Raw genomic sequence first — 72,089 nt, forward strand, 5'->3', positions numbered from 1 at the left:
CAACAGAAGAATGGATAAAGAAGTTGTGAGATATACTACTCAGCCATCAAAAAATTGAAATCTTGTCATTTGCAATGATGTGGTTGGAACTAGAGGGCATTATACTAAGCAAAATAAGTCAATCAAAGAAAGACAATTATATGATCTCATGCATATGTGCAATTTAAGAAACAAAATAGGATCATAGGGGAAGGGAGGGAAAAATAAAACATGATGAAATCAGAGATGGAGATAAACCATAAGAGACTCTTAATCATAGGAAACTAACTGGGGATTGCTGGAGGGGAGAGGTGGATGGGGTAACTGGGTGATGGACATTATTAGGATGGCATGTGATGTTAAGAGAACTGGGTATTATATAAGACTGATGGATCACTGAACTCTACATTTGAAGCTAATAATACACTATATGTTAAATAATTGAATTCAAATAAAAATATATACATAAAATAAAATAAAATCTCTTTCCAATGGGGCTATCTCTGACGACTGCCTATCCCAGCTTCTCTCTACCCACAACCACATATAGCTCCCTGCCTTGTCCAGAGCTCAGCTAAGTTATGCTTAGTATTGCTTCCTCAGCATCTATTTTGTTTGGCTAAGCAGCCTGCAGTGACCTTAAACTGACAATAGCCCCTCAGCAAATGCACGCCCTGGATAGCAGCTGACAGTCTCAAATATATAAGTTCCTGATTTGATTTCCCCAATCACCCTTGTGTTCAATAGCCTTCCCTGCCTCCCAGGGCCATCCCCTTACACACCCTAAGATAAGACCCCCATGGAGCTAACCAAAATCACACTCCGTTCATTAGCCCAGGAACCCAAAAGCACTCTACCCACAGAACCTAATAAAGGTATGTGCTCTGTGTCTTCTCTCTTTCTCTGTCTGTCTGAACTCTGCTTTGTTTTCCTCTTATGGCCCCTCCAAGCATCCCAGGTACTTGTTCAGGATCTCTAAGTAAGAAACATCTCTATTTGAATTGATCTTATGGTCTGTTGTTGAACTGTGGTTCACCGCCCAGCACCTTAATGACTGTTAATTAGACAAAGTCATAACAGCCCTTCAACACCCATTCCTTAGTTCAGACTACCACCATCTCAACCTGAACCAAGGCATAGCATCCTTGCAAATCTCCCTTTACTTCTAATCTGTCCTGCCATTCTGTCCTCTATACCTCCAGGAGGGAAGGTTATTTTAATTTTGAATTTTATTAATAATAAAATTATTAATTTCAGTAGCTCCCATCATGTGCAGACTTAAATTCAACTCCTTTACCTCTTTTCATTACTTATTCAGTCTATTCGGCCATTCCAATCACTTAATAAATATCTAGAGTGCAGTCACAAATTGCAAGATCAGCTTTTAGTCTACTAGAGAGTAAAGACTGAGGTTTAGTTCTGAGGTTTAGAGTCCTGGGCACTGATGATGTCCCCACATTTTCTTATCCTCTCAAACATGAAGGTGTTGCTTTGATAAACCAGCAGAAGCTCATGTTGGTAGAGAAAGTCCAAAGAGGAATTTTGTAAAGTATTTCAGTGGTAAATTACCCAGAGTTTAAAGAGCAAGACAAAGCATGAAATTAGCGTCCTTTTCCACTTTAGCAGGAAAGTGTTATCTACAGGACAGTGATACGGAAAACAGGCTTAGAAAGTTTCACAGATAGGTGCTGCATCAGTCTCTGTTCTGTATAACAACTCCGGATTGTGCATTCTGTACCCTTGCCATAATTAACCTGAAACTTTGTAACTGGGTGTGTTGCAAGGAGGATGGGAGAAGGCTAGAGACACCTTTAAATCTAAGATGTCCTAATATATTTCTTATCCCTTTATGATTTTATGTGTTATTTCTCATATCATGATTCCTCCCTGAAGTTGTTTTATGACTACATGTCTAAATGAAATCTTCCCCTCTATAAATTTCTCTACACAAATATATACAATATACATAATATCATATGCATGAGCATGTACATATCTATCTACTTACTGCACCTTTCCCAACCCCTGCAGATTCATATGCTCCTTATCCTTACTTCCCACTCTAACTTACACATGCCTATTTTATAGTATTGGTGATAATAGTAATAAGCAATAGTATTTATTGGCATTAAATACTGGTTAGTACTTAATCGGTATAAGAAGAAAGTAAATAGTTAATGACTGCTAATAATCACATCAAAACAACTTGGATTAAAATGAAACTGCCTACAGGAATCTATATAGAAAGAAAAGAAAGAATTGAAAAATTTGAAGGTTCAGATATGCTATCACAAAAGCAAATGATATAAATGAAATCTTTACATTTGGTTTCTGACATTTAAGACATTTGCTATAGGAAATAGACAACCAGTTTTGTCTTTTTTTCTTTAAAAATAATATTTTGCTGGGTCTACACACTTAAAATTAATTTCCCAAATTATATTAGACTCTTCAAAAACTCCCCACTCCCCTCACTTTTGTTGTCCCTAAGCTAATTTTCGTAGATGATCACATATTATTACTTTTGACCATAATAATATTTTACTAATGTTTAAGTTGTCTTAAATAGTACAAAATTTAAAATTAATAGTATTTTGCAGTTTTCAATCTACTTTTCTTCTTTTGTTTAAAATATTTTCCTTTATGATAACCGTATTTTAAAAATAACTATATAGGACAATTATTTTCATTGTCCTACTGCCTGTTAGTAATTTATTGATGCTTTATGAATTGTAAAATAAGTTTTGATAATTATTAAAATGTGGGTTATTCCATGAAATACTATATAAAGTATAATATGATTATTTATGTATATCTAAATGTATATATGTTTGTATATCTTTATTTTAAAACAGGATTCTGCAGGCAAAATATGCTCATTTACACTCAAAGGTTATCTCTAATTTAGAGTGATATACAATATACCTTGAAGTATATTACCTTGAAGATAACACCTAAAGTATGACTCCCTTGACAGAATGACTTTAATTATTGCCATTAATAATTTTTAATTTTAATACAAGGTCTCCAATCTCCTTGTCGTATTCTATTTAGTAATCTCTAAAGCCAAGTCTTACTTATGTCCATATTTAGAAGGTAAATTTTGAAGAATGTTGAACTAAAATATCTCACTTCAAAATGTGTCTTTTCTAGAAACATTTATGCTTTTAACTAGCCTCAGTGCTCTTGTCTGGCACCCCTGCTGATTTTGCTGACAGCAAAGAAACTACTGGTGCTCTGGAGTTATCCTAGTCATCTTTTATACTTGGAAAATATGGCACTTTGCTCTAATTTTATTCTCTATATGGAAAATGGTGTCTGTTAATGCCTAGAATAGAACAGTGGTATTTTGTTAGTGAAGGATATTTCTTTTTTAGCATTTCCTTATTGAGAAGAAAGTATCGCAAGCCACTATATTTTACAACTTTACTACAATATACAATCTAGTTCAGCTCTCTCTCTCTTTCTCTCTATATATGTATGTGTATGTATGTATATATACACACATATACAGAGTATATAATAAACATATATAAAATATATATGCCATATAAAAGCATATATAATTATATTTCTACTCATTATTATATTTCTATTCATCATCAACCTGAATACTTCTTTTAAGAAATAAAACAAATATTTGACAAGCTTAAACATTTTTAAAAAGCTGGAATTATGATCATACATGAATTTTTTTCCTGTAAAATGAGATATAGTTCATTAAATAAAGGAGTGTTGGAGTAATACCTCTTCCAATCATTCAAAATAGTACATATATTGAAGGACTGTCATATTTTATCTTCTTTGTAAAACATCGTAATTCTCTTTATTATATTCCATATTTATCTTTCTTGTGTTTCTTATGATGTGCTTTAAATTCTGTCTTCTATTTCACAGTATCTTTCTACTTCTCCCCTTTGTTTCATTTCTATAATGTACCGTTATTACTCCTATCTTATTTCTCTGGTATGTGACCCAGAGGTTTTTTTCAATACTATTCTTTTGTTGGGTAGATGATAGACAGACACCTCAAAGATATTCTATCTACCTGAAATTTTGTATAAATTAGGATGCATTTAATAGCAAAAACCTAGCCAAATATATTTTAACCCTAAAAAAATATATTACAACTCTGAGGGGCACCTGGGTGGCTCAGTCAGTTAAGCGGTTGTCTTCAGCTCAGGTCATGATTCCAGGGTCCTGGATTTGGGCTCCCTGCTCAATGGGGTGCAAAGCCTCCTTCTCCCTCTCCCTCTGCCCACACCACCTTCTTCCCCCACTTGTGTTCCTGCACAGGCACTTGCATGCACTCTCTCTCAAATAAATAAAATCTTAAAAAAAAAAAAAGACATTAAAAGCTGTGAAAATTATACAGGAGGGTGATCTGGAAAGTTCTGATATAGCTGTTAAAAGATACTAATGAGGAAGAATTTCTCTCCTCTTCACTGTTGTCTATGATTTCTTTCTTTTTTTATTTTTTAAAGATTTTATTTATTTATTTGACAGAGAGAGATCACAAGTAGACAGAGAGGCAGGCACAGAGAGAGAGGGAAGCAGGTTCCCTATTGAGCAGAGAGCCCGATGCGGGACTCGATCCCAGGACCTTGAGATCATGACCTGAGCCAAAGGCAGCGGCTTAACCCACTGAGCCACCCAGGTGCCCTTGTCTATGATTTCTGATTTTATCTTAAGTTCGCCTCAGTTAATAAGCATATTTTTTCTTTCACATCCAAATGATAAAAGATAATATTTCTTGTATCTTCTGTGCAAACAGTGGGATTGTTACTTTCATTGGCTTGAATTGTGTCATCTGTCTTGAAATGAAGTGACTATTATGGCCAAAGAGTTGAAGAATTTATTTTCTTTTCCCAATTGAGACTAACCAAGGGAACTCTGAGTGAGCTCAATAGCAATTCTTACCCCCATCCAAACTTATACTTTGAATTCTACACAGCAGAAAATGATTGACTTTCCTAAAGGGAAACTGATGGTATTTTGGTGGAAATAAATGTTGAGGAAACGTAACAAATGCCCATATTTTATGGCCTTTCTCATAAATCAGGGTTTTTTCTTCTATTTATACTACTTCTTTCCAACCAATTTGGTTCTTCAATTTTAATGAGAAATCTGGTTTGCATTGCTCTCAAAAATTTGTTTCCACACTTGTTCTACTTCATATTCTTAGCTATTTTCCAACATACAATGTTATTGATTTTTTTTATGAAATCATGGGGAAAAATGCCAACATGTTATACTTAATAACAGTTTGGTCTTCCCCAGTTATCTAAATTTAAATATACTAATAATAAAGAAATAAGCCACCCACTTATAAGTTAATTTATTTTCACAAGGGATGTCTCTGAAAACTGCTTCTTTAAAAAAATACAGGGAAAATATCAGAGTAATTATTATATATAAAAACAAATACAAAAGAGAAACATAATCCATCAAAGTAGTTTCATGGTGCCTGGGTGGCTCAGTCAGTTAAGCATCTCACTCATCGTTTTGGCCCAGGTCATGATCTCATGAGTCATGAGATGAAGCCCCACATTGAGGCTCCCATATAGCAGGGAGTCTGCTAGTGGATTCTGTCTCTCTGCCCCTTTCCTGTCCCCCCTTCAAAAAAAATGACTAAATCTTTTTTTTTTTTTTTTGAAAAGTGGTTTCATAGTCTAAACTTCATACAGCAAAACTTTAAAGTTAATAAAGAAGATAGCTGATGTAATTTTGGGAGAGAAAAGAAAACAAAGAACATACCACTATAAACTTCTACTTACTACTTCCAGGGAAAGTGTTCTTTGAGAACTCTTCCAGGGAACTATAATTTTAAACTCCAAAACAAGTATTTCCAAAATCTCTAAAATGCATATGAAGTTATAAGATCCCATAAATATTCATCATTTTTATATGGGTATTTTTTTCCATGGTTTTCATGGAATAAGATCTTACTAATTTTGGTAATCTTCAACATATTAATATGATAATAGAGAGAGAGTTTGATTTTTATATGTGTATTTTTATATATCAAAATACTTAAAATACAGGGTGCCTGGGTGGCTCAATGGATTAAGCCCCGGCTTTCGACTCAGGTCATGATCTCAAGGTACTGGGATCAAATCCCGCATAAGGCTCTCTGCTCAGCTGGGAGTCTGCTTTCTCCTCTCTCTCTCTGCCTGCTCTCCACCTATTGTGATCTCTGTCAAATAAATAAATAAAGTCTTTTTAAAAAATACTTAAAATACACATGTAAAAATAAATCCTGTGAATTAAGATAACTTTCTCATTGTTTATCATTTATTTGCAGTTTAATAAACATATATTTGTAAATTTATTTCTTCAAGTAATAATAAATCCTAATTTGTTCAGTTATTCTGGTATTAGTTGAAAATTTTCTGTTCTTGTTATCCATAATTTATGGAATAAACTACTTTCAGATATGAGTCTTCTAGTTCATAGGTTCTGTTTAGTTCCAGACAGGATTGCTGTGGAAAGTTTTAAAAATAGCCAGATCCTGATAAAATTCATGAACTTAGGAAAAAAGGGAAAAATCTTAGGAGCTTTCATTGAAGAGAACAAATTATCTCTATACTAAAATAAATAGCCTTTCAGTTCCAATATCTCCCATTCTGGAAATCGGAAGACAATGGAATAGCAGTCACACTCTAAAAGATGAAAGGGTTGCAGAAGAGCCCTGTATTCTTCTTAGTAAATGGCATCATCACTCACATAGTTTTTCAGGTCCCAAAGCTAGGAATTATTGTTGAATTATCTTTTTCTTCATTATCTATATCTAAATACTTGTTCATTTTACAAATCTTTTTTTTTTTAAATATTTTATTTATTTATTTGACAGACAAAGATCACAAGTAGGCAGAGAGAGAGAGGAGGAAGCAGGCTCCCCACTGAGCAGAGAGCCCGATGCGGGGCTCGATCCCAGGACGCTGGGATCATGACCTGAGCCGAAGGCAGAGGCTTTAACCCACTGAGCCACCCAGGCGCCCCTCATTTTACAAATCTTTATAAACTGATATGTTTTCACTTTTATGGAGCCTATGTATTTTTATGTATGTGCAAATTTTAATGACTTTATGACCAAAATTTCAATTCACTCCTGTTATGAGTGAGTGCTACCATTTCTCTTACGTCAAAACTCTCTGATCAACAATAGTAGACTACTAAATCCTTTCCTTTTTCCATTCTTACTCTGTGATAAAAATTTTCCCAAACTGTTTCTGGATTATGACACTTAACTGCTCAAAGTACATTGATAACTTCCCATTTTACTTAAAATAAAATTTAAACTCCTTACTTTGCTCTGCCATGACCTTTGTAGTCTCACCTTTACCTTCTCAAACACATTTCCTACCCACAACTCTCAAATTCAGTCACTGACCTGAAACCTCACAGACCTTTCTGTTTCTAGAACACTGCAATTATTTTCTGCCTTAGGGCCTTTGCATAGACAGGTCCCTCTGCACAGGAGGTCTTGTTATGGCTGGTCCCTTTCTGTATTTCCATCTAAGCTCAGATGTCATCGATTCAGTGAAACCTTCCCTGTCTAATTATTAGGGCTTCCAGTCTCTCATATGTACTTAAAGAAAAATGTAATATTAAACTTAATTTAAAATTATATGTGCATTAAATATCTCCTTATCTCCACCTCCTACTATAATTCCTATAAGATCAAAACTTTTTTCCCCCCCTAATGTATAGCTAGGACCTAGGAAAATATGTGACAGAAGTGTTGGAAGAAGAAACATGATTTCATTCTTTAGAATGGATATTAAATTGACTCAGAAGCTGAGAATCACAAGGATAGTTTCAAGAGTACCTTGAACTATACTGTTTTCTTTTCAATCTGAACTGAAACAAAAAAGAATTCTAAAAGAACTTGACCTTATAAATTTCATAATAGTAATTACTTTTTAACCACATGAGTCTCATTTCACCTAATGGCTCTTTGTCTCTGAACTTTCTTGTAATTTCATCTCTCTTGAGGTCACTAGAAGGCTTCAAGCAAGGATATTAAGCTAATCCCAATGAAGACCTCATGATTTCATGTGGAAGTATCCAACCAAGTAATAAAATATTGAGGTAAAGAGAAACAAGCTTGAATTCACTGTGAGATGGTATTTATTCTGGCTCAGGGATGCATTTTTTTAATAAGTTTAAGAATGAAAAGAATGTCAAAGTTATCACTTACATATCAAAAGTGATCACTTTTTAAAATTCATTTATGTATTTTTAAATATTTTATTTATTTATTTACATATATAGAGAGAGAACAAGCAGGAGAAGGATCAGGCAGAAGGAGAAGGATAATCAGGGTACCTACAGGGGAGCCCAATGTGGGGCTATATCTCAGAGCCCTGAGGTCATGACCCAAGCCAAAGACAGATGGTTAACCAACTGAGCCACCTAGGGGCCCTCAAAGTTGATAGCTTTTATTATCAACCAAAATTATTTATCATTCATTAGAGAGGATTTAATTGAAGAAGCCTACCTAGCAAACTATGCATGATTTTAAGTTAGTAAACTCTATGATACTGTCATGTTTCTAATATATAAAACATTATAATTATTTATTTCACAAATGCTACAAAGAAAGTGAATAAACTTCAAATAAATGAATAGATGAAATGAGAAGAGACCTAATACCAGAAAGTTTCAGGAAACTGAGCATACAATAAGATAAAATATTTTGTGAGGCCTCATTATAATTGAATATTAGAAGATCACTTATTGTTTTTCATTGATGGACCAATTTATTGGGTAAAGAATTCAAACTATAATCAGTTCTGTGTAACTATAGAAAAATAATCTATTAAATATATACATATAGAATGATGGAACATAGAAACCCATCTTTTTTTTTTTAATTCCACCAATCCCATTCATTTTAGAGTAGCCTAGATAGAATCTGGTTTACTTTAAAATAATTAAAACAGGGGTGCCTGGGTGGCCCAGTGGGTTAAAGCCTCTGCCTTTGACCCAGGTCATGATCCCAGGGTCCTGGGATGGAGCCCCACATCGGGCTCTCTACTCAGCAGGGAGCTTGCTTCCTCCTCTCTCTCTGACTGCCTCTCTGCCTACTTGTAATCTCTGTCTGTCAAATAAATAAATAAAATCTTAAAAAATAATACTAATAATTAAAACATTGAAAAATGAAATTCAGAAATGATATAACATTTTCAATCTGTGTGCATATGTCAGTGGGTAAGTATATGATTCTTCGACTATACTATAAAGAAAACTAAAATAAGAGTATTTTAAAATAAAATAATGCTATATTAGAAGAAACAGACTTTTGCTTCTAATAAAAAATGAGAGTGAATATGACAGTTATGAATGTAGCCCGATTCAAGTGTGTTTTATTGTAATTCAGTTTCTACGTGCAGAGTTTCTGATGAACAATTTTTAGTAATGACTCCCAACAGCCACAACAAAATGAGTTATTCTTCTTTTTTAATATACTAGTTTTATTCTTAGACATTCTAGTAAATATTAAAATCTCTAAAAGTAATTTCTATTTATTTGTAGGATGAAGCTACATTTTAGACCCAGGTCATTAGGATGAAGTATTTCATGTGTATGATGAGCAGCAAAGCATTCAAATGACTTACTGGACACACAGGATTAATCTTCAGTTTTTCACACTAACTACATGTAGGATGTCTTCTATGTTTGACCCTTTCCTGGTAAGTGTCACAGTCTTTACAATTACAACCAAAACAACCACTGAGATAGCACTGAACTGAAGCAGAAGTTGGTAAACTGTAGCCTGATGTGCCAGATTGGACCTACAGTCTCTTTTGTATGGCCCATGAGCTTATTTACATTTGCAATGAGTTTAAAGAAAACAAAACAAACACAAAAACCCCAAAGACTATGAGGCAGATATATTTACTATCTGGCACTTACAGAAAACGATATTATGAACCCCTGCACATTTATCTATCTTATTCATCACTGTAACAGGACTAAAATGTTCCCCAAACATAGAAGACCTATAATAACTATTTGCGTAATGGAAGGGAGAAACTGTGATTAGAGTCACATGACTATTAAATAAACACTGAAAGGAAAGTAGAAATCATACCAAAGATGTCAAAAAGAATAAGAATAGTTAAATTAATCCATCAAAGGAATTCAGAACTGAAATGCCATTATCTGTTTTACCTATGACTTCAGGTAAATTTTCTAGCTCAATATATATATAAGTATGTTTATAAAATAACAAAATTTTATGTGTTACGGTGTGCAAAATGTTATGTCCTGTTTTTTATTTTTCCCTCAAAGAATTTTCCTCTATCATTAAATTATTTTCAGGAATGGATATATATATTTTCAGGAATATATATAGAGAGAATATAAATATATAGAGAATATATATATATATTCTAATAATATATATAATGTATATATTCTATATATATATATAAAGAATTATTTCTATGTAGTGCATTGGTTTGATTTGATTTTTTTCTTCCATTTCTATTTGTTACTATAAAAGATTTTTTTGAGATTTTATTTATTTATTTGACAGAGAGAGAGAGAGGTCACAGGAAGGCAGAGAGGCAGGCAGAGAGAGGCGGGGGGGATGTAGGCTCCCCACTGAGCAGAGAGCCCAAGGAGGGCCTTGATCCCAGGACCCTGAGATCATGAACTGAGCAGAAAGCAGAGGCTTAACCCACTGAGCTACTCAGGTGCCCCTAAAAAATTTTTACTATAAAAATATTATTATAAGTATCTTTTCAATTGACACATTGTTAAATTTCCATTTACTAAGAAATCATCTTTAACAGGTTTACTACTGGCTTAAAGGATCAAAAGTTTTAATTATCTGGTTACATTATGCCAAATTGCTTTCATCATATATTGCATTTGTTTATACTATTACCAGCAGTACACTAATGTGTCTCTTATGAAAACTTCAGCCACTCATTTAAGTGACTTCATTAATGACTTCATTTATTCATAAAAAGTTAATATGCCCTTTAGACATGGCATCACTCTTAAAGCAAGATGTCTATAAACTTGCTAATTTTATGACAGGGACAAGTAAGTAAATTTTGTCCAGAAATACAATGTTGTAAAAAATCATTTGTTGTAAGGTTCCAAGATCTTTCTTCTTGTCTTGCCTGCTTTAATCTGTTTACTGCTGTATCTTGCAAACAATCTGATTTTCTTTTTATTTTTATTTATTTATTTTTAAAGATTTTATTTACTTATTTGACAAAGAGAGATCACAAGTAGGCAGAGAGGCAGGCAGAGAGAGAGAGAGAGGAGGAAGCAGGCTCCCTGCTGAGCAGAGAGCCCGATGCGGGACTCGATCCCAGGACCGTGAGATCATGACCTGAGCCGAAGGCAGCGGCTTAACCCACTGAGCCACCCAGGCGCCCTGATTTTCTTTTTAACATTGTTTTTCTCTATTATTACTCCAACCCCACCCCCCCAAAAGAAATTACTTTGCCCTCTATCCTAAAATCCTCCCTCAGATTGTCAGACATATCTTAACTTAATATTATTATATTTACCTGATACCCCTTATACATAATCACACAAAACTGTGAGTAATAGCTTTGTAATTTTTCAGTGAATTTCAGTACAGAGGGGATAAGAATAAATATATTTTATAAACATATTAATTAGGCTCAGAATAGGAGTCTATCAGTATTTCCATATCTATCTATACATATGTACATATAGTGAACAAAATATTAGATGCATTGAAGTAGACTAAGAAAGTTGTAAAACATTATATAAAATCTGAACTTAAATGATAACACTTACAATATTGAGTAACATGAAATTAGAAAAACTATAGAAGTAATCATTGCCAGATAAAATTTATTAATTCATTTTCCCTTAGTCAAGCTCTGAAAACATTACATTATATTGATTAATGGGTGGTTATACCTAGTTGAGTATGGTTCACTGAATTACATGCAAATGTAACATATTTCACCAATTGAATTTAATAGTCCTAACACCATATTTAATAGGTATTGGTGTTGGCGTAACACTTTAAGGGTAGAAATCTCCATGACACTGTGAATATAATTCCTGTTGGAATTGATTAAAATTTGAAATAAAAAATGAGACAGAGTGTTTATTCCAATTCTAATCCAACTTGCTGTTTTAAGAACCAGATAGTTGATGGGGCACCTGGGTGTCTCAGTGGGTTAAAGCCTCTGCCTTCAGCTCCAGGTCATGATCCCAGGGTCCTGTGATCCAACCCCCATGTTGGGGGGTGGGTGTCTCTGCTCAGCAGGGAGCCTGCTTCCTCCTCTCTCTCTGCCTGCCTCTCTGCCTATGTGTGATCTCTCTCTGTCAAATAAATAAATACAATCTTTTTAAAAAAATTTTTTTTAAAAAGAACCAGACAGTTGATGAAGTTTGCCATTTTTTATATCTTAGGATATTAGGTACATAGAAACTGCACAAAAGGTGGCATTATATCTAAATCGCTTTAGTGATCTCTGCTCATCTAAATTTCCAGACCATGTATTATATTATTATTATTTAATCGATACACTTTCTCTCTTGCTTTATTTTTTATTGCATATGTAAGACTGCATATGTAATTAGTATTTCATTTTGCCTTTCCCAGTTGACCATGTGATGCTTTGAGATGCAGTTTAATTAAAAATCATGTGGACAAATGGAAAGCAGATTCACATTCAAATATTCATTTCTTTAATATTGGTAAACTCTTTACCAATGTCAATATAACTAAAATATCTCTACAAATCTTGCCTTTATTCAACTGTGTGATCTAAAAATTGGTACTTTCCATCTAAAAGATGTACATTAGTCAATAAATATTCAAAATTTTATTTAAAGTTTATGTGCAAGAAGGATACATTAATTGTGTATGTGTGTGCATGTGTATTTGTCTACAAAAGCAAACCCTTATGTTTGTGTGGATCTGGTGTGTCTTTTGATTAAGACAGGTGTATTTCTTCTCCTTTCTTTATTATTTTGAGTATAGTTGACACAGAATGTTACATATGCAATGTTACTTAATCCATAAATGGATTAAGGAGTACACTTGTGATGAGCACCAGGAGTATTAAGAAAGTGTTGAATCATCATATTGGACACCAGAATCTAATATACCCTGTATATTAACCAACTGGGATTAAAATAAAAACTTAAAACAAAAAACATTGAAACTAAAAATACCCACAACTATATTTTAAATAAAGTTTCAACAAATAATGTGCCTGTTTTGATGTTATTGAGCTCCACATGATCCAAATCAGTATAATAATTTTGCATATAGGCTTTAATAATTCTCACATATTCAGTGTAATGAAATGTGTATAGTGAGTTTATCTGGTGGATTTATAATACCTCCATTCTCTGGAAGATGGAAATATGAATACTTGACTTTCTGGAATTATAAATTTATTTGGACATTACAATTGAGTGTATAAATCAACAATATACTTAGTAAAAATGTGTTTTTGAAATTGGTTTTTCTGGCACCTGGGTGGCTCAGTCAGTTAAGCGACTACCTCCAGCTCAAGTCATGATCCCAGGGTCCTGGGAGCCAGTCCTGCATCAGGCTCCCTGCTCAGTGGGAACCCTACTTCTCCCTCTCCCTTTGCTGTTCCCCCTGCTTGTACTCTCCCTCTCTGTCAAATAAATAAAACCTTAAAAAAAAAAAAAAAGGAAATTGGTTTTTCCCAGTGAATGCCAAAGCATCCATTTAATTCTTTCAAAAATGTACTGTCTTTGATAACTAGCCAACAAATACAGTATCGATTTTGTCATTTACTAAAATGGCTAATCTTTAATGGTGTTGTTCTTCTAGGAATAACCTTTATCAAGGACTGTTTGCCTGAAGCAAACATTCCTATATTGTTGTTCTTTCAAAATACATTCATACATCATTCTTCATTTCTATTTTCCTGAGAAATGTTGCATATTCAATACCACTTTCCAAAGACTACACTATTATGATTTAAGTTCCCACAAAATAAAGTTGAACCTTTTCTTACAGTGAAGGTTATTAATTTGATCTGAAACATATTCTTTAATTTATTATTTAATGCCAAAGTCTGCTCAATCAAGCTTAAATTTTAGCATTATTTCATAAAAAATAAGCAGTCTTCCTTATATTTGTTTTTAATATTAACATGATATTACTATTAATAACAATCATATTATTAATTGTCACTATTAGTAACATTAACCTTGAGGTAATTTTAACAAGGTAATTTCAGTAATATTACTACAAAATTTAAATTATTAATTTTTAAAAAGGAATAATTAATTAATTAATTTAATTATTGATTTAAAAAGGAATTCAAAAAATTTAAATTATTAATTAAAAAAAGGAATAATATATTATTGACATTTAATGGCAACTCAGAAGAAACTTAATTTTCTATGCAACTATAAGAATGTTGGAAGAACCTTGCATAATCAAAATAAAAAAATGTTCAACTATCACGAAACATGTTTTTCATAACTCAGACTAATAATAGCATGCAGGTTGAAAAAAAACTGTTATTATATATTCCACAAAAGAAAAATTGGCAAAGATTTCAATAGTGAAAAAAATCTACTTGAAAATATTGTAAATAGATTTTCAATAGTGAAAAATTTTTGGAAATATTGCAAATAGATTTTTTTCACTATTGCATTATTTGATTCTATAGTTACCTTTGCCATTTTTTGAATTATGGTAAGTGAAATCAAGGACTTAGTATTCATCTCTAGAAATTCTGGACAATTTAATAAAAATATCTTTCTCTGATGAAAAAAAATTACATTGCAATTATTTTTAGTCATATTTTAATGAAATGTAAATTGAAATTCTTCTTATAGCTAATATTATTTTAAGAAAATAAAGTACAGCTGAGCCTTGAACAACATGAGAGTTAGAAGCACCAACCCCCCACACACAGTCAGAAACTCTTATATAACCTTTGGCTCTCCCCAAAATTAATTACTAATAGTGGACTGTTGATTAGAAGCCTTATCAATAACATAGACAATTGACATATTTTGAATGTACTGTATTCTTTCAAAAAAGTACACTAAAGAAAAAAAGTGTTAAGAAAATCATAAGGAAGAGAAAATACATTCACTGTACTGTATTTATTGAAAAAAATCCATGTATAAGTGAGCCTACATAGTTCAAACCCATATTGTTCAAGGGTCACTGAATTTAAATAAACATTAAACAGTCATGCCTGGGTGGCTCAGTCAGTTAAGCATCTGCCTTTAGCCCAGGTCATGATCCCAGGGCATTGAGCCCTGTGTCAGGCTCTCTGCTCAGTGGGAAGTCTGCTTTTCCCTCTCCTTCAGCTGTTCCCCCTGCTTATACTCTCTCACTATCTCTGTCAAACCAAATAAATAAAATTTTTAAAAAAATAAAATAAACATTAAATATCTATATGAGTAAAAGAGTAAACAACTTTAATATCACATGAATTTTTTCATACTTAAGACTTTTTTATCCCGGAAAAATAAATACATAGAGTGATTTAGAATGACTCACATAGCTGACATTCTTTCTTTCTGTATTTCATTTTGAATATGATCTGTCAATTGATTAGCATCCTATATCTCACTGGATTGAGTTCATTCTCATTTCTAAGAATAATACTAGAAAATGCTGACTAGTGTCTAGATTAGGGGTGGGAAGCTGGCAAAAGGAGAGCAAGGGAACAAAAAATGTATTTTTCACTTACCCACTCATATTTTATTTTATTATTTTTTAAATTATTTATTTATTTGAGAGACAGAGTGTGAGCAGGGGTAGGAGTAGAAGGAGAGGGACAAGCAAACTTTCACTGAGTGCAGAGCCTTACAGGGGACTCCATGTCATGTCATGAGATCATGATCTGAAGGGAAACTAAGAGTCAACACTTAACCAACTGACCCACCCAGGTGCCCCTACCGACTTATATTTTAGATGTATACTTTTATTAATTTAATTTCTACATTCTTACTCATTTTATTTATTGTCAGGGAATTATCTAGTTATCAGTTCAGGCATCCTTTGTCTTCTTTCTTTCTCTGTGGAGCAAATTTATTCCACACACCGCCCCGCTCCCCCATCATTTTGACAACAAAGGGAAAAAAATTCTGCTTATTTCTAGTTTCCTTTGACATATAGGAACCTTTAAGTTCTCACAAAAATGTATCACCTTTCATTATAAAAATCTAAGTATTATAGGTTTCATTTATGATATTAAATTATTGTTCATACTTAGGAAAATAGTTCATACTATTTTATTATGACTATCAGTGGTTAGTTCTAAATTGCATTTAATAGTTCTAAAATAGAACACTGACAACTAAAATAAAAGGCAAAATCTTCCAATATAAGTCTTTACTTACATAATTTAATTTATAAATTATAATTTATATAGTTATATAAATTATAAACTATATAAAGTATAAACTATAATTATAAATTAGTTATAAATTTATAAATTATAAATAATTTACTTGATTTAAGTTACACAATATAACTACTTAGTTTCATGTTTAAATATATTTAATATACATATAATTAATATATGATATAATTTTTTATTCTAGACTTTGTCAAAATGGAATACTATTTCCTACAGAGTTATTTTACATTAGAATTAATTTATAAATAAATAATAAGTAGACTCATGGAGAAAAGAGATTATATGTACAGCTGCTCTTGTCTTATGAGACTTTTTCTAAAGGAAATGTGTTGGTGTTTTCTTGACCTTCTGCAGAACAATTGTATTCCATCATTGTAATTACTGAAATCATTACTGAACATGTGATTTGATGCTTAACGACTGAAATAAATATTTAAATTATAGGAATACACTATTTTGTTGATAAAATAATTCATTTGACAACCATTTGACTTCCAATGGGTATTATTTCAAGAAGCATATCATTCATTTGATATCTGGCATTCACACTTAATATGAGTAGGATTCTATTATAAAGAACTGGAAAGTTGTTTAAAATAACATGCACCTACAAAAAAAAATGGAGCAATCTAACTGAATAGAACAAAAAATAAGAAAATCATTGAGTATTTCTAATGAAAATTTAACAACAACAACAAAAACAATATGACAAATCACCTGCCCCACATTCTCACCTGACACAGATACCAATCAGTGTACAGGCCTACATTTTCTTTCAGAGATTGGCAAGGACAAATAGTTCCTTTCTTTTTCTTTCTGCCTGTGTTAACTAACAAAACAAAACAGCAACTACATCAAAGAAGACATATTGTAAATAACCCAAGACTGGCAGTCCAATTCCACCACATTCATTTTTCAAAGCTATTTTCATAATGCTTAAATCTGAAAAAGCCAGTCCAGATTTACTCTGTTCCCCTTGTGCTAAAAGTAAGCCATGTTCTGAAGGAGGAGCAAAAGGAGAGTATATATCATTCCTTTTTAATGCTTATTTGTCACTGATAGAGGTGAGACTACCGGGATTGATTAATAGACTTAATAAAAGGGTTGAAAACTACGTCCTTCATGACATGAATTTTTGGCCATATTTTTAAGTATTTGAAAGTATTTGTTGTATTGAAGTATTGAAAAGTATTGAAGTATTTGATGTAGGAGATGATTAACATGAGCCCAGGCAAAGTGTACAGACTATTACCCAAATATGCCATGTATTTTCACATCTTCATATTTTATGCATGGTGACACTTCTGCTGAAATTGAACTTTCTTTTATTTACCCTAGGAAAAAAGTCCAACTTTCAAAGCCCAAGTTAGATGCCTAATGAGATAATATTCTGACATATCAGCCATCAAGCTTCTTTCTCTACACACTTAAAATTACTGCTATTTAGCCAGATAGATTGGAGTTGTTCATTGATTTGAGGAGTTGCCAGAGTGAAACCAAGGTTGGACTCTGTAGTACTGGTCTTATACTAAGAGATATATTTAAAAACAAGTTTCTGAGACTGTTTTTGTCCTTTCCCAAAGGACATACTAACAACACGTAACTGGAAGAGAATAACAAAGTTGGAGCAGTAGAGTTTGAATGTTGTACCTACTCACCCACCATCACTAGTTCTAGAATGAGGAAGGGGCCTGGAGGTGAAATTCTCAGGAGGATCTACAAATAGGTTCCACTGGTGTTAGGTGTCTTATCTGGAACACTGGCTGGCAAGAGCCTAACATACTGCTTTGAACTCTTGGCACAAGCAGAGCCAATATCAAAGAGAAGTTTCATGGAAGGGGAAGCCAGCTGTACTGATTTCTGCAAACCCAAAAAATGCATAATAATAGATGAGAGAACTTATAAGAAAGAATAGGAAAACTAAAAGACTTTTACCAATCTAAATAATTGGATGCAATAGCAGATGCAACATGGGTACAGGGGGAACATAACTATCTCAGCAGATGCCTTCTTGGAGGGAGAAAAGTTACTGTAGACTACATGGCGATAACGTAAACCTTACTGGATATCCTATAATGACTTTTGGTGGGATTTTTTTTTCCTATTCATCACATCTTGCCCACTTATTACTTGAAAATAGTTGGGGCATCAGGGTGACTCAGTTGTTAAGCATCTGTATTCAGCTCAGTTCATGATCCTTGGGTCCTGGGATTGAGCCCCACATCAGGCTCCCTGCTCAATGGGAGGCCTGCTTCTCCCTCTTCCACTCCCCCGATTGTGTTCCCTCTCTCTCTTTCTCTTTCTATATCAAATTAAAATCTTTTAAAAAATGAAATTAGTAAGTATCTCCAACAAAAACAACAAAAATCCAAAAAACTAAAGGGAAAATTTTTAAAATAATCCAAGAAGTACTGAAGTAACTTAGTTTATTCTAAAATTATCAATTTAAAATATCCACTATTGGGAATCCTGGATGGTATACTGGGGCTTTGGAAAGGTCTTAGGTATAATTATTTCAAAAGTTTTTTCATATGGAGTATGTATGGCATATTATATCATACTCATTACACACGACATCTCAGAATGAAGCCTTCCATGTTCCTCTTCAAAATCAATTAACCCTTCTGCTCAATTAACAACTTTGTTTACAGCTGTTTTACAGCACTCACAAAGATTTTCATATATTAGAGTTGTTTATGTATAGTATCCCAGTATTATGGTAAATTTTTAGGTGTACTGAAAACGTCTTTTCAAATATGGATCTCTCAGTTCCTAACAGAGGACTTAGTATCTAGCAAATGTACTATAAATGTAAACGTAACTATATTTAGTTTAACTGGACTGAATTGAAAACATGGAGGAGGATGTGCTAAGTACAGTGAATATTGAAGATATTTGTGAAGATAAAGTGTTGGAACTGGTTTTGGAGTTCAAAGAATAAAAGAGATTTATACCAGGGAGAAATAAGAGTTTTTCACAAGAGAGATGTTGAAGCACAAAGAAAAGATTGGACCATGAGTGAGAATAATTGTTTCCTGGGATTGTTTGTGAAAATGGTAGTTCTATGATCATGAACAAGTGAAAAAATATGTTCTATTCTTTTGAATTACTAATAATATTTATCTTGTAAATCTATAGAACTAATAGTGTAAAAATTAATATATGTGAACATATTTCCTATAATATAAAGGATATTATAGTATATAGAGCTATTGTTGCATTTATCAATATAATGAATAATAATGAATAGTTATGATGATTTATATTGAAAAAGATATTTGTTCAAAAAACATATGCAAGACAACATTCAGGTGATGAAGATTTAGAGGGGAAGAAACAGACAAATATATTTCACTCATAATTTTTTTCTTTAATAAATTATGTAAATAGTATTCTTGTCAGGTTTTTTTAAAAAGATTTTATTTATTTGACAGAGAGAGAGATCACAAGTAGGCAGAGAAGCAGGCAGAGAGAGAGGGGAAAGCAGGCTCCTTGCTGAGCAAAGAGCTCAATATGGGACTTGATCCCAGGACCCTGAGATCATGACCCAAGCCAAAGGCAGAGGCTTAACCTACAGAGCCACCCAGGCACCCCAATTCTAGTCAGTTTTTGAGAAGACAGGGAAAAATTTCAAATTTAGCTTTATAACAGTTTAGTTTTATACATCTATTGAGGGACATTCCTTAGAGATATTGCTGTAATAATAGATGGCCAGAAAAGAAGTTCAACATTAATTATTTTTAAGTATCTTCTTTCTTTTTTTAATTTAATTTAATTTAATTTTTCAGTGTTCCAAAATTCATTGTTTATGCACCACACCCAGTGCTCCATACAATACGTGCCCTCAATAATACCCACCACCAGACTCACCCAACTCCCTCCCTCTCTCCCCTCCAAAACCCTCAGAGTCCACAGTCTCTCATGGTTTGTCCTCCTCTTATTTCCCCCATCTCACTTCTCCTCTCAATCTCCCAATGTCCACCATGTTATTCCTTATGCTCCACAAGTAAGTGAAAACATATGATACTTGACTCTCTGCTTGATTTATTTCACTCAACATAATCTCTTCTAGTCCCATCCATTTGATATAAAAGTTGGGTATTCATCCTTTCTGATGGAGGCATAATACTCCATTGTATATATGGACCATATCTTCTTTATCCATTCGTCCATTGAGGGGCTTCTTGGTTCTTTCCAGTTTGGCAACTGTGGCCATTCCTGTTATGAACATTGGAGTACAAGTGGCCCTTCTTTTCACTACATCTGTCTCTTTGGGGTAAATACCCAGTAGTGCAATTGCAGAGGCACAGGGTAGCTCTATTTTTAATTTTTTAAGGAATCTCCACACTGTTTTTTCTTAAGCAGCTCATCAACTTGGTTTCCCCTTTGAGAGGGTTCCCCTTTCTACACATCCTCCCCAACACTTGTTTTTTACTGTCTTATTGGTTTTGGCCATTCTAACTGGTATAAGGTGATATCTCATTGTGCTTTTGATTTGAATCTCCCTGATGACTAATGATGATGAACATTTTTTCATGTGCTTATTAGCCATTTGTATGCCTTCTTTGGAGAAGTCTGTTTAAGTATCTTCTTGAAAAGAAGACTTCTCTGTAGGCTAACTCACATTGAAGTTTCTCAATTCTGAGTTATTAAACATTCTATTTGATCTTTCTCCAAATAATCATCCATATTCTTTGTTTAAGAAGGAATCAATTCTAACCTAGGTAAACACTGTCTCCACACTGCTATCTGATAATGCAATGTGGCATGCAGATGAATATATATATACTGAATATACATAGTAATTAATATCTGTGTAAAAGCAACTAGCCATGTAAGCAAGTCATGGTCAAGAAAAAAAAATACAAGAATACAGTAACTAATGAATGCTGAACTCCAAATACAACTAAAAAACAATTTAAGGTAGTCAAATATTGTAAGGTAATTCATCAACGTGAATTACTTGTTGAATGATCATTATAAAATAAATTTAAACCGTTATATTAAATATTCTAAATATTTTGATAAATATATGGAAGTCTATTTAATGAATAAATGAATAAATGGAAAATTCAAGAATTAAGTTAGCTTCTATGCCATTAACCAGGGATTGTACTTTAATAAGATCATATATAAATAAGAAAAAGCAAAATAGCAAGTTGACCTATTAATTCATCCCCAAAACATATGGCCAAAATCAGCGAGGCACTTATGGCAAAAGGAGAAAATATTTGCTTTTTAGATTCAAAGACCCATAAGTTGATTCTAGTACTGTAGTAGAACAATTTTGGGCTCTTGTTTGCAGATATCTGCAAAGTGTAGGTATATATGTATGGATTGATTGATTGATTGATTACAAAGTAGTTTTATCTCTCCATCTGTATCATTAAGAAGGGTTAAGAGAAAAATTAATCTCTGTTGCCACGTAGATGAGGCCTTCTCATCAGCAGTCATTTCATTCTCGTACATTTTGAGAAACCCCATATAAATATATGGAGATCCTCCAATAATATTCAAAATTACTCTGAGAAATGTTAAGTCTGTTTCAACCACTACTATGTACCAAGACGACTAAGTTGACTATGGTGCTCTATCTTCTCCTTCTTAGAAATAAGCCCAATGGACTAGTTCAAAATTCATAAAGCTTGTACATAAAATTTAATGTAACAAAGATTGACCATATTACCCAAAAGAAGAGAAGATGGTTGTTGGTAGTGGTGGGTTGTGAGAGACTGATAACTTTGGAAGGCTATTTATTTTTTTCTAAAGCATTTTCCTCACTAGTATTTCAAAACTTTGGAGACTCACTTTTATCTTTCATTAAAATTGTACCTTAGAAAGTTATGGCACAGAAAATTGCCCTTTGAGTAACACAAAATCTAAGATAAATGTGGTTCAAGCCACACAGAAACAGCAGATGTGCTAAAAAATGGACTTTCCGGTCATAAAATATGGATTTGAAAATGTTGGATATGTCCAAAAGGAACAAGTTGCACAATTCAAATTTGTTCCCTCACCCTCCCCCCCAAAAAACACAAAACAACTCAAATTCATTCCCTATGATATATTTTGACTGGAAAATATTGAGTGAAGTGGTGAGAGTTTCTTTACTGAAAACTATAATGTCAAGATACTGCATATTTATTTAGTGTTTTTACATAAATTACACAAAGAAGAGTACTCATTACCCAGAAGGAGGCATTGTTTTTTGTGGACTATCATAGTGCAGTTACAACAGAGCAGTCTCTGTGTGATGAAAGTCTGTAGGACACTTAACTGCCTGAGCCATCCAGGCACCCTTCTTTAACTATTTTGTTCATTTTTTTTAGTTTGGTTTTTTCCTTCCTTTTGACTTGTAGAATGATTTTTTATTTTTTTAAAAATTATTATTTGTATATTTAAAGGAGGTTTTCTGTCCTTTGTCAGGGATGTTAAATGAATAATGTATACTTGAACATAACATATTTAGTGGATTAGATGTAGGTCAAGGTAATAAATACTATTGTTCAGTTATCTGCATTTTCTAATTTATGTTTACTGCTTCTATCAATTAATGAGACTATTATATTAAAATTTCCAAATATGACAATAATTTGCCCGTTTCCTTTTCTATTTTTGTTTTATGTGTTTTGAATATTAATCTACTTCTGTTTATCTCATCATTTTAAATGTCCTCCTTAATGTGCAGCTATATTTCTTGCATTTATTTGATATTACTATAGCCAACTTTACTATTCGTATTATATTAATTACATATTTTCTTTTATTTATTCACTTTCAGCCTGTGACTTTTTTTAAGGTTTTATTTATTTATTTGAAAGAGAGAGACAGTGAGAGAGAGCATTAGAGGGAGAAGGTCAGAGGGAGAAGCAGACTCCCCATGGAGCTGGGAGCCCAATGTGGGACTTGATCCTGGGAATCCAGGATCATGATCTGAGCCAAAGGCAGTTGCTTAACCAACCGAGCCACCCAAATGCCCATCCTGTGACTTTATTTTTAAAGTATACCTTTGGCATATATCTGGGTTTTGTTATTTTATGCATTCTCCCCCATGGCAATCTTTACCTTTTGATTAATGAGATCATCCCATCTTTATTTATGGTAATGGCTGATAAAGTTGGGTTTAAGTCTACAATTTCACTATTTGTTTTGTATTGTTCCAACTGTTGGTTACTGTTGTTTTCCTTTTTTCTGTCTTTCTTTTTCATGAATCATATTTTTAAAAATCCAATTTGGAGACAGCATATATCCAGTTCCACATGTAGAGAGCTTGGAAGTCACCACTCCATCCAAACAAGAACTAAAAATCTGAATAGACTGGAAAAATTAACAACTCTGCTTGGATCCATAAGAGGAGAAAAGACAGGAAGACAGGGGGGGAGTCTTGCTGCCCATAAGACTGCAGAGACAGGTGAATACAGAAAGTCATGGTGGAGCAGAGATTCGCCAGATGAAACTGCCATAAAAACCAGTTCCAAGTTAGGAAAACCTAAAGTTTACTTGATAAATTGCTAGATGCTCAATGTGGAGAGTTTAAGATCCCAGAAGGACCCAGTCATGGGGGACCCTCACAGTATTGTGAGATTTACCTCTAAAGCTTAACCAGATTTATACAGTAAACATTGGAGGAAAATGCCCTCAGGAAAATGTCCTCTTGGGGAGGAGAAATTGAATCATTTTGAAATACAACAAAACACTCTGTTCATGTTAATAAGGCTTGCCATCAGGGAAACTAATTAAGCAGAGACTATCTTGCTGGTATACTATCAGATTGTAACTGACTTGGGGAAGGGAAATACCCAGAGCCAGCTCCATACTTCCATGTAGGAGAAGGAAAATCCTTAAGCCGAGCTCTCTGCAGCTATCCAATCTTACCTAAGACGGAAATAGGTGATAGTGGTAGAAGGACTGAGAATCACTTGTGAACTTTTAATTCAGGGCAGAGGCTTACTAAAAGACTTGAGACCTGACTTAATCACAGGGCTATAGAACACTTTCCCTCCCTCCATACCTCACAATCACATTACGAAATCCTTATTTATAGGGACTTCATTTACTCGGTACATGATGCCCAACTATCAAGAAAAATTATAAGGCATATCAATAGATAAAAATATAATTTTAGAGAGAAAGAACAAGCATCAAAACTTGTGACATATGGCAGAGATGGTGGAATTATCGAACAGGGAACTCAAAACAAGTATGGTTAATATGCTTAGTGTTCCATGAATAAACCAGACAGTGTTCAAGAACTAATGGGCAAGGAAAGCAGAGACTAAATTCCTAAGAAAAAATACACAGAAATGCTAAAGATTTAAAAAAATGAAGCCGAAATGAAGAATGCCTTATAGACAAATTTGTGGTCTGGACATGACTGAAGAGTGAATTTCTGAGGTAGAGTATATATCAATAGAATTACCAAAAAGCCAAAAAGCAAAGAAAAGATAAAAGCTTATTTAAAATAATAATAGCAAAGAGGTATTAGATTATTATGTGTACATATATATCATATACATACACATATATAGGCTTAGGTGTGCTTATATGTAAATGAAACAATTGACAAAATTATACAGGGATGGGAGGCAGAAATTAGAATTATTTTCTTATAACATACTCATACTACCTGTGAAGTAGTATAGTGTTATTTGAAAGTGGATTTTGATTAGTTGAAAATGTATATTGCAAAATCAAGGTCAACAATTCCAAGAAGTATAACAGATAAGAGAAAAAATGGAATTACATAAAATGCTCAATTAAAACCACAAAAGCAGATAAGGAGTGGAAGGAAAAAAAGGAACAAAGAACAAGTGTAACAAATAGAAAACAGTAATTAATTCATCAATATCAATAACCATTTTGAATGTCAATGGCCTAAATGCACCAATGAGATTATCAGAGTGAATCAAAAAATATTTTCTGATGTATGTCGCCTACGAGAAACACACTTTCAATATAAAGATACATATAGTTTAAAGGTAAGTAAATGGAAAAAATTTAACTTTCTAACACTAATAAAAAAAAGGCAGGAGTAACTATACTAACTTCAAACAGAGCAGACTTAGGAAAATTAAAAAGTCAATTAAAATCTAATTAATTAATTAATTAAAATTTTATATAGATATTATACATAAAATTAATTAGATTTATTAATTAAATCAAATCAATTTAATTAAATTAATTGAATTAAATAGATCTAATTAAATTAATTAATTTTAAAAAACTCTCAGTGAACTAGGAATAAGGAGGAACTTTCTTTAGAATAGAGGTTAAAAACAACAAAAACCCTACAACAAACATCATACTTAGAAGTAGGAAACTCAAAAAAAAAAAAAAGAAAGAAAAGAAAAAAGAAATGAGAAACTGAAAGCTTTCCCACTATAATCATCTATAAAGCAAGGATGGCCTTTCTCACCATACTTATCAACACTGAGCTAGAAGTCCTTTCCACTACATCATAAAACTGTCTTTGTTTGCAAATGACATAATCATCTATGTAGAAAATCTGAAAGAATCAACTAAAAAACTCCTGAAACCAGTAAGTGATTATAGCAAGATTGTATGATACAGGTCAATATACAAAAGTTAATTGTTTTCATATATACCAACAATAAACAAGCAGACTTAAACTTAAAAATGCAATGCCATTTACATTAGCACCTCCAAAAATAAAATATTAAAGTATAAACCTAATAAATATGTATGATATCTGTATGAAGAAAATTAAAAAATTAAATAAAATCAATGACTAAATAAATTGTGAAATATTCTGTGTACATAGGAAGACTCATAGTGTCAAGATGTCTTCCCAAATTGATCTGTAGAATCGATCCCAATCTCAGCAATTTATTTTTTTTTAAAGGTTGAATGTCTTTTTTTTTTTTTTTTAAGATTTTATTTATTTATTTGACAGAGATCACAAGTAGCAGAGAGGCAGGCAGAGAGAGAAGCGGGGGGCGGGGCGGGGGAAGCAGTCTCACTGCTGAGCAGAGAGCCCAGGACCCTGGGATCATGACCCCAGCCGAAGGCAGCGAGCAGCTTAACCGACTGAGGCACCCAAGCGCCCTTAGCAATTTATTTTTTTAAGATTTTATTTATTTATTTGACAGAGAGAGGGAGACTTCGAGAGAAAGAATATAAGCAGGAGGCAGAGAGGGAATACAAGCAGGGGGAGTGAGAGAGGGAGAAGCAGGTTTCCTGCTGAGCAGGGAGCCCAATGTGGCACTCCATCCCAGGAACCTGGGATTATGACCTGAGCCAAAGGTGGATGCTTAACAGCTCAGCCACCCAGGTGCCCCTCAAGAGTTAACTTTATATGGAGAGACAAAAGATGCAAAATAGACAAATATTTAAACAAAAAGAACAAAGTTGGAGTACTAACTCTACCAACTTCAAGACTTACTATAAAGCTACAGTAATCGAGACAGTGTGGTGAAAGAATAGACAAGTAGATCAATGGAACAAAAGACAGAACCCAGAAATAGACCCCTGCAAGTATAGTCAACTGATCTTTGAAAGAAGCAAAGGCAATATGATGAAGCAAAGGCAAAAAAATGGTGCTGAAATGACATAAACATACAAAACATGAATCTAAACACAGATTTATGTCCTTCATAAAAATAAAAAAATTAAAAAAATAAAAATACCTTCATGAAATATAACTCAAAATGGATCATAGCTCTAAATGTAAAATACAAGAGTATACAATTCTTACAGGATAACTTTGGAGAATACTTAGATGACCTTGTGTGTGGTGATGCCTTTTTGGATACAACACTAAAGACATGATCCATGAAAGAAATAATTGATAAGTTTGACTTCATAAAATTAAAATTTTTTGCTCTGTGAAAGACAATGTCAAGATAACTGAAAGATAAGTCAAAAACTGAGAGAAATATTTGCAAAAGACACAGCTGTTAAAGAACTCTTATCTATATACAAAAAAAAGTCTTAAAACTCAACAAGTACACTGGGTGTTATATGTAAGTGATGAATCACTAAATTCTATTTCTGACACTAACATTACACTATATCATAACTAACTGGCATTTAAATAAAAATTGAAACAAATTTTAAAAAACACAACAATAAATGATTGAATTAAAAAATGGACCCAAGACTTAAAAAAAAAGAACTCGCCAAAGAAATATATGCAGATAGAAAATAAACATATAAAAAGATGTTTCACATCATGAGGAAAATGTAAATTAAAACAATGAAATACCACTACACACTTGCTAGAATGGCCAAAATCAGGGCATATATACTTATATGCATTTGTCAAAGCCTATTAAAATTGGTACATTTTATTATATACAAAATTTATCTCATGAAAAATATATAAACAATTTTGAATTCTAATTTTAATGAAATATGGGATAACATATTTAGATGTAAAGTATATTGATAGCTACAGCTTACTTAAAATGAAAGTGAATAAAATATAATGAAGGAATTGATTGTTACATTTATAGATAAGTGAAGATAATGTAATAGATCATAACTGGTACAGTTAATAACAAATAACATTTGTCTGCAATGACTCTAAAACTATTTGTTCATATCACCATTATATTCAAATTTATTATATCCTAAAAGAATTATATTGTCACTGATATCAGTACATTCATCAACTTGCAATAAGAAATACTTCGCTAGTTTTGTTTCTTCTGTGAGATAACCTTCCATATAACTATCAAGCATGCACTGAGCATTTCCAATCATGGTATTATTGCTAAAAGTGATATTTGAATTACCTTGTTTGCCATTGATTCATCAATTATTTTCAAATAAATGTCTTCAATGAAATCTTCCAGTATAGTTTCAAAATTGTACGTGGTTATTTAGTCTTAGCAAACCAAAATGCCGTTTATAGGAAGTCAAAACAAAGTACACTGATGTTTATTTATTTTTTTTTTAAGATTTTATTTATTTATTTGACAGAGAGAGATCACAAGTAGGCAGACAGGCAGGCAGAGAGAGAGAGAGGAGGAAGCAGGCTCCCTGCTGAGCATAGAGCCTGATGTGGGACTCGATCCCAGGACCCTGAGACCATGACCTGAGCCGAAGGCAGCGGCTTAACCCACTGAGCCACCCAGGCGCCCCCAAAGTACACTGATGTTTAAATGTGAAATATCAAGCATATACTTTTATAATCATCTTAATGATTGAGCACTAAATATAATGATAACATTTTTAATAATCTCAATACTGCCCAAATAAGGAAAGACTGCAAACTGTCTTTAAATACCAGAAAGCTTTGAAGGAAAAATGACAATAATAAACTTGGAAAAACAGAATGCTTGCAGATTATTTTCACATTTTCTATAATTTAAAAATTATGAATGAAGTAAGTTATAATATATATTACATATCTATGATTTTATAAGAAAATATATTGTTAATTTGACTGACAGTATTTTTTGACACTTGCCTTCCATCAAAAGAATATCAATATATGAGCTGGAATCCATTTTTTAATCAAAACTTAATTCCAATATTCACAGGATAACCTGTTTGGCTACTGATACATTTTGAAAATATAGCATCACTTGTTTCATTTAAAGAAAAGAAAAATGATTATTATTAGCTTGATGAAAATTGCTATGAATATCTTTTGCCATTCCTAGCAATATAATTCCATGAGACCATTTTCTCAAGAATGAGTTATTCTGTATCAAGAAAAAAAAATAAAGCTTTAATAGTGATTCTTCATGTTAATCATCAGTATGCATGCTTTCAATGAACACAATGCATGTCAATATTTAAAGTTTTTAATATGCAAAGTAAAGTGCTTTTTCCTTCTTGACTAACTGTATCTTTATATCATTAAAAAAAAAAAAAGGAAGCCTAGTATGACACAAAGTTTTTAACTTGAACAAATGAAAGGATAAAATTCTAGATGAGATGAGACCATAGCAGAAAAGGCAGGTTTTCTCAGAGGAGAGATCAGAAGCTAATTTTGCTTATGCCCAGATTGGGATCACTAACACACAGATATGACCACAGGCAGTTACCAGGAGTTCAGAGAAGTACAGGTTGGAGAAACAAATTTAGGTGTTGTCATCCTATGGAAGTAACTTAAAGGCATGAAGATGGAAAATTTTTCTAAGATAATATATATAGTTAGAAAACAAAAGAAGAAAGAAAGAAAGAAAAAAGGAGAGAGAAAGAGAGAAAGAGAGAGAGAAGGAGGGAGGAAGGGAAAGAGGGAGGAAGGTAGGAAGAAAGAGAGAGATTCACACCTTCAAGATCTGGGAAATAAAGATGAACCAGCAAATGAGATTGAGGGATAAATAATTTTGTAAGATATTAGGGAAATCAGGGGGAGTATAGTATCTTGCAAACCAAGGGACACATTAAGTGCTTTAAAGAAGAGGGAGTGACTTACTGTGACAAATGCTGATGATGATTTAAATGAAAAAAATATCTGAGAGTTAAGCAAAAGTAAGCTCATTGATGACTTTGGCAAAACAGTTTAAATGAAATACTGAAAGCAAAAGACAAAAGTTTTGATTGAGTTTTAAGGAGAATAGGATGAGAAAAAGACTAGCTGATTGCTCTTTCAAAAATCTTAGCTAAAAGTAAAGTGATAAAAGTGTTATTTGCAAAGAGTGAACAAGGTCCAGGGGAAAGAATACTTAATACAGGCTTGATTGCTATTTTCTTTATAAAACATTTCAAATTCTACAAAAAAACACATTAAAATATGTTTTAATAAATACTTAATGTCTTAACAGATATATTTTCTAGTGTAATACCTATTTTTCTTAGTTGGTGCTGATAAAATAGTCCCAGGATAAAATGAGAATAATTTGAAATGACTATAATAAAAGAACACTAGATTTGCCCACATTTAATGAGATGACAATTTCTTAAAAGAGACTATAAGCATAGCATATGTTTAATTAGAGAAAAAAATGCTGGCTCCATTACGAACAAGAATTTCTGTCTCTTAATGAAAATTTATTTCTTGTATGTAAAAATCACCATTCTTATCTTAGTCAAATATGCTTTCTCAAAAGATTTTTTTAGTTTAAAACGTGTGTGTGTGTGCTATATACCTATTCCATATATACATATATGGCATAGGAGTATATAGGTATACTGTATATCTATGGTATAGAAGTATATAAATTTTAAAAACCTCTATAACGTACATCATCTCACACAAATCAATAAAATATTATAGCTTTCACCATCTTATCTATGTATAGAAACAACTATACTATTTTTCTCTTCAGGGCAGGTCTATATTGATTAAGTGTTTACAATGCTCTAAAACATACATCACAACTTTGGAAATTGAAAGGTCATATCTGTACTAAGTAAAGTGGTGGCATCTACAAACTCCTTATTCTACTTTTCTTTGATCTATTTCTGTTTAGAGGCTTTTAAATGTCTTAGATTCAATGATAAATGTCTTAGATTCACTTGATTAGTTGCCAGATGATAAATGAAAACCATTTAAGGAACTATTCTTTCAAAAAAATTTTTTCAGCTGAAAAATAAATAATTGTAAATATCCAGTATTTTTAAAATTTCAAAAGTGTCAGAGGGAATAAAAATTTAATCGAGGGTCTCAAAAAACACTTATTTATATTTATGAAAATCTTAATAGGACTGTAATACTAACTCTTACTACACTGATGAGAGATGATAGTCTATGGAGCTCTGTAACTGTAGTATAAAATGGATATAGTATTTAGCCATATTAGTCTCTACATTGCATTGATATACAACACCAAAAAGAAAAAATACCTTTTGAAAATGCATCTGAAATGTTGAGTTCAGAGTTGCAGTTCCCAATATAATTTAAATTTGTAATAAATTTCTGTGAAATTTTATTTCCTGAGGTTATAAAGGATCAAAAATAATACATGCAGTCACTTTCCACCTATAGTCTCCTTTTCTCCTATATATAGTCTTCCCAAATCAATAAATGGCACCATGGTTTATAAGTTACTGAGGTCAAAAACCTAGAAAACATTCTTGATTCCTCTCACTGCCAACTTCCTTTGGCAAGCCACATCATTTCTCATTTGGGTTATGGCAGGGGGTGTGGGATTCTCCTGGCTGGGATCTGTTCGATTCTTGAGACCATTCTGTACACCAACCAAAGTGATAACATAAAATTATGGATTTCACTATTCAAACCTACAAATTTCCAGTCTGCATATTATGACCTACAGAGCCCTACACTATTGACTTTCCTTCCACTAATCCAACTGCTTCTTATGCTGTAATCAGCCTCCTCCCACCTCCTTTAGTCTGTGGACTAAAGTAGTTCTACCTTTGGGGCCTTTCATTTTCTGTTTCCACTGCCTGAAACACTATCCCCATATTTCCAATTTGTAGAAGAGCTTGTATTATGATGTCAGTACTCTAGAGAGTTGTTACCAACCAAGAGTCATTCTTAACCACATTCAAATGTGACTACATATCAGAATTCCCTTGTATATTTTTCTCTCATCTTCTAAAACAGGGTTTGGTACATCATAGACAACAGAACATGTATTTTATAAATCAGCAAATATGATAGACTATTGAGTGTAATTCTTAATTTATGAATTTCCAAATTAGTATAAGACGGGGAAAGGAAAGGAGACTGTTGTAGAGGAAGAGGCATAGATACTCCTATCAAAAACTGAAGTTCAAATCTCATCTCTTCCATTTATTCCCTGTACGGACAAAATGTAAAACACTCCCAGAGATTTTCTTTAGAAAATAAAAATAATAGATTCCTAAAAGTAGTATTTAATAAATGACCTAAAATTTAACTTCATATGTGTGTCACTACTTAAAATTTAATAAACATTGACTTATTTTCTTCCATGTGCATATCTTCTTGAGATATTTATTTTGTCTTCTTAAGATATCTATATCTTCCCATGCAATGGAAATTATTATATAGCAAGTACTTTCAGGAAAAATAAACATATACCTTATTGACTGAAGGATAAAGAATTGAAAAGTTCTAAAATGTTGTCCCAAGACATTTTTAGATATTAATATAGCAATATAAATAGATACAATTTAGAGATCTTCAAAACTCTTCAGTCAATGTATTTTTTTCAATTGTAAGTTATAAAATGTCTCTTTATCATTATATGTATGTTCACACATTAAGGATAATGTATGACATGTTTTATAAAAGGTATGGAATGAATAACTTTTCTCATTATCTAAGTGCAGATCAAACAACTTGCTAATTTCCTTTTGAATATCCTAGATTGTTTCCAAAGATATATATATCACAATAGTTCTAGTTTTTTTAAATTATATAGAGAAATCTGATCTCTAAGAGCAGCTTTTGAATCTTCTTTCTCAGATGTATATCCTTTTTTTTCTGTACTGAACAATTAATGTCATTAGAGGCTAGAGAATTAAAAGCTCTCATTTAAAAACATCTGAAGAATTTTCAGCACCACCATAACTGCCTGCAACTTGTTCTGCGCAAATGGAAATCAAGGTTACATTCTTTATTCTTGCTTCTAAATTCCTTCAACAAGTTTATGATTATCTAAGTGAAAATTACTGTACCACATGAAGATTCTCATTTGGTTGCCATTCAGAGAAGTAGTATAACACACTAGATTATTAATAAAGTTTAAAGGATAATAAAAGTTGTCTTGACATATGTCAATTATTATAGGAAAACCAATACTATTTTTTTAAATATTTTATTTATTTATTTGACACAGAGAGATCACAGGTAGGCAGAGAGGCAGGCAGAGAGAGAGAGAGAGGGGAAAGCAGGTTCCTTGCTCAGCAGAGAGCCCAATGCGGAACTCAATCCGGGACCCTGGGATCATGACCAGAGCCAAAGGCAGAGGCTTTAACCCACTGAGCCACCCAGGTGCCCAAAACAATACTATTTTTATCTGCTGCAGTTAGGATGACAGAATGTTATATCCTTCTTGCTGTCATTATTCCTATGTCAAGAGAAGGTAACTGATTTTTCACTAACTACAGTGGATACAAAACCATATAGGTTTAGAACTGTTACCTTGTATACAAAATCCTATAGTGGTGATCTAATTCAGTAAGACAAAAGAGATAATACTTAAATTATATGACATATAAATTGATTTTCAGTTCTTGAATTGTTAAAGACTTTATCATAGAAAACAAAGTATGTGAAAGGAAGCTTAGACAATATATTTTTAATTCAATGCCAAGAAATTTATTTCATATTTTCCTTAATTCTGAAAGTGGAAATAATGGAGTTAATCTAGATAAAAATATTTGATATATTTTAATAAGGGATAGGACAAACTGGAAATCTGAAGGAGGCAAATAAAAAATATATGATGTGAAAGTAGTAGAGGTGTAGTTCTACCAACCTAGAAATTTGAGAGTTATAAACTATTAGCAAGTATAGTAAGATCTGTCTTATATTGTGGCAAAATTTTGTTTTTTTTCTTTTTCTATTTGTTGTTTTCTACAAAATCTCTAGGTTTTGACCAACAGTTTTCTTCAGAATTTTAATTCTTTTTCATTTATTTCACACAGTTCCTTTATCCCCAGCTTAAAATTTAGAGTATTTTTTCTGAAAAATCTATTTTCTGATACTTTGTACCTCAAACAACCTTTGATTATCCCAAGGATAAACATATATATATTTGGTATTTCATTAAACATATTGTTTGACTAATGACAAAATAAGCATAAGGAAAAATAACTGTGACCTAAAATCACTTAGTATATATTTAAAAAGATATAGACAAGTGTAATAGGTGGCATCATCAGTTTTGCTTATCAGTTCACCATGGAAGATTTCAGTGAGCTGACAGTTTGAAGAAAACCTTTGTAAATGATAATGTGCATTGTATTGATGTGGGTGTTTTCTCAAAGACCATACATTTCTTTTAAAATGAACATCTGTTTTCATAAGTAGTATTCAAGCAACAAACTTAAGTTGTCACTTTTAATGAGTTGATACCATTGTTTTTCTGTTAAATTTATAATTTAACTATACTTCTGATTAGTTTCTTAAGTAATTCAAATGTGAAGATGAGATCGTGTACAAATATCATTTTAACATCAGTGTTTGTATGAATTTTCCTCCTGAACTATCAAATATAATATGCTAAATGTCAAATGACAGCATAAAATAGTGGTAAACAAAATGGATTTTTAGTGTGTTTGTGGGTGAGGTCAAACAGCTTGAGCTGATTTCAACTGTGCCATGTAATAACTATATGATTTCAGTCATGATATCTTAATTGTCCTTCAGGGCTCTCTCTTTTAATTTGGGGGCAATAGCATTACCTTCTTCCTCATGATATTGATACAAGTAAAAATACAGGTAAAATAAACAAATTCAAGGAAAATATTAGGAAGTGTCTAGAGGTATATAGAGTGTTGGTCAATAATATTGTAAATTTAGTGGCATTGCCTCCAAGTAATAGAAAGTTTTTTTCCTAGATTACACACATCAAGACACATTATATTATTCCTAAAGAAACATATATTACTTTCTCCTATAAAGCAGGATTTTACATGATTAATACAGAAAAATAATCCATCATCTCAGACATGTTAACCCCACTGACTTAAAAGACTATTTCCCCAAATATGCTCTGCTAAATACTAGTTTTTAAAAATGTTCTGGAAAAGGGTTTTTGTTTTGTTTTGTTTGAAAAAGGGGTTTTGTATTTATATTTTTAAAATATTACACGCTTCATTCGGTGGAAGAATAACTAATCATATATACTATATATGTATATACAGTACATTCTGAGTAAAAACTATAGTCAGAAAAATTTAATTCCAGCCAGTCACAAAATTATATCACTATAGCATTCATTCATATATGTGTGAGAGAGTAATCTATAAATATACTCTAGAACTAGTGTTCTTTGGAAAACAGTTGGGGAAATTTTTTCTAAATCCACAGATGTCCTTTTACATAGGATCAAAAGATAACTATAAGATTTTGATAGCTATGACAAAAACAATGTGGTGTGAGTTTTATAAGAATCCAAAACTCTACTTATTAAAACTCTCCAAATATCTTCAATTTGCAAAAATTTCCTAGAAACCTAACCTCTTAAATACTAGCTTTATTATTAGATTGCTGGTGATTGCTGCTTTCCTTCAGGTTAGAAACATAGAACAACCTTCTAAAGATTTCACTTCTTTTTTGGAACCTACGAAATACAGACATATACAAAACATAAGAAACTTTAATGTTGTTAAAGTTAACAAATTTTCTTTGAAACTTCAAATTGTAGGAGAAGTTCAAGGAGTACAACTATGAATACCAAATAATTTTCTCACTTTTAAACTGTCATTTCTAAAATTACTAAAAGCAGAATCAACCAAAGTCAATTTTCAAGTCAGTGTATTATAATCAGTGAGTGTTTTCAATTGTAGTTCTCTTATTCTGTTAATTTAGCCAAGAAGAAACACAATTCATATTTAATCTTTAATTTATAATATACCTGTACATGTAAAACTGAGTTTATTAAGTATATAAACAGCAGTTCTGAGTGTGATAGGAATAGCAATTTGAGGAACAGATGATTTGTACATTGAGTTGCTCTTATAAAATCAGCACTCTAGTTTGCTTTGAGTTAGCAAACATTTTGCACTGCATGCAGTCCAAAATAGCTTGAATAAGCAGGGTAGAAAATCCAGAATCAGAATAGAGGTCAAAATTTTTGAAGTCGCCTCATAAAGATAACATGATAACAAAAGCCAAAGACTAAGACTATGTTCACTAATTGATTTTAAATTCAACATACATATTGACATACAATAGATTCAATATTATCTTTTCTATATGCACTTGTGTCTGTTTTATTCTCTATAAATTTTAAAATCACTCTCTGGGTATCTAACTTAGAAAGAGCTAGAGGAATTCTATCATTCTAATATAAGAGAAATGCATTATCTCAAAATTACCTTTCATTTTGTTAAAAAGAGTTTAAAAAATTGACCAAAGATGCCATACTATAATTTAATCAGGACTCTGAATTTTTAGTTTACTCATAGGAATAAAATGGGTAGATATATAATTGCAGTTTAAAAGAAATTTTTTGCTCTCTATGGAGTTTTACTCCTTCCAAGTTTATCAGATATTTCAAGATGGCACCCTTTACTATGAAATATCCATGTATGATAGGGTAAAGGAAAGAAAAGAATGGCTACAATTTTATTTCTGATTGATACTGTGATAACATAGTCACAATATTGGGTGTTTTTTTGTAATTTTATTTTATTTTTTTCAGTGTTCCAAGATTCATTGCTTATGCACCACACCCATGCTCCATGCAATATCTAGGTTTGACTGATGTTTAGAATTCACTATTTCTTTCCTGAGAAACACACTCAGAGTAAATAGGGCATATTTCCAGGGAGCATCTCCATGTTCACCAAAGAACCCCCACACACTGGGTTACTTCTGCTACATTTACTTTGACCTCAGTAACTCTCTATTTGATTAGGTGTTTACTTTTTCATAATTTCCCAACTATCTAATTTTCACAATTTATCTTCAATTTCATTTGGTCTCATTCTCTATCCATGTGGACAGAACACAAAATAAAATGAAACAAAACTTATACTAGTTTTCTCTCTTATTCATGGGTTACAACCTCACATTCAGGACTACAATGGGCTGCAGAACTGAGGCTAATATGCTAAAAAAAATTAACAATAATAATAATAATAATGCATTTTAGTTGTTAGCTACAATTTTATTTTATTTTTTACTTTGGGTTACATCTAGAATAGAAATATTTATGTAAAACCAAAAAGCTTAAAATGAGTAAATGATAGATCTTTGTCTTAGTCTATTTCTGATTCTCACATTGAATCCTTCCCAAAACAAGGCCCAGGCAGGTTTAGTGCAAGTGGCCCTTTCATGCAGGGAAGTAATTCTAGGAAACATCCACAGGGGAGTAGCATTGTGAGACTGATAAGGGAAGTATATGGTATATGATTTTGCCAAAACCTAAATAACCCCTAGTCTTTGAATTTCTTGCTTGAGCCAGTTATTGATTTCTCTGTTTCTATTTTTCTTCTTTTTCTTCTTCTCCTTATTCTTCTTTTAAGGTTTTATTTATTTATTTGACAGACACAGCAAGAGAGGGAACACAAGCAGGGGGAGTGGGAGAAGGAAAAATCAGGCTTCCCATGGAGCAGGGAGCCCGAAGCGGGGCTCACTGTGGGGCTCCATGCAGGGCTTGATCCCAGGACCCTGGTATCATGACCTGAGCCAAAGGCAGCTGCTTAACGACTGAGCCACCCAGGTACCCCTTTGTTTTCCTTCTGAATGCACTCTCATCGGCATGCTCTGGATCCACATGTCATACACCTTATGCACAGAAACTGGGCCAACTTAGATTAGTTGCTGCCTCCAGAGTATTTTCTTGGCATGGTTATATAAGGTACCTACAAATGAGGTGTTTCCATCCCTGCCACCCACAGACCACATTTGTCACCATTAGTGTCAATTACTTTAAATTAGGCCCTCTCTTTGTTCATCAATAAATGAGTCTAAGGTCTTCTTTTAATAGCACAGTCACTTTAAAAGCAGTCTCCAACTTCTCCAGAGGCTCAAGGCTTGATCCCATGACCATGAGATCACAACCTGAACGAAAACCAAGTCAGACCCTCAATGGACTGAGCCACACAGCCACCCCAATATAACTAACTCTTATGTATCTTTTAATAACCCCATAGCCAATTCACAAACTAAGAGTAAAGGATACAGGCTCTCAGGGCGCCTGGGTGGCTCAGTAGGTTAAAGCCTCTGACTCCGGCTCAGGTCATGATCCCAGGGTCCTGGGATCGAGTCCCACATCAGGCTCTCTGCTCAGCAGGGAGCCTGCTTCCCTTCCTCTCTCTCTGCCTACTTGTGATCTCTGTCTGTCAAATAAATAAATAAAATCTTAAAAAAAAGAAAAAAGATACATGCTCTCATTGTTTCCTTGTGAGGTATAGCATAGTTACTGTTCATCACATAATTATGTTACTTTCCTGCAAATAATAAAAATAAATACAACTGATGCTAAAATTTTATGTCTAAACCCAAAATCAATGCTCTGGGTACTTTTGCAGTCATTTATAGGCAATTGCAGAGAGGCAAATTTTTTGAGTTGCCCAATACACATATTCTAAGCTGAAAAAGATACCATTCTGCTTTCTTATTTTCAGCTCTCATCCTACAAATAAATGTCTTTTTCAAAGTTTATTGTCTTTTTTTTTTGCATTTTTGTGGTTTTTGTTGGTGATTTTGCAATTTAATATGCCCTCAAGCATAGTGCCTGAGAGTTTCTAAACACAAAGTGCCATCAGAGTTTCTAAACACAAAGACTGTGATATATGGAAAAAATATGTGATTTAGATAAGCATTGTTCAGGCATGTGTTACAGTGTTGTTGGTTATAGATTCAATGTTAATGAATCAACAATATGGTACATATAGTAAAAGGAAGAAGAAATTTCCCAGACTCTACATGAGGCCACTCTAGAAATGCTAAGGTAACATCTACAGTTTGTGATGTTTTGGAAAATTTGGAAAAATTTGGAAAATTTTTAAAAAAATTTGGAACTAAATTTGTGGATTCATGAGATGATAACTGATTCCAAAAAGCATAGTAGTGAGGCCAAAGCCAAAGATAATTGTAGTCTTAGATATTCTGATTTAGTAGAACTGAGAAGGAATAGGAATCTTTATATTTGGCTAGCAGAATGGTTAATTAATGTTGGTAGTCCACTCTTAGAGAAACAGTAGAAAACAACAGAAATGCAGCTATTTTCAATTTAAAGACTTTTTTGTTGTTACACATCAAACTTCCAAAATATATTAGAGCAACTTCATGAAGCATCAGTATTTCAACTATATCACTGGGGATCCAAAGCTAGTTGATCACAGGAAGATATTGATTTCTTCTTACTAAATCCCATAGCCTTTTATAGAAAAAGAAAAAAAAAGTGTGGTTGGAAATAGACTGATTGATCATTTCATTTTTGAAGTAGTACTGAAAAAGCTTGATTATTCAGTTATATCTTCCTCTAAATTGGTATCCTCTTTTAAAATTTAAAAAAATTATTTATTCATTCACTTGCTTGCTTTACTTTTTCTTTTAGTATAATTGACAATGTTACATTAGTTTCAAGTGTACAACTTAGTGATTTGACAAGTTTATACATTATGCTATGTTCACCACAAGTATAGCTACCATCTGTCTCATTACATGCTATTATGCTTTCATTGACTGTATTCTGTATGTTCCACTTTTTGTTCCTGTAACTTACTCATTCCATAACTGGAGGCCTGAATCTCTCTCTCCTCTTCACCCATTTTGCTCAACATACCCCCTCTCCACCACACACTCCCAGGAACCATCAGTTTGTTCTCTGTATTAATAGTTCTATAAATACTATCTTTTAATGTTGGCAGGAACCGAACCAAGGGTTGGTTTTCAAGGTTAGGTATTGTCTTCTTTCTATAAAATATAAAGGAGCCTGTGAACATCGCATATTTTAAAAATATTTTAAATACTTTTAAAAAATTGGTATTCTTATTTGAGCAGTGTTTGCCTGTAACTAAAGTTCTGACCATGGTTGTAACAATTTTATGAGATTAAAATGGTTTTATAGATTAACAGTATTACAAGATTCTAATGTCAAAATAATGTTTAAAATGCTGTCATTTTTTAAAATAAATTTTCTAAATGTTTTTATTGTTAGTCATTTTTATGGATGAGGTAAGCATAGTACTTTAACATTGTAATTTATTTGAATATATAGATTATTATCTCTTTGTTTAACATAAACACTTAACAGTCACTAATAGTTAATGTTCAATACATACATATCCTGATTCCAATGATAAAACAAAATTGTGACTGTTTTGCTATATATATGTACATTATAGCACTTTATTATCTAGGGGAGGGAGTATTTCAGTATTTTTTTTTAACATGTGTTTTGAATACAACGTGTTCACACTTGCTGATTACATTTCTGCAAGGCCTTTCTACCATCTGTACTCTATAGTTGCTGAAAATGTTAAACCCAGAGGGAATAAATGACAATAATCATTAGCATGAAGCAACAATAAAGAATCTAAACTTGCAAGCTCAGAATTTGCCTACAGTTTATGATTAATGAAGGCAAATACACACTGAAAGCTGATTATGTGTTTCATTTTATGTGATGCCTAAGGGTTTACAGCTTAAGAGAAACAGTATTGGAATCCCTCAAATCTTAGTACAAGTTCAATTTGTTTTCCCACTTGCATTGATTTTTGGATAGTATTTAGCAAACTGAATCAGCAATAATAACTCTTGTGCTGCAATAAATTTTAAGCAATTTAAATATATTTATCTCCCAGTCCCCAAAGTTAGCATCATTTCATCTAGTAAAACTATGACACTTTTATTCTTAGATTAATAAATACTTTTAAAGAGAAATAAACATGTATTCCCATGTAATTCCTGAGTCTTTTTAAAGCTTTAATGCAATTCCTAAGGTGTTTTTCCCCACCAAGCTCAAATGTCTTTTCCTCTATTTCCTCTGGGTTTTATTTATTAAAGTAATTACAAAATTCATTTTATATAAACACCTCAAGATTTCTCTCACAGTGGTTCTGTCTTCTAAACTGCTGATCCATGACTTACTCATCAAGAAATAGAAGTAGCTTTATTTTTTAAATTCTATAAATCTAAAAATGGAATCATGACTGGATCAGAACTGCTACTTGTTCATTTTATTTCATCCTATCCAAAAGAAACCTAAACTTTTGTTTATATTTAATATTCATGTTAATTTTTGTTGTTAATTCACATTCTTTACCTATAGATGTTATAAAATTAAATATTTATATTTGATCCCATTTTTATGCTTATAAACTCATAAAAACCCATATTCTAATTCACAATTAAATGTTTCCTTTAATGGATGCATGGGTGACTCAGCTGGTTAAGCATCTACCTTTGGCTCAGATTATGATCCCATTCATAGGATCAAGTCCCATGTATGACTCCTTGCTCAGCAGGGAGCCTGCTTCTCCCTTTGCCTGCTGCTTCCCCCTGCTTGTGCATTTTATCTGACAAATAAACAAATAAAAGGTTTTAAAAAATAATAAATATTTCTTTTAATAGTTTTCTCAAATGGATTAGAGGACCCAAATTTTTAAATTTCTTTTTTTTTATTAAATTTTTTATTTTTTATAAACATTTATTTTTATCCCCAGGGGTACAGGTCTGTGAATCACCAGGTTTATACCTTCACAGCACTCGCCAAAGCACATACCCTCCCCAATGTCCATAATCCCACCCCCTTCTCCCAACCCCCCTCCCCCCAGCAACCCTCAGTTTGTTTTGTGAGATTAAGAGTCACTTATGGTTTGTCACCCTCCCAATTCCATCTTGTTTCATTGATTCTTCTTCTACCCACTTAAGCTCCCATGTTGCATCACCACTTCCTCATATTAGGGAGATCATATGATAGTTGTCTTTCTCTGCTTGACTTATTTCGCTAAGCATGATACGCTCTAGTTCCATCCATGTTGTCGCAAATGGCAAGATTTCATTTCTTTTGATGGCTGCATAGTATTCCATTGTGTATATATACCACATCTTCTTGATCCATTCATCTGTGGATGGACATCTAGGTTCTTTCCATAGTTTGGCTATTGTGGACATTGCTTCTATAAACATTCGGGTGCATGTGCCCCTTTGGATCACTACGTTTGTATCTTTAGGGTAAATACCCAATAGTGCAATTGCTGGGTCATAGGGTAGTTCTATTTTCAACATTTTGAGGAACCTCCAGGCTGTTTTCCAGAGTGGTTGCACCAGCTTGCATTCCCACCAACAGTGTAGGAGGGTTCCCCTTTCTCCGCATCCTCGCCAGCATCTGTCATTTCCTGACTTGTTGATTTTAGCCATTCTGACTGGTGTGAGGTGATATGTCATTGTGGTTTTGATTTGTATTTCCCTGATGCCGAGTGATATGGAGCACTTTTTCATGTGTCTGTTGGCCATCTGGATGTCTTCTTTGCAGAAATATCTGTTCATGTCCTCTGCCCTTAAATTTCTTTTTAACTTGGTAAAATATTTTAAAATGGAGAATTCAGATGAAAAATATATAAGAATTCCTTATATCACTTTATTTTTTTTTTTCGTTGTTAAGTCATTTCAAAGTACATAAGTGAAATTACAAAAAAGTTTCAGGACTTGAGCATTTTAAGCAATTAAATTGGGAAGAAACCATTACAATAGATGCTAGAGGGCTGTGAAATAAGGCACTGATTATGTTATCCACATGGATTCTGAACACATGGAGATGATGAAACATATTTAATGGTGATGAAGACAGCAAGCCACATCCATTGTCTTTTATGAATGTGGGGAGATGAGCAGGAGTAGATAAAATAGAATGTGTCCGAGACTATTAGAAAGATATACATTGTTAAAAAAATGTAGATTTACAGTTTGGAAGTGAGAAAAAATATATTTACTCCTCTTCCCAACTGTAAATCAGTTTTTAATTAAAGTAAGAACACTCAGTAAAATGAAATATTATTGGAAATATTTTAGCAAACTCCTGATAAGTACCTTTCAACTCCTTGTATCATCTAAGATAAGATCATCAAAGCAACTTACTGGGTAATAGCCAGCATATATTTATATAATAGAATAGGATTTGTGTGTTTAAGATAAATATTGTTCAGGATTTCTCTAATTGTATTATTATTTAAACTGGTAATAATGTAATTCTTAATGTGGGTTGAGGCTTTAAAAATGTTTGAGTTAGAGGATTTAATGAAAGGAAATAAAAAGGCTAGGTATCATTTAAGTGAATGAATTAGTGCAGAGGAAGGGAAGAAAAGTATGTGGATGATAGTTTAAAAGAGGGCAAGGACTTAGATGACCTGTTTTTAAGTGCACTGTACAAAAAACAAAACAAAACAAAAACAGACGTGTAGAAGTTAGATAACCTTAAGGTTCTATATGAATTTTGTATGAAGTTTATTTAGTGCCCATTTATGTGAATTCAGCTGGGATCTAATATCCTCTTATGTAGATGTGTCCACTAATTTTGCCATATTTTTCCACCAATGGTGCCATTTGGAAACACTCTCAGTAGTTCCAGAAAATTCAACTTATGTGTATAGTGACAGGCTCAGTAAATCACAAATGTAAATTTATTGCATTATTTTATTTCCTGAATTTGCTGTTTCCATGCTGTCATACCAGCCCACTGGCTGAGGAACATGATTAATATAACAAGTCAAAAGGACGATTTAAGTGTTTGAATGGCCTTGTAGTCACTTTATATAAAAATTTCTTAGAATCATCAGCGACATTTAATTATACTTATAAACTCTCAACGGATGATTTGTATTTTTAATTGGAATAATTAATACACTATATTTCTACTGGGAAAGATTAAATATATATAAATAGGCAGAGTATGAAAAAATAATTAAAATAAAATTAACATCCCAGGACTAGTATTTCTTCTAATCTTTAAACAACTACTCCAGTATTTGGTGGTTGTATCGTCAATGAAATCAAGATATTCTTTAGGAACTTTGGACCAAGCTATTTCAAGATCCTTTATATATTTGACATCATTCAAGCTGATGTCAAATTTGTTTTATGTATTTGTTGTTTTATGTATTTATGTATTTATAAGTTGTTTTATGTATTTATAGGAATTGAGTCAATATCATACTTTAAAGTATCAAGGTGAAACACAATACATTTAAATCAGGATTTATGCTAAAATAATATATAACAGTTGAAGAATGATGATGATTTTAGTCTGATTTTCCAAACTTCTACAGAAAGAAACAGGAAAATTAGATCATTGTTGTGTCCACAAAACAAATTATATTTATTTAATTTAAAACATCCTTCATGAGCACTGGGTGTTATACACAACTAATGAATAACTGAACAGTACAAAAAAAACCTATGAAATACTATATGCTGGCTAACTGAACATAATAAAAAAATAAAAATAATAAACATCTTTCAATACTGCACAATAAAAATCACAAATCTTATATTTACTCAGATTGATTTTTACATATTATGCTTTTATGTAACTCACCCAACAAGATGCAAAATATTTCCAACATTTCAGAAGGCTCCCTCATGCCACTTCCTAGTGGCTCTCCTCCCCTGTCCAAAGATATCACTATTTTGATATCTATCACCATAGATTAGCTTTGCCTGTTCCTTAAACTTTAAATAAATGGAATTATACAATATGTGCTGCTTTCTATATGTATCTTTCATTCATCCATAGATCTTTAAGATTCATTGTACTTGCTTCATGTATCAAAAAGTAATTTTTTTTTTAGATTTTATTTATTTATTTGAGAGAGAGAGACAGTGAGGGAGAGCATGAAAGGGGAGAGAGGTCAGAGAGGGAAGCAGACTCCCTTTGGAGGTGGGAGCCCAATGTGGGTCTCCAGATCAGGACCTGAGCCTAAGGCAGTTGCTCAACCAACTGAGCCACACAGGCACCCAAAAAGCTATTCTTCTTTATTGGCATATAATATTCTACTGTTTGAATATTCTATAATTTACTCATATATTCAGACTTTAATGGATATTTACAGTGTTTCCAGATTTGGTACTTATGAATACTCTGGAATACTCATGTGTATATTCTTTTTATGGATATATATTTGGAAGTGGGTATATATTTAGAACTGGGATTTCTGGGTCATGTGATGAAATATTGCTAGGTTTAGAAGATATGTTCAATGAGTTTTTCAAAGGGAAATTTATCATAGCACCAGAAATATGTGAGTTACAGTTGATCCATATCCTCATCCACACTTTATTTTCACTTAATTGCAGAAAATTTATACATAATTGTAGACAATTTGGTGGGTGTTTAGTGGTATCACATTATGTTTAATATGTAATTCCTGAAGAGAAAATGTACTGAGTAGCTTTTCACGTGTTCACTGAAAATTCCTATTCTTTTTTTTTTTTCTTTTTGTGAGGTGCCTGCCCGAATTTGTAGATTAGTTAAGTTTTAGTTTGTTTCTTTTTTCTCTCTACAATTTATAGGATTTTAAAAAATATATTCAGGATACAACCCCTTTTTTTGATATATGTATTTTTAATGTCTTCACTTTGTTCACCATTTTAATGGTGTCTTTCAATAAATGGATGTTCTTAATTTTAATGAAGTCTAATTTATCAATAATATCTTTTGTGGTTAGTTTTTTTTTTGTATGCTGCTTTGTGAAGATATTCTCCTCTATTTTCTCATAAACTATTTATTGCTTTATCTATTATATTTAAATCTAAATTTCACATGTAATTTTTAACAAGTTATGAGGTAGTAGATATTATTTATTTTTCCAATTTTATATATAAAATTGATTCAGCATGACACTGAAAATAATCCTTCCCTTATGGATACACTTTACTTAAGTACTTATGTACTTAAGTACTTATGTACTTTACTTGAAATAAAATTAAAAAGATCAAAATTTCTGATATTTTTCTAGACACATGATTTAGTAACATGGTCTATATGTCTAATGTATTTGATATTATAATCTCTCCAACTTGGATCATCTTCTTCAATATTGTCTTACAGTTCTATATGAACTCTAGAATTAGTTTGTTAATTTATCCAAAAAATCCAATGGAATTTTGGTTGTGATTGTGTAGAAACTATAAATCAATTGAGGAAAAAGGTATATTTGAATACTCTTGAGACTTCAAATCTGGGAAGTGTCCTTTACTTTGGAATTGCATATATTTTGGTAGTTTAATTTTTAGGTATTTTAACTATTCTGATTGAACGAGAAATACTTTTTTAAAAGATGTATTTTCAAATTATTGTATAGAAATACTATTGATACTTGTATACTCAACTTGTATTCAGCCACCTTGTTAAATTTGATAACCTACTAGTTTATTATTTATGTACAGAATCATGCCATTTGAAAATAACGAAAGTGTAACTCTTTATTTTCCCTAATTTTATATATGCCATTTATAAGAACTCCAGTACAATGTTGAATATATATGTGGTTTGATTAACTTCCAATTTTTAGTTTTTATTTAATTTTTTGGATCAAAGCAAAGCCTTAAGAGGTAGAAAGCAGAAGGAAAAAAAGAAATTCAAAGCAGAACTAAGCATTTATAAATTTTCTTAACAAGGGAAATGGCTAAAATAACCTAAAAAGATTGAAGAGGTGTATATGAATTTCTGCATTGGTCAGGCTCACTCTTCCTTGACCACCTCCAGTTGTATTCTGCTCACTGGTAGTCCAAAGGTTCACAAAGGGAGTAAAGTAATGGGTTGCTCAATTAGAAGTCATGATGTGGCAGGCCAGACTTAATTCCCTAGCTCACTATCATTGTGAGACATATACAGCAATTGGATGAGTGTTTTATTATTTCCTATCAGTGTTCCTTCAGCTATAATGACTTAGACTACACAAGAATTCTATTGTTTCACACTCCTCAAATATTTAGTAGTTTAGCTAAAGCACTCTACTCGTGCACATGTTTTCATATTGTGTAAGTTAAAACATGTCATAGTGGTTTATATCTAGTCACAGTATGTTATAAAACCAACTCTGTGGATAATATGCCTCTTAAGAAGCTCATTAGGGTAAATGTGCATGTGTCATTCCTGTCCTTGAGGAGGAAAAAAAATTCAATAATCTCACCATTTAATAGCATGCTTCCCATAGGTATTTGTTACTTGTATAAAGAACAGTTTCTAGTTTCTTGAGAACATAATTCCTGTTATCATAAGCAAACATTTAATTTTTTTTAAATATTTTATTTATTTATTTGACAGAGAGAGAGAGAGATCACAAGTAGGCAGAAAGAGAGGCAGAGAGAGAGGAAGGGAAGCAGGCTCCCTGCCCAGCAGAGAGCCCGATCTGGGGCTCGATCCCAGGATCCTGGGATCATGCCCTGAGCTGAAGGCAGAGGCTTTAACCCACTGAGCCACCGAGGTGCCCCAAACATCGAATTTTATCAAAACTAACTCAAACTCATTTATCAAAACTACCATGCTTTGAAATAATTCTATGGTTTCTCTTAATTCTTTATGTGAAGGAATAAAATACATTGTTTTCTTTTGGAATTTTTAAATTTTATCTTTTTTTTTTTTTAACTGAGATATTTATTTATTTCTGGAACTCAGGCTTTTATTTTTTTTACTTAAATTCAATTAGTTAACATATAACGTATTACTGGTTTCAGAGATAGAGGTCAGTAATTCATCAGTCTTATATAATACCCAGTGCTCATTATACCACTCATCATACCTGTCCCTGATTTTTTTTCTTAATGTTAGACCAAATTTGAAGAGTTATAATACACACCCCAGATAATCAAATTTTAAATGTTTTCCTCTAATTCTTTTTATAATCTTCACATATGCATCCATGACATATATTTGAATGCAGCTTTCCTTTCTTGTATAGTTCCTGTTGGTTTTGAGATCTGTTAGTTTCCTAATACGAATTGAGATGTGTCCCTTTATACCATAATCTCTAAATGAGTTTTGTAAGACTACTATCACATTTTTTTTCTTAAAAGTTTGAAAAATTCACAGTGAAAGCTTCTGGGCCTGAAGTGTTCTTTGATTTTGATTTAATTTTAAAAATCAGATTTAGTGATATTAAAATGTTCTGTTTGTTTTATATTGAAAATCTGGAAATCAAATTTAAAAGAACATGTCTAGCTAAAAGTTGCTGCAGCCAAGGTCAAAGAGGTTGATCTCTGTGTTCTCTTCTAGGACACATAAAAGACGAGGGAAACAAAAGCAAAAATGAGCTATTGGGACTTCATCAGGATAAAAAACTTGCACATCAAAGGACAAAACCAAAAGACAGCCAACTGAATGGAAGAAGATTTTTCCAAATGTCTTATCAGATAAAGAGCTAGTATCCAAAATCTATCAGGAATGTATAAATTCAACACCCCAAGAACAAGTAATCCAATCAAGAAATGGGCAAAAGACATGAACAGAAATTTCTCCAAAGAAGACATCCAGTTGGCCAAAAGACACATGAAAAAAATGCTCCACATCACTTGACACCAGAGAAATACAAATCAAAACCACAAATAGATACCACCTCACACCAGTCAGAATGGCCAAAATTAACAAGTGAGGAAATGACAGATGTTGGTGAGGATGTAGAAAAAGGGAAACCCTCTTACATTGCTGGTGGGAATGCAAGCTGGTATAGCTATTCTGGAAAACAGTGGAGGTTCCTCAAGAAGTTAAAAATAGAGCTACCCTATGATCCAGCAATTGAACTACTAGGTATTTACCCTAAAGACATAAATGTGGTGATCTAAAGAGCCCCTACACTCCAATGTTTATAGGGGCAATGTCCACAACAGCCCAACTCTGGAAAGAGCCCAGATTTGTCCGACATATGAATGGATAAAGAGGAGGTGGTAAATATATACAATGAAAAATTAGTCAGCCATCAAAAAATAAAATCTTGCCATTTTCAACGATGTGGATGAAACTAGAGGGTATTATGCTAAGTGAAATAAGTCACCCAGAGAAAGACAATTACCATACAATATCAATCATATGTGGAATTTAAGAAATAAAGTGGGGGATCATGGGAGGGCCAAAGGGAAAAACAAAACAAGACAAAATCAGAGAGAGAGACATTCTAAAAGATACTCTTAACCAGAGGAAAAACCTGAGGGTTGTTGAAGGAAGGGGATAGGGGATTGGGATAACTGGGAAATGGATGTTAAGGAGGGCATATGATGTAATGAGCACTGGGGGTTACATGCAACAGAAGAAATACTGAACTCTACGTCTGAAAATAATAATACACTATGTTAACTAAATAATGAAATTATTTTTGCAGTTAAATTACATTTAACTAAATGTAAATAATGAAATGAAATTGAATTTTAAAATAAATAAATAAGCAAATAAATAACAATTTTTTAAAAAGAACATATCCAAAATAAAGTATTAGCAAATAGAAAATTCCAAGAAAATGAAAATTCAGAATGGACATTTCTAGTTTCTCCTGCTGACAAGTAAGGCTAAGATTGTGAAGGGCATATTGCTTTTAATCCCTAGTGAAAATTCTAGAAGATCAATTTGATTTTTCCCTATCAACCATGGAAAAAACTTTTCAGCCACATTTTTAACTCATGTTTTTAATAAGGTCAGCAGGATAACAATTTGATATGTCTTGTGTGATGGTATTAAAAATAGTCAACTTTAAGTTAAAATACTACTTTATGTCTGAATAATGAAATTAAAACTCTAAAACCCTAGGGTACGAAGTTATTTAAATGAGGATTTCAAACCTCACCTACAGTGTCCTTTAGTAAAGTTCTTCCAGAAAACTTTTAGCAGAACGGCTTATGAAATACAAATGTAGAGTATATTTAAATTTATTAATTAAACAATAGAATGTATGTATTATAAATTATTCCTAATATATAATATTTTAGTTTTAAAACATATTAATCTGGATATCAAACAGTGCCCTAGCCCCAAACCAACTGTAACAGCTTGGACAAGAGATCCAATATCATTAAATTTGACTCTACTCATCCAGATAAGGGTGATAATAAAAATTGCCTTAAAAAGTGATTGTGTAAATTCAATGAGAACATTCAATAATGCACTTGGCATTTTACCAGATACTCCTTTGCCACCCAGTAATTGTCAACTATCATAAATTTATAGGCCTCAGCTTGCTTTTAACTCTATTAATTAAAATATTATCTCTAACATAGTAGATACTTAATAAACATTAAGTATAGATTACACATTACATTTACATTACATTACATTTACATTAGAAGGATATTTCAAAAGGGACACTATCAGAATTGCCTAATAAGTACCTCAAAAATCCTCTCCTTCATAAAAGCAACAAAACACCGGTAAATGCTGTCCAAATCAACTTTGGATCACAAGAAATTAAACATTTAGACCTTTGGATCACTAGAAATTAAACATCTATAACGCTCTGAATAGTGTTTATTCAAGAGAAACAGACAAATCTCAGTAAAAACAGCAAGTTTGATTGGTTTAGCTACTCTTATATCTGCCTTCCTTTACCTGATGTATGCATGAAAACGGTCTTTGAAAACAAGGTAAGATGACAAGGTTAATAGCAGTAACTTCCAGGGATAAAACAAATTTGGAGGTCCAGAGAAGTCCCATTCCCAAAGAACTGTCATCATTAGACATCTTTGCTCACTGAAAAGCTGCTCAACTCTCATGTTTTCTCTTGTGTGGCCTAACTTAGCACTTTACTCCAAACAAATAGCCTGTTTTTATAGCATTTGTCAGAATTAATCAGCAGCAACTGTCTTAAAGTGTCAGTACCTTAGCTGGTATTGTTAGTTATGCCTAAAAAGAAGCTAACCAAAGCAATAATAATAATAACAATAATAATTAATAATAATAATAGTGATAATGATAATACATTGGAGAATGAAATGTCCATAGAGAACTTTGGCAATAACTGACATAATGCTGGGAATCTAGGAGACAACAAAGATACACGAGGATATGTATATGCTCAAGAAAAACCAGGAAAGTCTCTTAATTCTAACCTTGGGCTGACTTTGAATCTCTGTGAAAGTAGAAAATGAAGGCTAAAGCAGAGTAAGTAAATGGATAATAAGAGACATGCCATGTAAACAGTATATAAAAGAGAATTAGAGAGGCTATATTAATATCAGACAAAAAGTATGACATAAAATTGTTAAAGACAAAGAGGGACACCTTATACTGATAAAATAGCCAATTATCAAGAAGATATAAGAATTATAAACATATGTGCACTGACAACAGAATCCCAAAATATGAAGCAAAAACTGACATAACTGGGAGGAAACAGACAATTTCAACAATACATGCTTTAATCCCTTGCTTTTGATAATGGACAGAATAAAAAGACAATTGGCAGTATACACCAATTAGGCTTAGCAGACATTTAATGAGTACTCCATTCAACAGCAGATATAAATTCTTATCAGGTCCATTTTCCAGAATGGAGAGATCTGACAAACATTTATACAACACTATGCTCAATAACATCAGGACAGACATTTTCCTTAAGTAAACATAGAAGAGTCTCCAGTACTGACCATATTTTACCCCATAAAGCAAATTCCAAAAAATTCAGAAGAATTTAAGTCACACATAGTATGTTTTCCAACCACAATGGATAAAATTAGAAATCAAGTCAGGAGAAAATTTTCAAAGTAACAAATATGTGGAAATTAAAAATATACTGCTAAGTAAGCAATGGGTTAAAAGAGAAATTGCAGGGATGCCTTGGTGGCTCAATCAGTTAAGCATCTGCCTTTGGCTCAGGTTATGAACCCAGGGTCCTGGGATTTAGTCCCACGTGGGGAAATCCTAAGTGGGGAGCCTGCATTCTCCCTCTGCCTATGTTCCCTCTGCTTGCACTCTCCCTCTCTCTCTCTCTGACAAATAAATAAAATCCTACCAAAAAAAAAAAAAGTATCAACCTCAAAAGAAAAAAGAAATTATGACAGATATTGGAAAATACTTTCAGATGAAAGAAAAGAGAAACTCAACAAAACAAAACTTTAGGCTAAAGCAAAAGCAGTGCTTCAAAAGAAAATAAGGAAGACTATAGCAGAAATCAGTGAAATGGAGATTAGAAAAACAACAGAAAATCAAAGAAGCAAAAGTCAGATTTTGGAAATATCAACAAAAATTACAAAACTTAGTTGTACTAACCAAGAAAACAGAAGACTGAAGTTATTAAAATTAGGAATAAAAGAAGTGGCATTACTACCACATTACTGATATAAAAATTAATATAAATATTATGAACAACTGTATGCCCAAAAATAAGGTAACCTACTAGAATGGACAATTCCTAGAAAGACATAAATTACCAAAAACAATTAAGGAAAAGAGAAAATCTAGTTCATAACAAGTAACAAGATTAAATAATCAAAAAATTCCCACAAAGAAAAGCCCAGGCTCCGATGGCTTCTCAGGCAAATTGTACCAAATAGTAAAGAATTTACACCAATTTTTCACCAGCTTTTCAAAAGAATAAAACACTTTTAAACTCATTGTATGTTACATATGTTACCGTTGTACCAAAATCACATAAGGAAATCACAAAATCAAATTATGACCAAAATCCTTTATGAATATAAATATAAAATCCTCAACAAAATACTAGTAAACAAAATCCAGCAGCACATAAAAAGGATTATATATCATAATCAACTGGATTTACCTCAAGGAGTAAAGACTGGTTTAACACATAACATTCTACCAATTTAATACAATGTATTAGCAAGAAGAAAAAGACAAAAGCCACATGATCATCTGAACAGATTTTTTATGAACCTAATGTCATTTGATTAATGTCATTAATCATTAATCTAATCATTAAAAACTCATAAATTAGGATTATATGTGAACTTCCTTAACCCGTTGAATCATCCACAAAAAAAAAAAAAAAAACTACAGCTAACATTTAGATTTAATGGTGAAAAACTGAATGCTTTACTGCTAAAATTAGAAATTGCCAGTTCTTGCAAATTCTATTTAAAATTATAGTGCATGTTCTAGATAAGGCAATTAGTCAAGAAGATATCCAAAGGATCCATATTGGAAAGGAAGAAGTAAAACTGTATTTGTAAATTAATTGTTCTTGTGATTCTTTTTTTTTTAAAGATTTTATTTATTTATTTGACAGACAGAGATCACAAGTAGGCAGAGAGGCAGGCAAAGAGAGAGAGGGGAAGCAGGCTCCCTGCTGAGTAGAGAGACCGATGCGGGACGCGATCCCAGGACCCTGAGATCATGACCTGAGCTGAAGGCAGTGGCTTAACCCACTGAGCCACCCAGACACCCTGTTCTTGTGATTCTAATCTGTGATTCCAATCAATCACAGAGAATAAGCTAACAGAAGCAATTCATGAATTAGCCACTGTTCCATTACAAATATCAAAACACATACATTAATCGTATTTCTAGACTCCAGCAATGAATAATCTCAAAATAAAACCAAGAAGATACCATTTACAATAGCACTGAAAAGAATAAACATTTATGAATACTTTGACAAAAAAAAAGTATGACATATGTTGAAAACTACAAAACATTGTTTAAAGAAATTAAAGTAGATCTAAATAAATGAAAATGTATCCCATTTTAATGAACTGGAGTCTTAGTATTTCCAAGATTCACTCACCAAATCTGTTTATAGATTCTACATAATCTATCTAAATCCATTTTTGCAGAAATTGGCAAGATTATCCCAAAATTTATATGGAAGTCCAAGAAGCCTATAATAACCAAAACACTCTTGAAATAGGAGAACAAAGTTGGAAGGCTTGCACTTCCCAAATTAAAAATTTAATACAAAGTTACAGTTATCAAGACAGAGGTACTGACATGAAGATAGCAATACTGATCAATCAATAAAAGTGAGAATTCAAATATAAACCTGCACCTTTATGTTCAGCAATGATGTTAGCACAATGCAATGAGGATAGAATATTCTTTCAACAGATGGTGCTAGGACAACTGGCTATCCACATTAAAAAGAAAGAAAGGTTGGACCCCTCATACCATATATTAAATTAATTCAAAATGAGTACTAAATCTAAATTTAAGAGCTGAAATTATGAAACTCTTAGAAGAAAATATAAGGATAAATATTTCGGGTCTTGGATTAACTAATATTTTCTTAACATAAAACCAAAAGTATAGCAAAAAAAAAAAAAAAACATAGATTATAAACTAAACTAATAATTCAAAGGACAATTATTTAATTGAGTTTGAGTATTTGTGTGCTATTAATTTTTATAACTCATAATGTATTTTAATTATTTTAAATAAAATAATATTTTACATATTTATTAGTAGTAGCATAATGTACTGGACTAATCATGGATGTAAAAATTTGCAGATTTTGAACTTTAGGTTAACCTATACAATCAATTTTCAATGTGTACTTAAGTAATTAAATTGCTCCATATTCCATTTTATTTTCCTTTGCAAAATATAGGAACAGGATTTCATGGCTGATTTGATTTGACTCAATAATAACATTCTAAGATTTTAAAACTTAAAAAATGATTTTCCAGGATGCCTGGGTCACTCAGTGGGTTAAAGCCTCTGCCTTCGGCTCAGGTCCTGATCCCAGGGTTCTGGGATGGAGCCCCATGTCGGCCTCTCTGCTCAGCGGGGAGCCTGCTTCCCTTACTCTCTCTGTCTGCCTCTCTGTCTACTTGTGATCTCTGTCTGTCAAATAAATAAATAAATTCTTTAAAAAATAAAAGAAAATGTTTTTCCTTCTTTCACAAAAACATTTGTTGTAACAAAAAGCTAAAGTAACTTTTAAAAATCAGATATTTTTATGGACAATATCAAGTAGTCTAACAAATGTATACTATAACTACAATCCCAGAAGGAAAGAGGGGAAAGAAATTTTGAACAAAAAATAATGAAAATATAAAGGTCAAAACTTCAAAAATGATGAAAGACAAACATTTACAGATTCGAGAAATCCAAATACTTAAATACAATAAAAATCCTAGGTTTAACACATAACATGAAATCCAAATACAAAGAGAAAAATCTTGCAAGTAACCAGTAATTTATAAATATATATGAGATAAAAAACACAAATAAAATTAACATCATCAGAAACAGTGGAGGCCAGATAAAGTGGGATAACAGTATTTTAAGTGCTGGAAAATAAAAAGGGTTAACGAGAATTTTATGTTAAGTAAAAATGCATATTTTTAAATAAAGGTGGAATAAAGACATTTTTGAAATAAAAACTAAGAACACAATTCCAATAGACCTGTATGAAAACTAATATTAAAGAAAATTTTCATACTGAAGGAAATGTTAACAGATAGAATAATCAGATCTTCAGAAAGAAATAAAAAGTAGTGAAAATAATAAATATGTAGGTTAATATATTTTTAAAACTACCTTGTTTCCCCTTATATATTTGTTTAGAGGATCTATGAATTTTTATATATTTTTTTATTTTTTTAATAAACATATGATATATTTATAGCCCCAGGGGTACAGGTCTGTGAATCACCAGGATTATACACTTCATAGCACTCACCATAGCACATACCCTTCCTAATGTCCTAATGTTGAAGATCAGTTGACCATAGAGTTGAGGGTCTATTTCTGTGCTCTCTATTCTGTTCCATTGATCTTTCTGTTTATTTTTGTGCCAGTACTATACTGTCTTGATTATGACAGCTTTGTAATAGAGCTTGAAGTGTGGAATTGTGATGCCACCAACTTTGGCTTCCTTTATCAATATTCCTTTGGCTATTTGAGGTCTTTTCTGGTTCCATATAAATTTTAGAATTATTTGTTCCATTTCTTTGAAAAACATGGATGGGATTTTGATAGGGATTGCATTAAATGTACAGATTGCTTTAGGTTGCATGGACATTTTCACAATAGTTGTTCTTCCAATCCAGGAGCATGGAACATTTTTCCATTTCTTTGTGTCTTCCTCAATTTCTTTCATGAGCTCATTATAGTTTTCTGAGTATAGATTCTTTATTCCTTTGGTTAGGTTTATTCCTAGGTATCTTATGGTTTGGGGTGCAATTGTAAATAGGACTGACTCCTTAATTTCTCTTTTTTCTGCCTTGCTGTTGGTGTGAAGAAATGCAACTGATTTATGTGCATTGATTTTATATTCTGACACTTTACTGAATTCCTGTATAAGTTCTAGCAGATTTGGAGTGGAGTCTTTTGCGTTTTTCACATATAGTATTATATCATCTGCAGAGAGTGATAGTTTGACTTCTTCTTTGCCGATTTGGATGCCTTTAATTTCTTTTTCTTGTCTGATTGCTGAGGCTAGGACTTCTAGTACTATGTTGAATAGCAGTGGTGATAATGAACATCCCTGCCATGTTCCTGACCTTAAGCAGAAAAGTTCGCAGTTTTTCTCCATTGAGAATGATATTTGCAATGGGTTTTTTATAAATGGCTTTGATGATATTGAGGTATGTCCCCTCTATTCCTACACTTTGAAGAGTTTTGTTGATCAGGAAGGGATGCTGTATGTACTTTGTCAAATGTTTCATCAGCATCTATTAAAAGTATCATGTGGTTCTTGTTCTTTTATTAATGTATTTTATCACATTGATTGATTTGCGGATGTTGAACCATACTTGCAGCCCTGGAATAAATCCCACTTGGTCGTGGTGAATAATCCTTTTAATGCACTGTTGGATTCTATTGGCTAGTATTTTGGTGAGAAATTTTCACATCTGTGTTCATCAAGGATATTGGTCTGTAATTCTCTTTTTTGATGGGATCCTTGTCTGGTTTTGGGATCAAGGTGATGCTGGCCACATAAAATGAGTTTGGAAGTTTTCCTTCCATTTCTGTTTTTTGGTACAGTTTCAGGAGAATAGAAATTAATTCATCTTTAAATGTTTGGTAGAATTCCCCTGGAAAGCCATCTAGCCCTGGGCTTTTGTTTGTTTGGAGATTTTTGATGACTGTTTCAATCTCCTTACTGGTTATGGTTCTGTTCAGGTTTTCTCTTTCTCCTGGTTCAGTTGTGGTTGTTTATATGTCTCTAGGAATGCATCCATTTCTTCCAGATTTTCAAATTTGTTGGTGTAGAGTCCCTCATAATATATTCTTATAATACTTTGTATTTCTTTGGTGTTGGTTATGATCTCTCCTCTTTCATTCATGATTTTATTTATTTGGGTTCTTTCTCTTTTTTTTTTTTGATAAGACTGGTCAGGGGTTTATCAATTTTATGAATTCTTCCAAAGAACCAGCTCCTAGTTTCGTTGATTTGTTCTATTGGTTTTTGTTTTTGTTTTTTTGAGGTTTTTGTTTGTTTGTTTGTTTCTATTTCATTGATTTCTGCTCTGACCTTTATTATTTCTCTTCTCTTGCTGGGTTTAGGTTTTCTTTCTTGTTCTTTCTCCAGCTCCTTCAGGTGTAGGTTAGACAGTTAGGTTGTGTATTTGAGACCTTTCTTGTTTTTTGAGAAAGGCTTGTATCGCTATATATTTTCCTCTCATGACTGCCTTTGCTTGTCCCACAGATTTTGAATGGTTGTGTTTTCATTTTCATTTGTTTCCATGAACTTCTTCAATTCTTCTTTAGTTTCCTGGTTGACCCATTCATTCTTTAGAAGGATGCTGTTTAGTCTCCATGTATTTGAGTTCTTTCCAAATTTCCTCTAGTGATTGAGTTCTAGCATCAGAGCATTGTGGTCTGAAAATACGCAGGAAATGATCCCAATCTTTTGATACTGGTTGAGACCGGATTTATGACTTAGGATGTGATCTATTCTGGAGAATGTTCCATGTGCACTAGAGAAGAATGTGTATTCTGTTGCTTTGGGATGGAATGTTCTGAATATATCTGTGATGTCCATCTGCAGTGTGTCATTTAATACCTTTATTTCCTTGTTGATCTTTTGCTTGGATGAAATGTCCATTTCATTGAGGGGAGTGTTAAAGTCTCTACTATTATTGTATTACTGTCTATGTGTTTCTTTGATTTTGTTATTAATTGGTTTATATAGTTGGTTGCTCCCATGTTAGGTCATAGATATTTAAAATTGTTAGATACTTTCTTATTGGACAGATGCTTTGGGTATGATATAGTGTCCTTCCTCATCTCTTATTATAGTCTTTGGCTTAAAATATAATTGCTCTGATATAAGAATTGCCACCCTAGCTTTCTTTTGATGTCCATTAGCATGGTAAATTGTTTTCCATCCCCTCACTTAAAATATGGAGGTGCTTTTGGGTCTAAAATGAGTTTCTTGTAGACAGCATATTGATGGGTTTTGTTTTTTTATCCATTCTGATACCCTGCATCTTTTGATTGAGGCATTTAGCCCATTTACATTCAGGGTAACTATTGAGAGATATGAATTTAGTGCCATTGTATTGCCTATAAGGTGACTGTTACTGTATATTCTCTCTGTTCTTTTCTGGTCTACAACTTTTAGGGTACCTCTTTGCTTAGAGGATCCCTTTCAATATTTCCTGTAGAGCTGGTTTTGTGTTCAGAAATTTTTCAGTTTTTGTTTGTCCTGGAAGCTTTTTATCTCTCCTTCTATTTTCAATGATAGCCTAACTGGATATAGTATTTTTGGCAGCATGTTTTTCTCGTTTAGTGCTCTGAATATATCATGCCAGTTCTTTCTGGCCTGAGACCTGTGGATAAGTCTGCTGCCAATCTAATATTTTTACTATTTTATGTTATAGACTTCTTGTTCCAGGCTGCTTTCAGGATTTTCTCTTTGTCGCTAAGACTTGTAAATTCTACTATTAGATGATGGGGTGTGGACCTATTGTTATTGATTTTGAAGGGGGTTCTCTGCACCTCCTGGATTTTGATGCTTGTTCCCTTTGCCACATTAGGTAAATTCTCTACAATAATTCTCTTCTATATACCTTCTGCTCCACTCTATCTTTCTTCTTCTTCTGGAATCCCAATTATTCTAATGTTGTTTTGTCTTATGGTATCACTTATCTCTTGAATGCTCCCCTCATGGTCCAGTAGTTGGTTGTCTCTCTTTTGCTCAGCTTCTTTATTCTCTGTCATTTGGTCTTCTATATCACTATTTCTCTCTTCAGCCTCATTTATCCTAACAGTAAGAGCCTCCAATTTTTATTCCACCTCATTAATAGCTTTTTAAATTTCAACTTGGTTAGATTTTATTTCTCCAAAAAGGGCTTTTATTTCTACGGACACGGTTTCTCTAATATCATCCATACCTTTTTCAAGCCTGGCTAGCACCTCAAGAATCACCATTCTGAACTCTAGATATGACATATTACCAATGTCTGTATTGATTAGGTCCCTAGCCTTCAGTACTGCCTCTTGTTCTTTTTTTTGTGATGATTTTTTCCACCTTTTCATTTTATCCAGATAAGAATATATGAAGGAGTGAATAAAATACTAAAAGGGTGGCAAAGACCCCAGGGAAATGTGCTTTAACCAAATCAGAAGAGACCCCAAATCGTGGAGGGGAGGGGAGGGAGGGGATAAAAAGAAGTTCAGAAAAAAAAATTTAAGAAAAGAAAACAAATTTTAAAATATATAAAAAAGAAAAAAAATATATATACATATTAGACTGGTGACTAGAGCAGTGTCACCCACTTAATTTTTGGAGTACTTTTGGTCTCTTAGAACAAACTACCTCCCAAAATTTTAAAGAATAAAAAACATACATAAGGATAAACACAATGAAGGGATGGAATATGAGTATAAAGATGAAAAAAATTTTTTTTAATTTCTAAAAAAAGGAGTTGGTAAGACAAGTTGGTTGGGAGAATAGAGAAAAAGAAAGTGGAGAGATTTTGCCCAGGTTGAAGACAAGAGTAAGCACGGTGGTAGATTTGGGTGTTTTTTGATCTATTAAGAGAAGTTGCACCCCAAATATTTTAAAAGAAAAAACCCTATGTGTATACGAAAAATGGATACAATGGAGGGTAAAATATGACTATAATAATGAAGGGTCAAAAAAGATTTTTTTCAATGAAAGTATTGTTAAGATAAACTAGTTAAAAAATGTTAAAAGAGGAGAGGGTAAAAGTCAAAATAAGTAGCAGAAGAAATAAAATTTAAAAAAATTAATAAACTTTGCAAGACTAAAATATCATCGGGAGAAAGCCATGAAGTCCATGCTTTGCTTTCTCCTTCTCTGGAATTCGGCTGTTCTCCTTGGTGAGTGAACTTGGTCTTGGCTGGATTTCTTGTTGCTCTTCCGGGGGAGGGGCCTGTTGTAGTGATTCTCAAGTGTCTTTGCCCGAGGCAGAATTGCACCACCCTTACCAGGGGCCAAGCTAAGTAATCCGCTAGGGTTTGCTTTCGGGAGCTTTTGTTTCCTGAACACTTTCTGTAGAGTTCCAGAGGACGGTAATGAAAATGGTGGCCTCCTAATCTCTGGCCTGGAGGAGCCAAGTGCTCAGGGCCCCACTCCTCAGTGCACCCTTGGAGAAAAGTGCTCAATCACTCCCACTTCCTGGCCGCTAGCTGCGCTCTGAGCTCACCCAGCCTGTGACCAAAGATCTCTGTCTCTGGCACACAGCTCCACCTGGAGTCTTTGAACCCCACATATCCCTGAGCTATTCCGGGGGGGTTCTCCCTGGATCTTGTGGGGTCTCCGCTCACCAAGCAGTGGTCTGTGCCACAGATTATGGTTCAAGGTAACCCTGAGTTGAGAGCTCACTCCTTGGCTCCATCTCTGTAGCTGGCTTCCCTGCATGAATACCGTTGAGCTCTGCGACACTCAGACACCCCCAATCCTTCTGCGACCCTGCAGGATCTGAGGCCATGCTGTCCCTGTGTGGGCTTCACTGCAGTTAAGCTCTGGAGGGATGTCCCTCAGTGGAGCAGACACTTAAAAGTTCTGATTTTGTGCTCCATTGCTCCGCAGCTTGCTGGGAGCTGGCCCCTCCACCCATGGTCTATGTTCCCATTGCTTTGGATTCACTTCTCCGCCGGTCCTACCTTTCAGAAAGTGGTCGATTTTCTGTTTCCAGAATTGTTGCTCTTCTTCTCTTCAATCTCCTGTTGGATTTGTAGGTGTTTGGAATGGTTTGATAAGCTATCTAGCTGATCTCCTGCTACCTAATGTCATCTCAGCCTGCTACTTCACCATATTGACTCCTCCACCCAGGACCTATGACTTTTTAATTTAATAATTATAACCTTGTATTGTGGTATCTACAGTGTGTATGTATTTGTGTGTGCATGTGTGTGTAAAATAACTATAGAATAAAACAGGCAGCAAGTAAATTGTACTGATATATGGTTTTTAGATATATATTTTTTGGTTTCTCTATTTTATATAAAATATTATAACTTATTAGCTCTAAGTACACATTAAAAAGTTAATATGTAATTTAACCTGTGGAGAAATGAGAAATAATGCAGTAACATAGCTAAAGTACCAACAGAGAAATTAAAATTAAATTCTAAAACAACACATTCACTTAACATAACAGAAGACAATGAAAAAAAAAAGGCAGAACAAAAGCAGAAGGAAAAACAGAAATGAAAAAGCCCCTATAAAACCAGCACATTACAGACTTTCATATACCATTTGTACCATCATTACTAGCCAAGCAATAACCCTCTTTATTCTAGGAACTTCTGAGTAAACCGTATTTCATTATCTAAAATTCAATTCTACAAATACAGAGTAGTCAATTTTAAAGTCACATAGGAGTTAGATAGCTCTTATATCAAGGTTTATATTCATTACCTCCTAGTGAGCTTTGTATCAAAATATTCTACAGAAGTGCTCCCTGCCTTACTTAAACTCTTCTTAGGGTTTCCTGACTCTACTTATATTTACAACTACTGGCTTAGCTTCACCTGACTTCCCATTCAGCTTTCCTAGTTTGTCTCAAGTGGATTTATGAAAGATCCTTTCTGACTAATTCTCATCCAGAAACTTAGGAAGTGCCTCTCAAATTTCTTTGATAAAGGACCCAGTCTAATTATTTATTTTCAAATTTCTAATCAGTTGCAAGATTGATACTTCTGTAAGGTACCTGGAAATTGTTCATTTTTAAAAAGAAATATTTTTGTAATATTTAATCAGTTACATGTAAATGCTGCTTACAGTTTTATGATTGTTTCATTACTCAATGCATCTTTGCAAATGACAGACTATAGTATATACACATCATTATCACTTGTGGCTACAACCAAATTCAATATATCATAATACTATCCTACTTACTACCTACTATCATAATACTTCCTATTAAAACTAGAAGCAGTCCCTTTGGTCTTTATTTCTTTAACATCATTTTCATTGTCATAATTTGGCTAATGTTACTGTCACATTCAAAAAGTTACATATTTTATCATCAAATAATTATAATGAAGCCTCTTTCACTTTCAATAAATGAGAATAAAAAACAAATAATATGAATTTACCATCCTTAATTTAGCTAATAATCTTAAATTCTATATGAAAAAGCCACATTGAAAAATATTATAATTTAATAAAATAAATTTTGCATATTATGTAATTTTTATGTAATTTTGGAGTGAAATTGGCCAAAAAAAAACCAACCTTAAAATATAACACAGTTCTTCTACCCATGACTAGAATGCAGCTTACATCATTTGCAGCTTACCTTATGAGTTTATTTACACCTGAACTGGTCTATATTCTGTTCACTAGGAAGTCTCCAGTAATTGTGTACTGAAATACAATGGTAACAGTTCACAGACTTAAAATACATAATCCGAGCCACATTTTGTGTAGTACTACCCTAAAGAAAGTGGTCATATGGTCAATCACAATATCCATTGAAATAAGTGTCCCTTCTGTTAACTGAGTTTCCTCTGGTCATCAGAGCTTTCAAATATCTCTATGCTGAGCTTGGTAAAACTTATGGTCTAGCCATCCAAAAGCACTGTATAAAAGTAAAACTATCTTACTCATAGCATTAATTAAAATTAACGAAAGCTGTCTGAAGAATAAAAAGGACTCTTTGCAATTTTTCTCTAATTCTAAAATTATTTCAAAATAAAACATTTAAAAATTATTGTCCAAAAAATTAATTTCCAAGAATAATACCTAAGTAGAGCACATAATACCACATAAGGAGTCTCCATTTGTTCCTGGTTTACAACCATCTCAGATGACATGAGATAATTGTTAAGAATCAAATTAAGAATTTCATTATAACATCCTAAACTCTATTCTCTTTCTAAGATTTTTCTAGTTGAATTTTCTTTAGCTACTTTTGAGTAGTTTGACTTTCCATTAGACAAACTTATTTTTATTGTCAGCTAATGGCAAATTACACATAAAAATTTTCCCTGCAGAAATTCATTGTCAATGAATGAACCAGCCAAAGTTGCATCAATTTGACTGATGTTCATTTTTAACAACTACTCAAGATAGTTTATCAAAGCCTTTGTAGTTAGAGTGTCTATGGTTGAGAACAACTCTTGCTTACTATGCTATAAATCATAGCAAATCAATATAGTCTTTCTACTACTTACACTCTCTCTGAAAATTTCTTATTATATATAAAGGAATACAATGATATATATAAAAAATCAAGTGTCTTCAAGTTAGCATTAGTAATGTACTACACTTGACACTGCACAGAAGCAAAATCCCGAGTTATAACTCTTACTGTGTCTTAGATTTATTAAACCATTTAGGCATTTTTAAGATTTGTATGGAGATTTGTAAGGAGAACTTTATTATATTTTTTACAAGACAAGTACTAAGTGCATATATTCTCAAGTAATTACTTGTAAATACAATGCATTGGTCTAATTTGTCAGGATCGTGATTTTTTCCCTGCTCTATAACTTCCAATAAATTGAAGTCAGAAATTGAATGCTATTTTAAATGTTAATGCTGAGTCTAGAATTTTTTTGAGAAAATTAGAAAAGGAAGCTATCTGATCTGATGCATAACATATACATTTCCATTCCATTAGAGTCTTTTTCTTTTTCTCTACATTAATACTGAGCTCAAGACATGCCAGGTATTTGATATGAATATACAGATATTGGCCTATATACTTTTATTACAATAAAAAAATAGCAATAAGTAATATAATGTTTCTTATAAAAGCTTGCATAAATCTATTACAATATATCCTTAGCTAGTTGGTCTCACAGGGCATATTATTGATGTTATGGTCCTTCATGAATACTCCTGTTTGAAATTTATTTTGCTATTCATTATAAAATGAATTCTGGGAAACAAATATTAAAAATGATATGATCTATGTTCTTAGAATCCCTTTTGTGTAGGAGAGGTGGAGAAGATGGTGGCAGAGTAGGAGAACCCTGGGTTCCCCTTTTTCCAGAAGTACAACTAGATAACAATCAAATCATCCTAAATACCCCAGAAATTGACCAGAAGAGTGGCAGAAAAAACTCCACAACTAAAGGTAGACAAGAGGCCACATAAAAAGAATTAGAAAGAACAGAGGATATAGTGTCCAGGACAAAAAGGAAGAGCACAAGCAGTACACATCAGATACACTCCCAGAACTGTGAGGTCCTAAGAAACAAAGGACTACCAAATGGCAGGGCACTACAGGATCTCTTCTTTATAAGGTCATTATACTCAAGAATAGGAATTGTAGCTGGCTTTCTTAAAACACAGAAATAAGAATATAGACTTAGACAAAATAGGAAGACAGAGAAATTTATCCCCAAATGAGAGAACAGGACAAGACCAAGGCTGGAGATCTAACTAAGTAAAACCAATATAAGTAACATGCCTAACAGAAAATATAAAGTAATGATCATAAAGATTCTTATTAGAATTAAGGAAAGTGTGGAATACATGACTGAGACCCTTGAGACATACAGATAAGGAAAAATATAGCAGAGATAAAAAAGGATCAATAAATGAAATAAGAAACATACTCAGTTGAATGAAATGCAGGCTACAAGATGCAGAGGAATGAATTAGTAACCTAGAACACAGAATAATGGAAAGAGAAAAAAGAATTATGGAAAATGATAATAGACTTGGGGAACTCAAGGACTCCATCAAACATTTTAGTATTCATATTAGAAGAGTTGCAGAAGAGGAAGATAAAGAAATTGGAAAGGGAATTTATTTGAAGAAATAATACCTGAAACTTCAATAATCTGGGAAAGGAAACAGACAACTATATCCAGGAGGCACAGGAACTCCTCTCAAAATCAACAAAAGCTGGCCCACACCAAGATATATTGTAATTAATTGGGAAAATATAGTGATAAGAAAAATATTAAAGCAGCAAGACAGAATAAGTAACTTACAAGAGAAAATTCATAACACTAGCAGGGGATATTTCAGCAGAAACTTGCCAATTCAGAAAGAAGTGGCATGTTATATTCAAAGGGCTGAATAAGAAATATATACAGCAAGGCTATCATTCAAGTTTCGCAGGCAAACAAAAACTAGGAGTTCTTGACCATAAACCAGTCCTATAAAAAATATTAAGGGGAATTCTTTGAGTAGAAAGGAAAAACTAACAATGATACTATTAAGGTAGGAAACACAAGCCTATAAAAATTAATATTTCTTTAAAAAGTCAGTCAAGGAGAAGGAATCCAATATAGTGGAGGAGTAGGAAACCTTAGTTTTGTCTGTTCCCAGGAATTCAGCTAGCTAGCTATCAAGTCATTCTGAACACCTGTGAACTCAACCAGAGATCTAAGAAAAGAATAGCAGCAACTCTACAAATAGAAAAATGCCTATTTTCTATAAGAATGACAAAACAGAAAAACTCACCTCTAAAAAGAGAACAAGAGGCAGGACTGACTGCCAGGGACCGATATGGACATAAGTAAGATGTCAGAATTAGGATTCAGAATAACGACTATAAAGGTATGAGTTGGGCCTGAAAAAGCATAAAAGACATTAAAACATCACTCTCTGAAGAAATAAAAGAATTAAAATCTAACCAAGTCAAAAACGAAGAGGCTATTAATGAGACGAAATTAAAAAATGGAGGTTCTAAATGCTAGGATAAATGAGGCAGAAGACAGAATTCATGACATAGGAGGGAAACTGATGAAAAATAAAGAAACTGACAAAAAGATAAACAACTACTGAATCAGGAGGGGAGAATTCGAGAGATAAGTGATACCATAAAGCAAAACAATATTAGAATAATAGGGATCCTGGAAGAAGAGGAAAGAGGGGGGACACAAAGTATATTGGAGTAAATTAAGGCTGAGGACTTCCTTAATCTGGGGATAGAAATAGGCATTCAAGTGCAGAAGGCAGAGAGAAGCCCCATCAAAATCAATAAAAATGGGACAACACCTTGATATAAAACAGTGAAGCTTGCAAATCTCAGAGACAAAGAGAAAATTCTGAAAGCAACTAGAGACAAATGGTATGTAACCTACAAGAGAAGAAACATTAGACTGGCAGCAGACCTATATTCACAGCGTTAAATAGGAAAAAGATGCAGCCAAGGATACTTTATCAAGCACAGTTTTCACTCAAAATAGGAGAGATAAAAAGCTTCCAGAACAAAGAGAAACTAAAAGAATTTGTGAACACTAAGCCAGCCCTGAAAGAAATATTAAAGGGGATCCTTTAAGTGAAAAGCGTATCCAAAAGTAACATAGAACAGAAAGGAACAGAGACAATATACAGAAATAGTGACTTTCAGGGAATACAATGGCACTATGTTCGTATCTGTCAGTAGTTACTCTGAAAGTAGATGGGCTAAATGCCCTAATCAAAAGACACAGGGTATCAGATTAGATAGAAAAGAAAGACTCATTGATATGCTGTCTGTAACAGACACATTTTAGACCCAAAGACACCTCCAGATTGAAAGTGACGGGGTAGAAAACCACTTACCATGCTAATGGACATCAAAAGAAAGCTGGAGTATCAACCCTTATATCAAAGTAGATTTTTAAAACAAAGACTGGAAGAAGACACCAGGAAGGACACTAGATCAGAATTAAAGGGTTTATCCAACAGAAGATCTAACAATTGTAAATCTTTATATCCCTAACAAGGGAGCAGTCAATTATATGAACCAATTAATAACAAAATTAAAGAAACACATTGATAATAATGCAATAATAGTAGGGGACTTTAACACCCCAGTCACTGCAATGGACAGATCATCTAAACAGAAGATCAACAAGGAAACAAGCACTTTGACACACTGGACCAGATGGGACTTCATAGATATATTCAGAGCATTCCATCCTAAAGTAAAAGAATACACATTCTTCTTAAGTGCACATGCAACATTCTCCAGAATTGATCACATACTGGGTCATAAGTCAGGTCTCAACCAGTACCAAAAGATAGGGATCATTTTTTTTTTCATATTTTCAGACCACAATGCTTTGAAATTTGAACTCAATCACAAGAGGAAGTTTAGAAACTCAAATACCTGGAGGCTAAAGAGCACCCTACTACAGAATAATGGATTAATCAGGAAATTAAAGAAGAATTTAAGAAAATCATTGAAACATATGAAAATGAAAACACAACAGTACAAAAATCGTTGGGATGCAGCAAAGGCAGTCCTAAGAGGGAAGTATATAGCAATACAAGCTTTTCTCAAGAAACAAGAAAGGTCTCAAATACACAACCTATCCTCATACCTAAAGGAACTGGAGAAAGAATAGCAAATAAAGCCTAAACCCAGCAGGAGAAAAGAATGAACAAAGATTAGAGCATAAATCAATGAAATAGAAGCCAAAATAACAGTAGAACAGATCAATGAAACCAGGAGCTGGTTCTTTGAAAGAATTAGTAAGATTGATAACCCCTAACTAGACTTATCAAAAAGAAAAGAGAAAGGACCCAAATAAAATCATGAATGAAAGAGGAGAGATCACAGCCAACACCCCATTTATGCAAATAATTAAAAGAACATAAGATGAACAATTATATGCCAACAAATTAGGCATCTGGAAGAAATGGATGCATTCTTAGAGACCTCTAAACTACAAAAACTGAAACAAGAAGATATAAAAAACCCAAACAGACCCATACCCAGTAAGGAAATTGAAGGAGTAACCAAAAATCACCCAATAAACAAGAGTCCAGGAAAGATGGCATCTAAAGGGAATTCTATCAAATATTTAAGGAAAAATTAATATCATTCTTTTAAGGCTGCTTCAAAAAAATAGAAATGGAAGGAAAACATCCAAACTCTTTCAATGAAGCCAGAATTATGTTGATGCCAAAATCAGATAAAGACCTCACCATAAAGGAAAACTATCGACCAATATTCCTGATTGACATGGATGCAAAAATTCTCACCAAGATACTAGCCAATAGGATCCAACAGTACATTAAAAGGATTATTCACCACAACCAAGTGAAATTTAGTCTTTGGATGCAAGCATTGTTCAACATTTGCAAATCAATCAATATGATATATTATATTAATAAAAGCAAGGACAAGAGCAATATGATCCTTTCAACAGATGCAGACAGAGCATTTGACAAAGTACAGCATCCTTTCTTGATTAAAACTCTTCACAGTGTAGGGATAGAAGGAACATACCTCAATATCATAAAATCATATATGAAAAGCCTACAATGAATATCATTCTCAATGGGGAAAACTGACAGCTTTCCCCTAAAGTCTGGAACATGGCAAAGATGTCCATTCTCACCATTGTTGATCAACGTAGTACTAGGAGTCCTAGCCTCAGGAATCAGACAATAAAGAGAAATACAGGTATTTGAATTGGCAAAGAAGAAATCAAAGTCTCACTGTTTGAAGAAAAGATGATACTCTATGTGGAAAACCCAAGAGACCAAAAATTACTGGAACACATACAGGAATTTAGCAAAATGGCACGATATAAAATCAATGCACAGAAATCAGTTGCATTTCTTTATACTAACAATGACACAGAAGAAAGAGAAATTAAGGTGTGGATCCCATTTACAATTGCACCAAAAACCACAAGATACCTAGGAATAAACCTAACCAAAGGATCTGTACTCAGAAAACTATAGAACACTCATGAAAGAAATTGAGGAAGACACAAAGAAATGGAAAAACATTCCATGCTTATGGATTGGAAGAACAAATATTTTGAAAACGTCCATGCTACCTACAGTAATCTACACATTCAATGCAATCCCCATCAAATTACCATTAACTTTTTCAACAGAGTTGGGACAAATAATCCTAAAATTTGTATGGAACCAGAAAGAAGAATGTTGAAAATGAAAACCAAACCTGATGGAATCACATTCCCGGACTTCAAACTCTATTACAAAGCTGTGATCATCAAGCCAGTATGGTATTGGCAGAAAAACAGTTGCATAGATCAATGGAACAGAACAGAGAACCCAAAAATTGACCCTCAACTCTACAGTCCACTAATCTGAAACAAAGAAGGCAGTAATCTCCAATGGAAAAGACAGTCTCTTCAACAAATGGTGTTGGGAAAATTGGAGAGCCACATGTAGAAGAATGAAACTGGACCATTTCTTTATCCCATACACAAAAATTTACTCAAAATAGAAGAAGGACCTAAATGTGAGACCGGAATCCATCAGAATCTTAGAGCAGAACACAGGCAGCACCTCTGTGACCTCAGCTGCCACAACTTCTTACTAGATATGTCTCCAAAGGCAAAGGCAAAAATTAACTATTGGGACTTCATTGAGATAAAAAGCTTTTGCACACTAAAGGAAACAGTGGACAAAACCAAAAGACAACCAACAGAATGGGAGAAGATATTTGCAAATATCTTATCAGATGTAGGGCTAGTATCCAAAATCCATAAAGAATATATCAAACTGAACACCCAAAAACAAATACTCCAGCCAAGAAATGGGCAGAAGACATGAACAGACATTTCCCCAAAGAAGACATCCAATGGCCAAAAGACACATGAAAAATGTTCCACATCACTTGGCATCAGGGAAATACAAATCAAAAGCACAATGAGATACCATCTCACACTGGTCAGAATGGTTAAAACTAACAAGTCAGGAAATGACAGATGTTGGCAAGGATGTGGAGAAAGGGGAACCCTCTTATACTGCTGGTGGAAGTGCAAGCTGGTTTAGCCATTCTGTAAAAAAGAATCGAGTTTTATCATGAAGTTAAAAATGGAGCTACTCTATGACCCAGCAATTGCATACTAGGTATTTACCCGAAAGATACAAATGTAGTAATTTGAAGGGCACCTGCACCTTATTGTGTATAGCAGCAATGTCCACAGTAGCCAAACTATGGAAAGAGCCCAGATTTGTTTATTGACGGATGGATAAAGAGGTGGTGTGATATATATATATCATATATATATATATATATAATATATATATGATATATATATATCATATATATGATATATATAATGAATAATACACAACCATCAAAAAATGAAATCTTGCTATTTGTAATGACATGGATGGAACTAGAGGATATTATGCCAAGTTAATAAGTCAATCGGAGAAAGATAACTATATGATGTCACTCATATGTGGAATTTAAGAAACAAAACAGAGGTTTACAGGGGAAGAAAGGGAAAAATAAAACAAGATGAAATCAGAGAGAAAGACAAACCACAAGGGATTCTTAATCACAAGAAACAAAATGAGGGTTGCTGGAGGGGAAAGAGGTAGGGGGATGGGGTAACAGAGTGATGGACATTAAGGAGGGTATATGATAGAATGAGCACTGGGTATTATATAAGACTCATGAATTACTGAACTCTACCTCTGAAATTAATAGTACATTGTGTTAATTAATTGAATTTATATAAAAATAAATAAATAAAGGATATTTAAGGCCAGATACCAAATAGAATAGATACAGTAAGATTACAAAAAAAATTAATTTAATTTAAAAAACAAAAAATCAGTTAAGGAACTCACAAAAACAGGATATAAAAACTTATACCTAAAACATGAAAGGGAGAGGAGAAAAATATGGATACAAACTTAAATGACCATCAACTTAATATAGACTGCTATATGCAGAACATATAGGTTTGGATTCAAACCTAATGGTAACCACAAATCAAAACACACTAATACATATGCAAAGAACAAATGAATGAAATCCCAATATATCAGTAAAGAAAACCAGCAAACTATGAAGGAAGGACAAGAAATGACAAGAGAAAACCTACAGAAACAACCACATAACGTGATAATAATTACATATTTATCAATAATTACTTTGAATGCATATGGACTAAATCTTTCGATCAGAAGACATAGACTGTGAGAATGGATTTAAAACAAACAAAAAAAAAAAAACAAGACAGATCTATATGCTGCCTACAAGAGACTCATTTAAGACCTAGAGACTCCTACAGATTGAATGTGAGGGAATGCAGAAATGTTTATCTTGCAAATGGATATCAAAAGTATACTGAAATAGCCATACTTATATCAGACAAACTAGACTTTAAAACTAAAACTTTACCTGGAGATGAAGAAGGACATTATATAATAATAAAGGGAAAATCCAACAAGATATAACAATTGTAAATATTTATGCACTCAACATGGGAGCACAGAAATATATAAAACAGTTAATAACAAACATAAAGGAACTAATTGATAAAAATACAATAATAGCAGGGGACTTAGATACCCCTTTACAACAGTAAGCAAATCATCTAAGCAGGAAAAGAAAAATGAAACAATGGCTTTGAATATCACAATAGATGAGATGGACTTAACGGATGCATTCAGAACTTTCTATCCTAAAAGAGCAGATGTACATTCCCTCAGAACAACGTACTGCTTAAAATATAACCTATTAGAAATATACTAGTTACCAAGCATGCTTAGATATAGCTTTAAGAAAAACATATACTGGCAAAGAGGCCTCTGGGGAAGAGGACGATATACATCCTTGAAGCCGAGCAGCTGGGAATGTCCATCTCGCTCAGGAAGGAATGCCATCTGCTTCATTTTTCAGATATTTCCACTTCCCCAGAGAGCATCAGCAGTTAGTCAGACAATCTTTTCATTTGGGCTTCCTCACTATGGGTCATGTACTATATAGCCAGACATATTTTGCCTTTCTTCTTATGTATCTACAAGACTCATGGTCAATGCATAATCTACTCTGGCTTCTTTGTTGGTTGTTACTCATTTTCTAATAAATATGAGACTGAGGAGTTCCTCGGGGCCACAGTCTTTTCTACTGTCATCCCCTGCTCCCATTCTCTTGCAGCTGACTTGTTTGTGCCTCATTCTTCTCCCATGCACTGTCAG

The 72,089-nt window shown here is 32.9% G+C and overlaps 1 long non-coding RNA gene across 1 annotated transcript; it reads left to right on the forward strand.

Annotated features, from left to right (window-relative positions):
- The first annotated feature begins 766 nt into the window (after window positions 1-766).
- Window positions 767-48,852, forward strand: LOC132013033 (uncharacterized). Its single transcript, XR_009402852.1, has 3 exons — window positions 767-854; window positions 9,520-9,677; window positions 48,122-48,852. It is a non-coding gene; the product is annotated as an uncharacterized LOC132013033 (long non-coding RNA).
- Window positions 48,853-72,089: the final 23,237 nt, after the last annotated feature.

Source organism: Mustela nigripes, chromosome 3, assembly GCF_022355385.1.
Source record: "Mustela nigripes isolate SB6536 chromosome 3, MUSNIG.SB6536, whole genome shotgun sequence".
In the NCBI taxonomy this organism is placed as follows: Eukaryota; Metazoa; Chordata; class Mammalia; order Carnivora; family Mustelidae; genus Mustela; species Mustela nigripes.